The sequence below is a fragment of the Ammodytes marinus genome, assembly GCF_949987685.1.
Source record: "Ammodytes marinus genome assembly, chromosome: 18".
Lineage (NCBI taxonomy): Eukaryota > Metazoa > Chordata > Actinopteri > Uranoscopiformes > Ammodytidae > Ammodytes > Ammodytes marinus.
The window spans coordinates 9,576,313-9,648,401 of record NC_137222.1 but is presented as its reverse complement, the minus strand read 5'-3'; the positions used below and the strand labels follow the sequence as shown (position 1 = coordinate 9,648,401).

General features: G+C 40.3%; 1 protein-coding gene across 2 annotated transcripts; it reads right to left on the bottom strand.

Moving 5' to 3' along the window:
• Positions 1 to 33,989: 33,989 nt before the first annotated feature.
• On the bottom strand, positions 33,990 to 71,685 carry eng (endoglin). 2 transcript variants are annotated; one of them, XM_080046302.1, is made up of 14 exons: positions 71,575 to 71,685; positions 70,057 to 70,247; positions 53,915 to 54,063; positions 47,601 to 47,714; positions 43,502 to 43,679; positions 40,416 to 40,596; positions 40,210 to 40,312; positions 39,713 to 39,908; positions 39,114 to 39,265; positions 38,642 to 38,872; positions 38,296 to 38,362; positions 34,534 to 34,644; positions 34,394 to 34,441; positions 33,990 to 34,298 (listed from the first exon to the last, which is right to left on the bottom strand). In XM_080046302.1, the coding sequence occupies exons 2-14, from the start codon at positions 70,112 to 70,114 to the stop codon at positions 34,177 to 34,179; spliced, it is 1,710 nt and encodes a 569-aa protein (XP_079902428.1). In that variant the 5' UTR covers positions 70,115 to 70,247; positions 71,575 to 71,685; the 3' UTR covers positions 33,990 to 34,176. The 2 variants fall into 2 exon arrangements, with proteins under 2 accessions (XP_079902428.1, XP_079902429.1); XM_080046303.1 differs by lacking the exons at positions 70,057 to 70,247; positions 71,575 to 71,685 and adding an exon at positions 56,143 to 56,168.
• Between the last annotated feature and the right edge of the window lie 404 nt (positions 71,686 to 72,089).

Below are 72,089 nucleotides of genomic sequence, written 5' to 3'. Positions count from 1 at the left end.
TTTACTTGAATTTGATATTATATATTTTAAGCAGTATACATCCACAATTAACTGTGCTCTGAACTGCATGAACTGACAACCACCTTATAAAGAATCATTTAATATGATTTAAGGATTTATTTTGGTGTTACAGAGAGAATTGTTCAGAGTGGACTGGTGGAAGACTGATGCTAAGCAACATGTTATAAACAGAGCCACACAGATCATATGAGGAGGCATCACTTGAAAATTGATGGAGCCAATTATAGAAGTGTGAATGCTTTTCTCCAGGATGCAAATGACTCCATAACACTTTAATACATAAGTAACATCACATAGTGTGATGTTTTATATACATATTGATGTGCAGTACATCTGATCAGTAACCCATGTATGGAAAATACCTTAACCTCAGATTTCAATCCCAAATATTTCATAAAAGGTCATCAAGGTTGTCCCATTTCAAAGACTCTGCCTAATGCAGCTGATCAATTAGGATGTTCTATTTGTTCTTAAAGTTTCAGTGTATCCTCAATGTTTCAAAATGTTTGCATGCAGAATTGGCTGCATGCGGTAGCACAGTAAGTACTGCGTTAACAGAATGAAGATTGATGTAGGTGGATTTCCCCTTTATAAACTATCAAGGATGCACACAAACCCAGCGAGCAGAGACACACTGACACACTGTCGCAATTAATTTATCACCCTTAGCAGAGGCAGTCAGTGGTAAAGTATAGGGACACCTGAAGTTATTGACAATGATGAACACAGTTACTCAAGACATGGGATTTCCGCTGCCACCAAATTCAATAAGATTTGGTAACACTTTACAATAAGGTACACAAAATTGTAGGTAGTTAATGAGTAACGAATGAAGAATTAACGACTAACTACGACACAGTTATGCAGAAGCTAGTATATGCCAATATTGTAACTACTTAATATGTATGCAGTAACTACTATATGCCAATATTGTAACTACTACATAATTAAAATTATTTAATTGTCACCGATATTATTTCGCCATACTCTTTTTGTCGGTCATGGTAGCAAAATTGAATAGCCTACTGTATGTGTTTTATTTGTCGGCAAAATAAGATATGCCGGCAAATATTCTATATTCTATGCCTGCTTAGGCACCTTTACAACACAATCACAACAGGATATAATACTATTAGATCTACAGCATATATACAACTTATTGATTCACAGCAATGAGTCAACCACCTCAAACCCAAAATGACAAACTGTCACCAAGTCACACACCGTAACTCTAATAAGTCTTCATTATCTGAAATGGGTCATCTTGGTTTTTAGGTCTTCCCTTTAAAGCCACTACGAGTAACTTTGTCCGTTGGCGGCCCCTTTAGACAAAAGCGGTAGTATTTTTACGACGCCCACATGTCGTAAAGCTGTTTTCTAGCTCGTGCCGGGCGTGCGAGTGTCAAATGCATAGGGCGCAATATAGTGCATGTCCGTGTGTTGAAAGTGTGAGGGCACAGACTCTTTTTCGGCTCGGTGAGAGTGGCCAGTGACACCGCATCAACTAATGCCAGTCAGTGCTACACACACCTGATTGCAATGAGTTGATGCAGTGTCACCTAACCACTTTCAGCCGAAAGACTCCGTGTCCTCACAGAAAGCGAATGAACGAGAGACGACAGTTAGTATGGATCACGATGAGGTAATGTGTTTATGTTGTTGTAAATAATTACTATTTCAGATGAATAATGGTAATCTGATGATGGTGAAGCAAAGAAAACTTTGTGTTAGTACCAACCGCTCATTCATTTAGGAGTAAACACTGCAGTCTAGTTAGCTCCTGTGAAATTGTGTACACGTTGCTTGGCAACGTCCTCCTCCCGCTCGTCATTATAACGACAAATAACTGTCTCAAACAAGGCTCCCGCTCCCCTTCCCTCACCTGGAGGGATAGGCTTCTCAAATCGCGTTGTTGCGCCACACCGAAATCTGCGACCAATAAGAATATGTGACCATAGAGCCCGCATGCACGAACCAAAAATCAGACTGGGTGTGCGACCAGACCAAAAGCAGTAATACAAACTGTATAAAAACCTATTTCTTTGCACTGATGGTCTCGTTTGCTGTTAAAGGTAATTTATGACTATCGGAGGAAACATGAGGCTGTAAAGATATTTAAATGTTACTCGTAGCTGCTTTAATGTTCCAAGGCTGGACAGAAATCACTTTCCTTGACAACTTGTAGATAGAGAGTACATACTTAAAAACTCCCTGGATTAGAAAAACTAGCAGCTAATTAGGGCGCATTGAGCGTATCTTGCACACATCAGTCAGTTGATTTCATCTTTGGGAGTGGGAGTTTCCCAGCAGGGGTCCAAAATGCCTTCTAAAACCCAGTCAGGCCAGATCAGATCAGAGCATTTTGATTTTACATGATTTGAGTGGGTATAACAGATACTCTAAGTGGCCAGCAGAGCAGTCCTGTTAGAGACTCAATGCTTTTCAGTACATCTTCCTTTTGTGCTGGAAAGGATGTTTACCTTAGGGTGCTCAATATACTCCAGTTCCAGCGACCACTTCTGTTAATTGGTTGCGGTTAACATTATCGGTCTGTGGGCACAATTTAAAATGTGGGCCGCTTGACAACCCGCCTATGTCAGTCATTATAAATCCAGGAAACACAATGTCCCAGAGTCTTGTCATGGAGATAAATGTGAATACATGTTGAATATTACAAATAATGAGCCGCATCAAAGTCAACCATGAGCTGCTTTCTGAAATAACAAATTATCTTGTCGCCCATCCGCTTTCACAGTCCGCAGAATGGAATATCACTGAATATGTCTGATGATAAACCAAAGATGTCGTGCATAAAAGTGACCTATGAATATTTCTGAGCTGGAGATGTTCTGGAGGGAAATCACAAAAAATGGATCGGTGGCTTCACTGCCCTGAGCAGAGATGTTTACTGTATGTCGTGTTCAACAAATATTCTCTGCAGAGGTTGAGTTGTGGGGTTTTTTTCTCTCTTTTCACATAGGAAATCTACAAAATCTACTATTGTCCAAGGTGACAAAACTTTTTCATATAAATACTTTATTTCCTGAGCTACTGTGTACCCACATTTGTATTGTGTGTGCATTCTCTGTGTGCCTTCCTTTTGCCCCCACTGCTTATGTGCACTCAATGCATTGTGTATCAGTGGATTTACTCCAAATAGCACGGCTCCCCCCTACCGCCAGTCACCCCCTCTATTTTCTGCATGTTACGTGAGTAGCATTGATGCAACGTCCCCAGACACTGGCCTGGCCTTCTTATTCAGGAGGTATAAGGCCTCTAAGTAGCCATCTATCAGAAAATCACCGCCCCAAAACCAGTTCTAATTGTGCTCAGACTCTCTGGTGGCCACTGCCAATGCCGCTTCAGACTAAGTGCCTATGACCAACCCATTAATTTCCAATCCATTGTTTCATGTGTGCTGTAGCCCCAGTAAAATGTAAGTGTTGTTTGTTTTTCAACCCTTCACCTCTACTTTCGGTCTTTCTCTCCTTTGCTTTCTCTCTCACTTTGTTAGTCTCCCTACATTTTTGCCTCAGCTTTGAGCTTGGATACATGAAAGCAGTGCAGCTTGCCAATCCCAGCCATGCTGTAGGACATGCTTGTTTGTCATGGACGCCTCTCAATGGGCAAAGAGAAAAGCAGACAGTGTTGCTCTGGGCAACACAGCCCTCCTCGGGTAGGGTGACTTGAGTCACTGGGTACATCTGTCTTTGTGTCTGTCATAAGTGCCTTCAAGTGCCATTATAGAGATGTCCGTGCCTACCCTGGCAGTTTAATAGGTTTACAATCTGATACTGCATTAAACTCATTAATACAAAGGCACATTGAGTGGCCAAACATTGTTCAGTTCAATTTCACTTAATTCCAGTGTAGTTCAGAGAAGATTTATAAAATCATGGCTTGGGAAGGATAATTACAAGGAAATTGTACGTGCAATCATTCCTAAAACATTTTAAAATGTATTTTGTATAATGGTTCAATACTAATCTTAGGTCCGACTTTTGCTTTTTAATTTTTTTAGTTTCTTCTACAGAATGTGTTAATAGTTTCTTATCTGCCCTTTGTACTTTTTCAATGTTTCTGACTTATAGAGGAGGCAAAGGCTCAAAACAATGTTATGTCATCTTAGCCCCGGCGCAGTTGAGCTTTCTCAAGGTCGTTTTGCTGACAATAAAGACATATTACGCATTCAGCAGACACACTAGGACGAGGGGCCCTTTGAAGTCTTTTTTCTATTTTATTTTTATTTTTTAATATTCCCTCAATTTGAAGCTTTGGTTTGTTCCACCGACTCATGAGAGACATCTCTGGGTGTTAAGCTTTCTTTGCCTGCCATTTCGCATTAGGTAGGTAGTGTAAACTCAGCTTGCCTGAGCTCATTTGCTGAAAATAGGTGCCTATATAGAGGGTCGATAAGAACAAATAGGGAGCAACCAAACAGTCTTAGTATAGACTGTAGAACCTAAAACAAATGATCTAGGCTGCTATGTGTTGATTTTCTGTAGGGTTGGCAGCCGCCTGTAAACAACCTTTCCAAATTTTAAAGACAGAGACATTTATTTAACCTTAATATCACTTAATGGAACTTTAATTACATCTCTCCCTCACCAGTCTTCCTTAATGTGTTTAATATAATGGCTATCTTTCTCTCCTTCTTTTCCTATGCTTTGATTTCTTTCAGACTCTGTCACTCTGCCTTGCTTGCCTTTCACTTGCAGCCCACCTTCCTCCACCCCTCTCTCCCTTGATCCCTGCAGCAATATTCCACATCTTTGTAACTCTCACTTTGCATCTTTTCTCTCTCTCTCTCTCTCTCTCTCTCTCTCTCTCTCTCTCTCTCTCTCTCTCTCTCTCTCTCTCTCTCTCTCTCTCTCTCTCTCTCTCTCTCTCTCTCTCTCTCTCTCTCTCTCTCTCTCTCTCTCTCTCTCTCTCTCTCTCTCTCTCTCTCTCTCTCTCTCTGAGCTGCGGCTGTTGTGAGATGAAAAGCTAATTTTTGTGTCTCCTTCTTTCCCCCTCACTCAGTACATCTCTCTGTCTATTAGACTGCCTTTCTCCCCTTCTCACTTCTATCCTAAATCAAGCCGAGAAGCACAGCCAGCAACTGTTCAAACAAAATGCTAATGTTCTGTTAATGGATCCCTGATTTTCATAGCTTTGCCCGGTAGCTGGCGAACTATAGTGTCTGCACATGAGTTTACACTTTGCAGCGAGACAAATGGGCAGCCTTAGGTACACCTGCTTCCCACAGAATGAATAGGTGCTGTGACTGCTACTAACTACATCATTCAAGACATGTGGTCTAAGTATATTTTAATGGTATTTACCAGTGGATCGAGCATTCAGAGACAGTAGCTGTTTGGGTGATTATAACACAGTATTCTTTACACTTCTCTTATGCAGGTTATATCTATATAATGTGTCTTGCTAAGGTGTTAGAACACCATAAGGCAGCAGTTTCAAGGCTACTTTGACAGATTGTTATATTCTAGAAGTCTGGTGCACGTCTGTCCAAAATCTCCCATCTGTGGCAGTTGGACACCAGCCTGTGTCTCAACAAACTTTCTGTTTGGGAAGATAAGGTGAATGAAAACACAGCAAATATGCAAGAAGGATGTCTTCATTTGATCAGTTTGATAAAACTCTTCACGAGGAACTTTCAAATGTTTATGAAACAGTCTCATTTTGCCTCTGATGATTATTAAAGACCTGTAACAGCAAACGAGACCTTCAGCAAAAACAACTCTATTTACATCATTAATGCCTTTTGCACATGGTCTGATTTCCTGGGAATTTAGACAAAACGATTCACGACAAGCACACCGGTCCGGAACACCCTGTATTTCCCAAATGGTACAAACTTATTCCGAGTTTACACTGCTTCACATCTACATATTACCATTAGTCACATATAAATACATTACCTCATTGTGTCTCTTTCACTCGCTTCCTAATCAAAAATGCATGCCGCCAGCACGCGCTTTGGCACTGGTGTTGTGAAAACACTACTGCTTTTGACCAAAGGTGCCGCTAGAATCAACGACAACTAACAGTTCCCCCGTAGCTACTTTAAATGGTGCTTTTACATATAAACATTTCCACAGGTTTTCAATCTCAAAACCCCTTTGGGCCAGGAGACATCCCTGGTAAAGCCTTCGGGGCTCCGGCTATCCATTTTCAAGCCTGTTATCCGAGTAACCAAGTAAGTATTACTTTGGGAGAGAGCAAACACATTAACCCCAACATTACTTTCTGTAGCTCCTTCTTCCCATCCCCTATTGTGAGAACGTGTAAGTGTTCCTATTTAGTTTTTCCAATAGGTGCTGTGCCAGGGTGTCCTCTCACTGGATAGCCACCGAAATTCGAGGTTCACATCAGCTGGCGGAACAACCTCTCCTGGCTCTTCTTATTAGGGAGCAGAGATTGCTTGACTCCCATGTCCCTCCGGGTAACTCCAGTCCTCTCCCTTTGCTGCAGAGGGCCTATGGTTGCAGAGCTGGTAGTTCCATTTTTGCACTAATAAATACTGCAAAATAAGAAATACAATTATATCCACGTCATTATGTCATATTGATATTAAAATGAAGTGCAACCAAGTATTCAGCTATAAGTTGAAATTTAAGAATGCGTGTATAATCAAGAGTATGCAATGGTGTCCATGCACTTTGAAATGATGTGCTTGTTCGACCGGCAAAAAATTTAATTCAAATAAAATGTGCACTAATACAATCATATGAAAAAGTTTGGGAACCCCTCTCAGCCGGCATTATAATTGACTCTGCTTTCACAAAAAAAATATAAAAGTGGTATGTCTTTAATTTACCAGGAACAGCTAAGTACTGGGATGTTTTCCAAACAAAGATTTTTTGAAAAGCAGTATTTGGTTGTATGAAATAAAATAAAATGTGAAAAACTGGCTGTGCAAAAATATGGGTACCCTTGTGGTTTTGTTGATTTTAATGCCTGTAACAGCATGTAAAACTGATGATTTTAAACACAAAGTTGGTTGGATTATGTTGTTAAGCCTTGAACCTCATATAATTGTCTGTTTAATCATGAGAAAATGTATTTTAGGTGCCTAAATGCAAGTTGCACTTCTCTTTGACTCTCTGCTGAAGTGAGACAGAATGGGATCATCAAAACAGCTCCCAAAAGATCTTAAAAACAAAGACTATTCATTGTCATGGTTTAGGGGAAGGCTACAAGAAGCTTTCCCAAAGGTTTCAATTGTCAATTTCTACTGTAAGGAACGTTGTCAGGGAATGGAAGGACACAGGCACAGTTGCAGTTAAACCCAGGTCTAGCAGACCAAGAAAAGTACAAGAGCGGCATATGCGGCGGATTGTGAGAATGGTTGCACACAACCCAAAGATCACCTCCAAAGACCTGCAAGAACATCTGGCTGCAGATTGTGTATCTGTACATGGTTCTACAATTCAGTGCAATTTGCACCAAAACATCTGTATGGCCGGGTGATGAGAAGGAAGCCCTTTCTGCGCCCACGCCTCAGATACAGTTGCATGGAGTATGCAAAAGCTCATTTAGACAAGCCAGCTTCATATTGGAAGAAAATGCTTTGGACTGATGAGACAAAAATTAAGTTATTTGGTCTTTATAAAAAGCAGATGTTTTGGTGCAAATTGCGCTGAATTGTTGAACGATGTACAGATGCACCATCTGCAGCCAGATGTTCTTGCAGGCCTTTGGAGGTGATCTGTGGGTTGTGTGCAACCATTCTCACAATCCGCCGCATATGCCGCTCCTGTTTTTTTCTTGGTCTGTCATGCCTGGGTTTAACTGCAACTGTGCCTGTGTCCTTCCATTTCCTGACAACGTTCCCTACAGTCGAAATTGACAATTCAAACCTTTGGGAAAGCTTCTTGTAGCCTTCCCCTAAACCATGACAATGAACAATCTTTGTTTTTCAGATCTTTTGGGAGCTGTTTTGATGATCCCATTCTGTCTCACTTTAGCAGAGAGTCAAAGAGAAGTGCAACTTGCATTTAGGCACCTAAAATACATTTTCTCATGATTAAACAGACAATTATATGAGGTTCAAGGCTTAACAACATAATCCAACCAACTTTGTGTTTAAAGTCATCAGTTTTACATGCTGTTACAGGCATTACAATCAACAAAACCACAAGGGTACCCATATTTTTGCACAGCCAGTTTTTCACATTTTATTTTATTTCATACAACCAAATACTGCTTTTCAAAAAATCTTTGTTTGGAAAACATCCCAGTACTTAACTGTTCCTAGTAAATTAAAGACATACCACTTTTATATTTTTTTTGTGAAAGCAGAGTCAATTATAATGCCAGCTGAGAGGGGTTCCCAAACTTTTTCATATGACTGTATTTGAGTGCAAATGCGGATACTGCATTGCATAAGGCATCTGTGTGCACAGGTACACACACACTGTATCTTGCAAGTGATGTGATGGGCCTGAGAGTAAATACAGACTATACCAATTTGTCTGCTCAGCTATATTCTGTGAATGCATAACACAGACATGAAAATGCAAATACGCAGTCAATGGAAAAAGCATTTCAAGCTGGCCTATCACGCTTGAGAATGCAAACAGGCAGGACATTCTCTGAAGTGAACATCACAAGAAGAGATGTCAGGGATGAAGCGAGAAAGTGCCGTGATTCTTGATTATTCTGTCGTAAAATACATAAGCAAGGCAGGGCCCATGTTGTGTTGTGAAGAGAAGAAACCTCTTACCCAAGGTGGGCACTCAGTCCTTTCCAAAGCCATTTCTCAGCGTTATCGATTCATTCCCTGCCCGGTGAACTGAATTACATTCGATCCAATTTGGTTTCCCACCTTCTCTCCACTGCAGGACAGGAGACTTATTTGCATGAGGCTGCAATTGAAGTTTAATAGCTAGAGACGGGAGGAACAAGGAAGAAGAGGTTAGACAGGGCACCAAAGCCGCAGAGCCACAAAGCAGATCATGGATATGTTACTGCCTGTCTGGATTTTTTCATATAACCTCATCAGACAAAAAGAAAATCAATTGTGTTTAAAAATGTTTGCTCTGTGCGAACAGGTTTTTAAATTGTAGGTCATTGATAATATGATGAATGTGACTGTTAGCCTGTACGTGTATGCTTGTGTGAATGTGTATGTGTATGTTATGTTAATATAAATGTGTATATATGTGTGGTATATAGATGCAATTTCACGTATATTACTGTAATAAAAGGTTTATCATGTACAGTATGTCCAGTGTCGACCCCAGGAAGAGTAGCTGACTGCTGCGGCATCAGAGATCCTTTTAACAAACAATTATGTTTTAATTGATACTGTGTTGCTGAAGTTCAAACGGCAAAACACGTCATACACAACAACGTAAATAGTACTCGTTTCAGCTAATTCAACTGCCTGCTCTACTCTTTAGACACAAACACAACCTGGACACAAACACTGATATTTGTCTTTGACAGTCGTCAACTGAAGGACTGCGGGTTGTCTTGGTAACCCTTTAAATCAGAGGCAGAAAAGAAAAACTCAGTATCTCAGTCACAACGGCCACATGTAACTAACAACACTCAAACACATTTGGTTATGTTGCATGTTTCCTAAGTCATACTTATACTTATTACATTGTATTTATATGGCTCTTTTCTTGAAACTCAAAGTTGCTGGCTTTGCTGAATGTCTGCTGCGGACAGCCCAACAGTATTATGATGTGTGGACACCCCTGCCACATTTCCCTCTTTTCAGTAGAGAACACATCTGGCAAAACCTAGGGGCTGCTGACAGGACAGCGGGCTTATTAATGATTGCCTCCAGCAGGTGTCCCATCGTACTGTATCCTCTGACCTTTCCCTCTGAAGAAAACAGTCGATGGACTGCAACAGCGCCCAGTCAGATGCCCTTCCCTCCTCCTCCTTATGCCCCAGTCATGTTAGCCAGCCAAAACAGGCTCAAGCAAGAAAGGAAGGTATGAGTGTATAACTTTCTACGCCTTCTTTCTTTCACTATGGGTTTTTAAAAGGGGACGGTTTGGTCCATTTGAAGTGCATCAATTCTTTATGGAGAAAAGCAAGTTGTTGAGGTAGGAATTTGCAGTGTGAGATTGTGCTCCTGTTTCTTTCTCCTCTGCTTCCCCGCAGAGGAGCTTTGTCAAAAAACAATGAGTTTCTGTGATTTATATGACATACAATCCTGCACAAATATGGGTCAACATATGAATGAAAACTTAGAATTGATTACATATCTCTTGACAAGACTGCAGCTATGCCGTTATCAAATATTGCATATAATCCCTAAGCAGCACGTATGGGGAGAATGAATGAATCCCGGCATTCATTTTTTAAGACAGTCAAATGGGTTAGCAATCCCCACATCACCTTTATTTTATGCTGACGAAAACAAATTAGTGACAGCTCTTACAGAGGTTTCGTCTGCTTTGTACCTGTGTGTGGAAAGTCAGGCGTTATCTAACACCCCAGCAAGAGCAAGCATTACCCCAAGAGTATCTTGTTTTTTAAGTCCTTGCGCTGTGTGTTCAGAAGAGATAGCATTGGTGCCACTAGCCGTAGAGCGCTTCTGTCTTTGGCTCCTGTTTGAAGCTCCTGACAGGCTATGTAGCCCAAAGCTTCCTTCTGGGAACCAGCAGGACATTCCTCAGATGGAGACACTTTAAAGGGTTCCAGAGCAGAAGCTCCTATTAAGAGTTTCCATTTCACTCAGTCCATCTGAGCTGAGGATAATTATGAGGACATCCTGTTTCAGATCTTTAAAAAAAAGATTTTTCTCATGCTAAATTAGGTAAACATTTTTATTTGATTTGAATTATTCATGCATCTTGTATATGCATGCACCTCATATTCTCCTCTTTCTATATTAAATTGTATAAAATAAGGTTGTGTAATTCCTTGTCTCACTCACTCTATAGGCTTTTTTTTATAGGACATTTTAGTTTCAAGGCCCTACTTTTGTGCAAGTCTTTTCAGTGGCAGAGCTTACGAGAAAGCTGAAATGGCATGGGAGAATGGTGCGTCACTTACTTTGAGTCAAAATGTCTGCTATTTTGTTGCTATTTTGCTTGAATGTGAAAAGGCTTTCTAATAGTCTTATTTGTGTTTCTTTGGTAGACACTTTGATGTAGTGAATTAATGTGTGTTATGTGTTCTAATTGAATAACTTTAATTAAAAAGAGTGCTAATAAGGATGGAGCTGATTGTGAAATAGCATTATATGTCAGGTCAGACAATTACTGATTTCATAAGTGAGTCTGAGAGCATGTTATATGAGGTAACTTAAATGGCCAGACTTTTTACTCTCTCCCATACATGATTGGATAATTGGATTGCAACCACTTCAAAATAGTGTTATGTGTCAAGTGCCAGACTGCACTGGCAAAATATGAAAAGTGCTCAAAAGTAGACCCACATTTACACTGATTGAAGCACACTCACTGGGGGCAATTGCTTAATGACACCAACAACTATGGCATTATAGCCTATCCGCATAGAATCAACATCTCGCTCACAAAGCATCAGCGAGTTGAACATTTTAGGTCTCACAATGGTTTTTGTGTTATTGCATTGCATTACATTGTACTGTAACGTGCCGTAATGTTATTTCATCCGCCCCATGTATGTGCATCACCGACGGAGTCCACACTGAGCCTGTCATCCAATTAGGACTAAATCTGATTCCACTAAAAGGCTCCATCATTTAGGAGGTCTTTTAGGGAGCGGGGCACTAAGATGCATTACAACCGGGGAATTGTTTGCATTCATTTTCACAGCAGTTAGCACACTCTGCTTCAGCTCTTAGGCAAATCCCTTACCGTCTCATGTCTGAAGAGGCAGCTGCATTGCAGACACAGACAGATGGGTCTGTAGTCAGGACATCATGGGCTTAAAGTGCCTACTATCAGATAGGGTTACCATAACAATGTATCAAATGACAAAGTGAGAATAATGCAACAGTGTGAAAGGGGCAGCTCAAGCTCTCCTATACTTTTACAGAGATTTAAAGCATTTGAAGCAGAAATGAAGTTTGTGAGCAGCTTTTTTCCATTGTTTTCCTCTATTCTATCTATCTATTTCTCTAAACAAAATATATCTATGTTTATTCATGTCAACACATATGTGTGTGTTATTTTCTTCAAAAAAAGCATGCAGCTCACTGTTTAGCTATCAGCTCATAGATTCACTGTCACGGCTCTCATACCACAAATCTTAGCAGACAGTTTTGTTCAATGAAAAAGCTCTGAAAACCAAACAGCAGAAAGACACCTTAGTAACTAGCTATTGAACATTGTGGAGCATTCTGCAGCAAAATAGCAAGATATTTTCATTCAGGAGTTGATACAGACCATTAGACCAAGAACAGAACTAAAAGAGAGAGTGAATATTGGACTCGCATCCATCAAGTGGACACAAACACAACCCCGTCTGAATGACAATTTTGCTCCTTAACGTCTGATGTTTGCCGTATCAATTCAAAAGGGGATAACAGGTGTTCACAAATGGTTTCCCCCTGCACCCAAATGGCACCTGGTAATTGCGGGTTTAAACACACTTTTAAGCTGGTTCTCTTTCCATAATCAATGCTGCAGGTGCGGTTTCAGATTGGAGAAAGACAAGCAACAGTTTGCAATTCAAATGTCTCAAAAAAGACTCAAAATATTCAACAGCTATGCTAATTGTTCTTATAAATGTAATACCTCTTTAAAATGTATGACCTACAACTTCGGAAAAAAGGAAAATAATTCATTATTAATTCATTGACAAGTGGAGAAAAAAATATTTCACTGAAAGGTTGTACTTCAATACATATCACACAAAGCCTAAACAAGCTTATTCATCCACGTTAAATGGGAAGGCAAGTGATAGGGTAAAGGGTATAATGGTAGTAAAAGAAACAAAGATGTTGAAGGTGATAGACAGAGTTGAACTCAGGGCCGTTGGGTGTGATGTAGTTTTTTGTTACGGGAGCATCTGTAAAGGGAAACTGCTTTTCAAAAGGTTTTCTAAAGGATAAGTCTCATTAGCACCTCACTCTTGTTTGAGTTATATCGTCTCCTGAAAGCAGAATGATCAGGACAGGGATTTGGCGACAGGTGATTTCAGAAAGCATCTTTATCAACCAACAGAAACATTGGCCATAATAAGGGCCAGCCATGTACAGTATACTGTAACAGCGAAACCAATGACCCGACAGGTCTCAGCTGAAAACTGACATGGACAAAAACACTTTCCTGAAGGGGAAGGTTAATTAGCCAAATGCCAGACACCTGTGTTGGATGGAGAGTCTTTTAAAAAGCAGAAAGTTGTGAGAAAGACATGGGGAAATTAAAGCCCTCACACAGTAGTTCCTGCAAAATTATAACCAAAGTTCAGTGGAGAAACTTCCAACCTTGGACTTAAATGGCAGTACATGTCGTGCATAGGAGAGTTTGACGGTCCTCTACCCATCAATTAAGCATTACAGCTCTTCTATTGTCACTCCTGCTGAGTTAGAGTTGCACATGTTGAGAGTGAGCGGGCTTGTGGAAAAATGTTTGATGTATAATTTCTGTTTGAAATGGGAAAATTGTGAGCTGTTTTTTTTTTTTTTTCAAATACTCTAGCCTTCTGTAGACTTTAATTGGAGAACATTTTTAAAAGTGAAATATAACAACTAAAACAGTGATTAAAACGTCTTCATAGCACACAGGATCTCATTCAGAAGATGAACATTTCAAAAGTATATTTTTATGTGAAAATATATGGGACTCGTTAGGTAAAAACACTGTGCAACAAATGCTCTGTTTTGTAAAAAAAACAATATGCATTGGTTTGAGCCTGGAGTGACAGGTTGACACGAGGTCATTCTGACAGCACCCCCATTACAGTCAATTGGATGAAAGATAGCATATCAATCTCCCACTCTTTCATGGGTGTATACTGTACTAACACATTTGCAGTGCTGCTTCCATTTACAATACACTTGCATTTGACAAGTAGGTTCCTTCACTGTACATGGCGTGGAATAAATCTGTTTTTGATGCAAATGCCTGAAAAGCCTAATTTAATCGAGAAAGCTTTATTTTATCCCAGGGTTTTCTGAATTGTGCCATGACCACATTAATCTGTATAGCCAGGTCTCTAGTGCATTATGCTTTTCTTATATTGTGCTGCGCCAACGTTTGTACATTATGTCTTCTACTATCTGTATGGTGTAGTGATAGAATGTAGGCTAAATCAAATAAGATCTTCTTCTTTTTTTAAACAATCAAAATGAAATATATTTAAATTACTGCCTCCTTTAACTGGTATTGTTTCATTATGTTTCCACAAGTTTGTCTTTTAAAGTGCACTAAATGTGAGTTTCAATATGGGCAGCAGAGTTATGTTATGTTCTAAAGCACAGGCTTATTATTTGCTACATTTTCATTGAGCCAATTTGGACATATCTTTATGACTCTTGTTGAAAGATCTTTCCAAGCTGGTGAACAAACAGGTATCCAGATATACTTGCAACAAAGGACAAGAATGTGAATATGTATTCTGTGTGTCACAATTGAAAATCAATGTGTTAATGGTAAAACATGAAAAGATAACAGGGAGCTGGGAGCCAAGGTACAAAAAGACGAGACTGACAAAAGAGTCAATTTCACCAGTATCTTACAGGAGGATCTGTCAGTAGCACAGTATCAACCATTACTAGCACGTGCACACTGTGAACAGGAAATTTAAAACGTGATTCACTGAGTTAACTCCAGTCATATTGCATGACTTGTAGAACAAATACAGTCCTTTGGTGAATGCATACGAGAATATCATGCATTATGTATGCATGGCATGGGTTAAAAAGTATTTGAAAAGAGTTCTACTTTAACGTCACAGGAGAAACTGGAGATACCTACACAAAGATGGTGATAAATGCTATATATTTTAGGGAACTATAAACACAGCTTGTAATAAAAAAGAAAAGTTTGAAAAGGGATTGTTGCAGTATTGGCTGTAACAAGGCACAGGCTTTGAAAACATCAAATGGGCTTGGTAAACTTATCTCTCAATGAAGTGTATCTAACCCCCATTTGCCATAAAAGTGCCCATCTCAAATGTTGTTTAGTGGCGCTATTCTGGTGGATTTGGTAACACTTGTAGTGTCTGCTGGACATCAATATTTTACACTTTCATTTGGATTAGGGTATAGTATTGACAGAGGGAGTAGCAGTATGCTCTGCAGCATCTACTCAGCCTGGAGATTGATTTAGAGCGAATGACAATCTCATGTTCAAAGCAAACACCCCCAACAAGCCCACTGGTTGAACTGGGAATGTGTATATTATTTAGAAGGTGGTAGATTGTCTTCTTTCATATATTATTCAGCGACTGTCTCATTAACCCTTTGCATAACACCCACTAGCTCCTCTCTCTGTACAGATCAATCCCTGTGTGCAAATCAAATTAACATATTTGCCTTGACCCACTAGCAGATGACTTTACAGTAAAGGAAGCACTTACCTGAATGGAAATACTGTGACATCTTGAGCAAACTTCTTTTTATAATAAACTATATTTTACAGATTTAACATGTATTGTCACATTTAAATAAAAGTTATAGCCATCAAAAAAAGGGAACATACATGTTACATTTATCATTAGTATTATTAGTATTGAAAAACTGTAGCCGATCTCAACAATCACTAGGGATTCAGCTGTTTGTTGATTTCCAAACCTTTTAATAATGGCTCTGTTGGTTGGCATTCTTCATTCTTTTTTTTTCCAATCACAGACACTCTAGTATCGAGTTTGAAAGGCAGCTGGTTCTGGGGCCATAGAGAGATTTCCTCTGACTGGATATTTAAGACTGTCTTTAAGGGATTTGCCATCTTTATGACGTTCTGTGACAGCATATTTCTTGGCAGGTCCATTTTAGAGGAGAAAAAGTCGGCTGACACTTTCTAATAATTGGGAACTCCAGATAGAGCACCGAGTCTGGAGTCTCAAACTCTTATGAAAACGGGATGAAAGCCTTTGCTTTTCCTGCTATCTAGCAGCTGCTATTTTGACACAGCAGAAATGATGTACAACTCTCAAAGACTTTGCTGTGGTCAAGAGTGGAAAGCTTGAAAAATAGATTATTTTTTGTTTGGGCTATCTTGGAGAAGCTTGTTCTTAAAGACCTGAACACCTACAAAAAACCCTGGAATGAGGACTGACTTATGCCCTCATATTTTATTACCTCTTGATGAGCAGTTCTCTGGTGCCATTAATCAAACGCAACATGGCAGACACATCCTCTTAAACTTGAGTCAGGCTCAGCTTCATCTTCTATCCCTCAGAGGCACCAACTTCCACTCTGTATTTCACCTTTTGAAATTGCTCTGAAGAAATGCAAAGTCAATTCTGCATTAAACAACTTCACAAGTTAGACCATTAACATGACGGGCTACCAAGGCCAAACATGGTAATCAATGCCTTGGCACATCAACAAGCAATAGGCATGCGAAATGTCTTGCCTACTACTCACACAATTCCATTTGCAAAAGAAACTATTAATTCAGAGAACAGCCTTCAACAGGAGAACTCCTGTGCAGCTATAGAGTTACAGAAGATGAATGCCTTTTCTTGAAATGGAGAAGGCACATAACAGTATAATGGAATTCCTGCTAATGTGTTGTCATTGCCTTACCTGAACCCACCATGTAAGGTCAACCTGTCTAAGAGGCAGATTCCTCTGGTAACGCATGGCCACCAACTCAACGTTTTACATAACAATCATCGCCATTGATCTTAGAATTGGCATTGGTGTCCAAATGATACTTTTTTTCCAAGGCAATGTCCTTATATCTCATGCAGATCAGACACAATGCTCTGAAGCTAAATTGGCCTTTGCCTTTATGAGCTTTCCTGCTGCCTCAGCTCTTGTCAATACATCTTGCTGACCTCCAAAGTGGCATCTCATCCCCATCTCATTAAAGACCCCCATTCTTCTCTTTTACAATCCAGCACTGCTGAGTTTATTGCATTTTTTCTTTTTTTCCTTTTGAGTGTGAGATTATTTTAGCTCAGAACTGGTACAACCCAAGGCTCTGAACGTTTTAAAAAGTAAAATGGCATTTGTTATTCATTGTGCATGGGTAAAATGGGCTTAAATATTCTTTTTGAGACATCTGCGGTATCCTAATTTAGGATGCAATGCCCAAGCCAGCAGCTCTGAAAAGAAGCAAATGACAAATGAGATAACGGACAAACCTGAGGAGAGGAAATAGCGAGAGGGAAGCTTTCGCAACAAGTGCTGCCTGTCCAAACTATTTCATAAAAGCAACGTGGTAACACCTTGTGAGTTGCCAGGACCCTATCGTTTTTTTTGCCATCTTTGATTTCTGTTGTGTCTCAACATGCTTTCTTTGACTGGTGCTCTACAAAGGCAGTTTGGCCAGCCGACTGAGGCTGAAATCAGTCCATGGGGGAGAGGAGTACGTTGTTAGGATGAATATCAAGGAAATGCCACTCAGACATTGACTAGTCCTGACCTATGTGTCATCAATAACTTCCCGCATTTAGTTCAACTCGGGAGGGATGCTTAGCTGTTAAATCCTGCCCTTACAGGGTGCTGTGTTAATACAAATTCAATAAATGAGCACATGCCTATCTAATACTTATTGATTCCACTTTTTGCAAATGCCTGAATTAACCGGTTAGATGAACACATGAGCTACTACATGTAGGTGTGATTTTCCTGTAATCTTTTACATGGAATATAGGTGCAACACACAAATTGTCAACATACAAATCACCAGTGAAATAAATAATTATCTCTGGTTTTCCCTATTGTGCATTTAGTTGTACCACAACATAAATAAACACAGCTCCCAAACCATTGTCATTTAACATTAGTATTGATGAAGTTAGGCGTTGATATTGGAATCAGCTTGTTCTGAGTCTAGCTGGGCAACCATAAACAAAACACCATCTATGATACATTTATTGCAAGCTGGTCTTGATCTCTAAAAGTCTATGGATATAAAACTGTCCACTTGGTTTTGAGGAATTGTCTCCATCAGTGCTCACTAAGATGCACAACATAATGCTCAAACAGGAAATGGCTACCTTGTGCAAGCCACTTTCCAGACTTGAATTATGCGCCATCTTCTACGGCAAGTAAAATTGAGTTATTTCTTGAGTTTGGGCTGATGTCCAAAATATGAAAAACCTTTATGTTGTATCACTTATGTTGTTGATTTTTCTTCCAATAGATATAGAGTTACTGCTAAGTGCATTTTATTCAATGTTGTCCCATTACAGCAACAAAAACAATACTCTGTGGACAGTTGCTATTGGTTTCCTTGGTGGTCTTCACTTTGGGCTTTCTGCAGGGTTTCTAGGATGTGTTGCTTCATACTGTAGTTGCTAGGGTGCCTGGGTAATCCACTATGGCAATAATAAATGGTTGCCAGGAAGTATTGCCAGGGAGTTTCTGGGGTGTACACTTTCCTGTTTGTGGTACTCATGGTAGAATCACAAGCATCAGAATGGGTTTGAGTTGTTCTAGCGCTGTGGAGAGCAACGGTGAAGGGGAATTAGACATTTGTTCACAGCATAAAGAGACAGCATACATTAAATAATACCTAATCACACTGCTAAATATTATCTTTAGAAAGTGCATCCAATTGTGGGAGCAACATCAGTTGTGTGCTGCATGCCTTTGTTGCCGGTTGAAAGTACACCAATTGAATTCTGCCGGTTAAGAGGGAGTAGGTTAGCACAGTAAATATGAAGTAGGGTCTCTTTGATTACTACTATAGAAGGTCAAGGGCAAGACCACTCCAATGAGTCAGGATATAGATTATGAGGTGAGAAGGGTGTGTGTGTGTGTGTGTGTGTGTGTGTGTGTGTGTGTGTGTGTGTGTGTGTGTGTGTGTGTGTGTGTGTGTGTGTGTGTGTGTGTGTGTGTGTGTGTGTGTGTGTGTGTGTGTGTGTGTGTGTGTGTGTGTGTGTGTGTGTGTGTGTGTGTGTGTGTGTGTGTGTGTGTGTGTGTGTGTGTGTCAAAATACATTGTAGATACTTATCAGCAGTATGCACGGGTAAGAAATGCTTTCACAAACTATATGTACTCTGGTACAATTGGTAAACACTACTTACATTCACATGAGCTGAATAACAGAACACATACATAAGGTATAGTGTGGAATTATTGTAAATGTAGTTTTTACAACAACCACAGAGTCGTATGTACCTTTTAATAAGAAATAATGACCGGTTCATTTTGACGTAAGAAAGAAAGAAAAAACACTGTCTTCTACCAGCCAAATCTATATATGGTGTAACTGTGACCACTGTATTAAGACACCAATCCCTTCACACTATCTATAAGATGAAGGATAAGCAATAACTCACAAGCTGCATCTGTCCATAATGTTTGGCTTGGTGTATGGTGGCTGTGACCGAATCGAGCGGCCCTAGAAAATGTGCATATCTGAACAGAAAAATGCAACGTGCCCACAGAACATGGATGTTGATGCAAGACATTCTACATTTCAAGTCCAAGATGAAATGCATGAGACATGGATATTAAATATGGTATTGTTACAGTCCCTTCTCTACAGCTGAATGAAGGTTTTTTTCTCAAGTTTGACATCAGTAAAACATATACTTTCTGTCTAAGCTTTGTACATTTCGACATCAAAACTTTTGTTTTGTCTTGCATTGTTCTTGACCTGATATGATGTGTCAGTCTGTTTGGAAGGGCTAGCGCTTTCTTATTTTTATTTTATTTTTTCTTCATTGTGGTGTTTGGATTCTAATCTGTTGTTTCTCTTTGGATCACAGAGTGTGAATTTGAAAGCAGTCAGCGTGCACTGTGCTGGAGTTGAATGGTGGTGAATGTGTGACATGATGGATGCTCGGGGCCAGTGTTGTGGAAAACGTGAATCCACTTCACACCTAATGGACTGGCAAGCCATTCCTTTCCACTGCAGAGTTCCTAAATAAAGGGCCCCGACACTTTGCCAAGCTGACAACACTGCTGACATCACATTAAAGCTGTACTATCTATCTCTACCGGCATGGTCAAGAAAATACCCCCAACATGTCATGTAACAAAAAGTATAGCCTATATGTGCTTGTATAAAGCCCACAGAAATGTCAATTTTTTTTTTTTCTGATGTATTCAGGTCTGACACTTGCTCTAGTTCTACAATGCTTGCGAACAAAATGACAGCAAAAACACTATCTACACTTCTTTCTATTTGAATATAGTAACATGATACATCCCTAAGCCTTTAAACAGAAGCCACATTTCATATCATATTCATACGCAGTGGGCTTTACTCAGGCACACAGGGATAGAAACAGACATAGGCAGAAAAGACAGTGAGACAGAACAGCATGCTGCTTTTTAACCTTTTCTTAGAGCTCTCCAACCCAGGGTATTTAGGCATCATCGACATAGAAGAGAGCTGTGGGCAAACAGGATAGCTGCCCTGGTCTGACCTCACTAGAAATGGGATGACTTTGATATTCCCTGGGCACACGACACACGGTACTCAGATTAAAAGCCTTTTATTCACAATGACCTTTCCCTGGCCGTCTTCCCTCAGAGAAATCTTCTCTCCTTCTACTGCCATCTCAGTGACAGGCTATCCCCCACCAAAACAAAAGGCCAAGTGGTAGGCTGACACAAAGTCAATACGGGTGACTTGTTCCCGTTTTAACACATCACACCGTAACCTCTGTGTTATTGTTGGTTTTAGAGCAAATGTTTTGGGGGGAATGAATGCAACATGAGATGGCCACATGTTGATTTATCACCATTGTTCAGCGCCTGATGCAATTTCAAAACAAAATGTAGATTAACTGAACTCTTCATAAATGTCGAATGTAGAAAATTAAGTGTTTATTGGATTTATCATCAACCACCCCCCCTCCCCCACCCCCTTTAGGATAAACAATGTTTTGGTTCTTGGTTTAGTTTGGAGCATTTGCATTTAACAGCAAAGGTACTCGATCATAGAGTTGACAGGACTTGGTGTGACACATACCTGATTGGGGTTCCAGTCTCCATCTTTGTCCCAAACATTGGTCATTATCACCTTCCCTATGTGGACGCAACCTCTCGCCCTCAATATGTCATGTCTGTTGGTGGACAGGGAACTGATGCGTTCCTCAATTGTATATTTTGACACTTTAAGGTGTCATCACAGTACAGATGAGGTCAAGAAAGCCCACGTATGTCAACGTTTTGTGAGAGGTGAAGTTACTGGACTAACAAATGTAACAATTGTACAACAGTGTATCATACCTCAGCTATCATAATGTTTCAATTAGAAGAAAAACTTAAATGAAATTATCAGTGAAGCTATAGCAACAGTATGGAAGCCGAGAAGGGCCATAGTTGCACAAAAGATTAGAGCTTGTTTTGGCATGATAATGAATAAAAGGTTATCTTCCTCTTATTACTTTGAATATTAAATGCTGTTATCTCAGGATAAAGCATTAATCAACCCCTTATCACAAAAAGATTGTTTCCCCTTAAGTTGATTATCTTTTAATCTACAGAAAATAAAGCCCAAAGGTCATCTTGTCTTATTACTTATGTTATTTGAGTTACATGTCATTAGGACAGACACTTTTCCAAAGTGACTTACAACCAGAGTTATCCATAGAAATCATGTGAATAGGGGAAATTGCCTTTTGTTTATGGTTTAATGAACCCGTTGTCAACAGATAACTATTAAAAAATTATTCCAAGCATGGCCATTTTCAGCAAGGTTATTACAAACTATTACTAAGTGACATTAGCTTTGACTTAGAAAAAAGGGATAACTAAACGGGATTTTAGTTGGACTTTAAAGCATTACAGTAGTGGCAAAATAAATCCCATGGTATTAAATAGTCTAAAAACAAAACACGTGAAAAAATCTCTGGTAGACATTAACGAAAAAAAACCTCTAGTCACTTTTAATCACACTGCTGAAAATGAAGATAATATTTTTGACAGTCTCCTTCCTATGAGTTACTGAAGTCAGACAGACTTAATGCATCAGATGAAGAATAATTACCCCGCAAAATAACTCTGTCTTTAGGGTAAAAAAAACATGAGGTGCAATGCATCACTTTCTCTATTTTTCTTAGCATTATTTATGAAAAAATCCCATAAGGTGGACTTGCGCTCGGGCGACACCTCACAGATGTAAAGCTGTGATGATGACATCTTACACTCCCTTTACAACCTGCCTTGACCCCAGCTCAGACAACACATTAATAATGGCTAGCAGTACTATGTAGCCCTTTCATGCACATACCGAGTATGTATAACTAAAACTTTCACGCAGGAGTATGCAGAAACAAAAGTAAGGTTTTTTATGATAAAATCAGTTCATGAAATATTTGGTCAGGAGGTTTTGGTACTGTTACGTCCCGATGTGGACCGGGAGTAACTATTGATGTAATGTGGATTGAAGGTAAAATGGGAGACAGTTGTTTAAATATTTGACCCAATTTATTAAGAAAAAACAAGAATTGAATGACTAATTGAAAACTAACTAAATCCAAACCCAACCACCACCATCCTTTAAAGGATGTACCGGAGAAACCCCATATCAACGCCAGAACACCACACAAAACACACAGAGCACAGACTGCTGCAAAATGACACAAAGGGAGACACTGAAGTCACTTTGTTCTCCTGCTTATATACTGCCCCTAGAAGCAGAGCTAATTGAACACACCTGTGTTTGATTGAGTGGCTCTGCACACCTGAGCTCACTCAATCAGTGGCAAACCAAGAGACAATGGCCATATGTAACAGTACTTATGTTGTCTCTTCCAATAAGACCACAACCGAATTGAATTTTTCGATAGAAAAAATAAATAAATAAAAAAACCTAGTAAATTTTTATGCAAGATTGTTTGAAAAAAAGTTGCTTTCAGGAGGAGCACACAGAGAAACTTATCTTTAATAGTTCAGTTTAATTGTATGATGTAATCTGCATTACACTGTTTATATCAAATGATTATGACTTACAATCTGTTCTCCTTGCTGTTCTGCTCATAAGATGTTGTAAAGTTGCTCAGTGTGACTTAAATGAGAAATATTAGTCTGCAAATACTGCAAATGCCCACCCACAAACACACATAAAACCCTCAGTAATCTCTATCTTGTCTCTAGCACACACACACACACACACACACACACACACACACACACACACACACACACACACACACATCCTCTCTCTTTGGAGTATAGATAAAACATGGAATATTTAATCACAACAATTAGATTTGAACGCACATTAACATGTATGTTGTTCCACTAAATTCATTACGGCTGCACTTTTGGCTGCAGGCTCTGTTTGTCATTGTCCAATTGGTCTGTGCCACCCGCTAGTTACTTTATCTCTCGGCCCAGCTTTCCATCCACCACGGCCAATTCCTCTCTCCCACCACCCACAAAAAAAACTGTCCTCTTTCCACAAGGCCCCCTCATTCATTCTAATTAAGCCAACTGAAACTAAATAGCAGAGGCTTTGTTTACAAGAGGCTAGCTGTGCTCAGCATTCTGTGCACGGAGGTACTTGTCTTTACACCCAGTCAGGGGTTTATCTCTGGAGCTACACTTACTGCTGAGCGATAATTTACATTTGTGTGTTCCCTTCCACTTATTTCCATATCTGCCACTGTGTGAGGCTGCATTAAGTTGCCTTCTGATAGGAAATGTATCAATCCCATTTAAGCTACACTAACTTACACAGTCTGTATCCACACCACAAAAAGCATGGGCCGACACACTGCCAATGTCGGGAGGCTCAGAGGAAATTACATCATCACCGGCAAAGAAAACCGTAATGCCAGAGGAAGTCCATCATGATTTTGGACTTAACATAACCTTGCTATGAGAAAAATTGTAATCAAAGACTGCATGTTCAAAGGAATCATCAAACCCTCAAAAAAAAAAAAGATGTCCTCGACGACTTCACACAATTGATAAGAGATCAAACACCAAGCAGCCTGGATGGCACAATGCATTCTGTGCCACCCCTCCATTGATCAATAAAGAGATGACTTTGTGAAGGCATACAAAAGCAGAGAGAATTAAGATGAGTAAAAAGATAAAAGCTTCTTCTGTCATCGTTTCATTCGATAAACAAGACTAAATGTCTTGATCCAAGTAGTGAAATTCTGCCAAGCCTCAATTGTTAAGGCTTCCAGACATCGTTAGACAGTGTTCTTCTTGGGTACATACCCTCAATAAAAACTGTATTTATATTTTTGATAATTTCTTATAGAAAAACAGATACAGGCTATAAAAAAATGCAGTTATCCATCTTTGCTATTTTCTCGTTTTGCTAGCTTGATATCCCAGCTGAATTAAATGTGAAGTAAGCAATTTATTTGTGTTAATATAAGTGTTAATGTTCTTTATTCATACAGTGATCACTTATATAGTGTGCGCGTTTCATAAAGCCGATCTCTCAGTCACTCGCTCTGCATGTAATCGGCAAATAAACTTTTCTGGGATCCCACTAACGATAGCCAATCAGAAGAGAGACAAACCGGCACCCGTCTCACTGCCGGTGCACGTGCAGAGCAACAGATGGGTGAATGTTTTTATCATGTTTTATCGCACTTGGATCTGAGATTATGCTAGATGACTCGCTGCATTAATGTGGTGACATGGGGACGAGGGAGGGGACTGCTAACTGCAGTCACTGACAGGAAGTTAGCTAAACTGACCATTCCGCTTACTGAACCTTTAACTATTGAGTTGATGCTGGAATATAATCTTCAAAACAGCTATAATTCATATTTTATGTATAACAGGTGGATTAAAAAAATAAAGTGAAAACAAATAAACATTATGAATGGGGTTGCTTGTAGAGACGCATACTCCCCTAGACTTAACAGAACTTTAGTTGGGTCAACTGTAGGATTGACCAGTATTCAGGTGCATATGTCAATGCTGGGATTTGTTTATATAATTTGTATCATGTAAGAAAAATGCCTGAGTTTGCCGGAGTCCGAGCACACATCACTGTGAATCATTCTACCACCAACCAAAACACAACACATGCGTCAAAGGGTTTACATGACAGAAAAATCTTCAGTGGAGTCTGACTGAGTTTATGAGTTACATCGAGTTACACATGCCAAACAGAAACACAGGCTCAACCGTGCAACTTCAGTAAGACCATGGTACTGTGTTCAGCCTGTGAAGAGACCAGTTTTAGCAGTTGAAAGAGAGCGACAGGATGAGAAAACTGTTATCTGTTGCTGCAGTAAGCAGAGAGCCAACCCAGACAGAAAGAGAGGGGGAAAAAAAGACCTGTTAAGCAATTTGCTGTGGCCAATTACACATTGGCTAGATCACCAGGCCAGAATGCTCAAGGACAACATGTTCAGTAGGCCTACAGGTTTTACTCCAACAGTTGATTTTTGAATTAAAAACTTGGTACTCTTGGTAAATATTTAAAAAATATAGGTGGGTTGTGAAAGTTTAGCATTACTACATACAATCCACATAGCCAGCACTAGCAAACCCAGGCTAAATAAAAAACCCTGCTCTGGCAAATAGAGCAGTGTCGGTTCCTTAGATAATGTAAAAGGAACAGGCAACAGTACGCTAAGATTCTCCTAAAGTCAACTACTGTAATTGCTTAGTTGTGGCTGAATGGGCACAATAATGATATCTTCTTTTATTCCTTTTGGGGATCTGAAAGAAGTTCCCCCTGTAGAGACAGAACCATTCCCTAACCCCTCTCTCTAAATTGGCTCAATTTATACACTTGACAGTCAAGCCTTTGCCCCGTCACATAAGGATGTCTGTCAGAGCCACAGAGCTATCTTTATGTAGTTAAAATACACCGCTTCAGTCACCACTCATGGGTATTTGAAGGAAAGGCTTAACACATTGGAGTAGGAGCACCCCTGACAACCTGGTAATTTCAGTTTAGGAGACCTAGCAAGGATGTGTGAAGGTAAAATTGCTTCAAAAGTGAAACCTGTTTCTCACTTCCAACCTCTGGTATAGGTAGCTCCCCAGACAGAACCCTTTTTGGAGGTGTTCTTCTCATTCCGTGACATTTGTCATTATGGTCAAAGTTAATTTGGTTTGCAAACTGTAACATGATCAAAGGTCTTTGGCATGACAAAGCATATGTTATTGTTACTATAAAGTAAGGGTCCCGTGCTTTGCTAACACATTGCAGTAAAAATAAAAATTCACATATCCTGCCTGCAAAACTGTTCAATGATTCATTAAATAATTTACAGATGATCAATGGCTGTTTGCACGTGGGAGCGCAAGGAGTGAATTAAAAATGAGCAAACACCAAAGAATAAGCTACTGTATGTTATATCACCCACTGGGCTGTTTGGACCACACATCAGCTCCAGAGACGTCTGCATTTTGTAAATAAATGGGATTTGCTTCAAGCTCACAGCACTGCCTATAAGTTAGAGGATTACCCTGGTCCATGCTGTGGATACTAGTATATGGGTGCGTGTGAGGAAGTGGAGTGTCTGAGTGTGGGTGAGAGATGGCTGAATGAGGCTGAGCCTGTACACAGTCCCGGAGTGTGTAAACAACCTTGTGTGCAGCACAGAGCCTCAGGGTGTGAAAGTCTGAGGGAGAGGCGGCTTACTCCGACTAGCTTCAGTTATGCTAACGTGTAGCCTCCTAGATTCAATATGCCCGCAGGGCATTATAGGCTCAATGTCAGAATCAGTCACAGATTGTGTTAACCTGAATCTACAAATGGTATTTAAGAATAAATAGCGTTTGCAAACTGCGAGCAGTGTGTAGAATTGTGAATATTTTGTCCAGATGACATTTCAGTGGTTGTGTTTATGTGTAAGGGCCTGAATTTGTTTTATAAAGCAGCAGTATGATGTAAAGATTTAAGTTGTGTTTGCTTCTGCACCACATTCCTTCATCACTTGTTTCATCCAATTAGCTTGCAGAAAATGTGCTTGGAATATTTCTTCTTCTATTCATAAGCAGTGTAATCAGTGTAGTCCTAGAAAACAATAAATATAGCACCACCTGGTGGTGGTCGGTGCTGATCCATTCATCAGAGTAATTAAATGTAATGGGAAGTTTGCCTGCAGCCACTCGTTATGCCAAGTTACCAGCAGATCAAACTCTATAATGGAAGCCATACTGGGATGGTTTATCCTTTTAATTTCATGATAGTCACCAGACAATTGACAGTTTGTTGAGTTCTTATGAGGTGCTCAGGGATACAATTAAACACATGACCTTTACTGTGTCTTATAATTTAAGGGAAATTGTTCAACTCAGAAATTGTTAAGACTATGTCACACATTTTCCACGGTTACATATTCTTTCTCTGTAATTTTTTTTTAAAAATATATTAGGACTGAATATATTTTCTTCTTCTGTAAACTTGGTTTTTGAAAAATGTGATAACTAGTTAAATACAGTAAATAACAAATTAATATTTGCCTGATTAATAAAAAGTAAAAAAGTAAATAACATAATAAAAAAAATATATATATATAAATATAAATGACCAACAGTCTTTAATGTTGAAATAGGCATAATTTTTATGTTCATTCCATTTCGCTTTATGTAAAGTGCTCTGTGCATGTTCATTCTATTTTGTAAAGCAGTGAGCTTTTTTTATAGGTACCTTTTATCTTTCTCCTTTTATATACGAGGTATATTTATTGAAGGTTATCCTACCTTTGCTGTGTTACACCTCCTGACAATCTGTCTGTTCAAACCAGCTCAGCTCCTCTCTCCTTGCCTGATCCTCTTTTTCCGGTGTCTTCCTCTCTTTATAAAACCGTATTAATTCAAACTAAAACTAAACCAACTGTATTAATATATGTTAAGGATGAAAACAGATCACAAATATAGGTTATACTACCCTTCTCACAGTCTCAGCATAGCTGTGTCCTAGTTCTATGCAACGTCATAAGAGTTTTGACTATGTAATGGTGAGTTGCCATAGAAAAGGGGACATCATTTAGCCTACACTATAATTTCAGTATGCATAATGCATTTGCTTGATTTTTTAGTGTGATGTAGCCACTGGCAATGCACATAGGAAATAAGCACATCTTATGTGACGTTCTTGCATGATTCTTCCAATGTTAAGGGTTTACCCACATGGCTGAATGCACTTATTGTAAGTGACTTTGAATAAAAGAGTGGGATAAATGTAATGCAATTTAAAATGAAATAGCTGGTCTCATCTTGTTGCATTTTCCAATTCCGCATCACAACTTGTTTAGTCAACTTAAGTAGCATTTTTAATTATCAGGTAAGGCTAGGGATAACGAACATCATTACCAACAATTACCATCTAAAGAACAATACTTATTAAAGGTATCATAGTTGACTGAGCACAAGGTCATTTGTCTATTGGTCTGGCTACAGATTTTGCTACCGACTCTGCTGCCCGTGAGACTACATTTAGCTTGTTTGCAGATTCAATGTAAAGGATATAAATCAGGGAGCCAAAAAAGCAATGTCCTTAGCTCTCACACATCTCCATACAATACTAAGGGGCTGTTTCTTTAGCCACATACACATATGCAGAGTGTGTGAGCCGTGAAGAGAAGTATTTACCTTCATTTTAATAGAACAGAGCTGTGAAGACTTTGGTGTTCGCCCCGTGGTCGTTGTTGCAGGCTTCATTCGCAGGTTCCTAACACATTGCAGAAGGCACATTTTTGCAGAAAAATAACAGATTTGTCCTGTGACGTACACAACCTGCAGAGGCAAAGCAATAATGCACACCTCACATTAATGTATACCCTGTGCAAGGCCAAATGGCTGCATGGCATATTGGGAGGTGACAGGAGTCCATAAACATGTTTAGCGTGTCCGGGCTCCAGTCCTGAAAATACGATTGGATTTGTACATGAAAAAAGGATAACTTGAAACAGCGGGAAAGGCCATAGATGGAAGAAGACACCACTATTATCATCATCAAGTCGGCGAACCATAAAGGTCATTCACTGCATGTCTCATAAACATAAACCACGCTTAAAACATGATTCCATTCTATAAGCTCAACATCTTTCAGGTCAATCCTATGTCAAGATCTGCTGAATCAGGGGAAATACATTTAGACATAATTATTGCGTTATTAAAACATGTATTACACAGCATTATTTAAAGGTGCTACAAGGAACTTTTAAATATTTTTGAAACCATAAATGACATGCAACAGCAAACAAAGCCATCAGTGTAAAGATTGCCATTTTTATATTGTTTTTCTTAATGCATGTGTCATAGTAATGCTCACTCAGGAACAACAGCTGGCGTAGTAAAAATGAACAAGAATGAACAAAAACTGAAAACTGAAAAACTTGGTATATTTACTTTTGATCTAATGATTTCCGATTGACATGAGGTTGAGATTAATATGCAGGTTTGCACACACACTCCTGGAAGGTGGGTTTGATTCGTTGGCGCTGTTGTGCACTGTAAAGCCCCTATCTCACTGGGCTGCGACAGTGTGCGACAAGTTGGAGACACAAAATTGCGACAAAATATGCGAATTAGCGACAATTTTCACTTGCAGTCTCACTGAGTTGGTTCCTCTCGACACGTTTGCGAATGTCCTGCCCAACACTTGCCGGGAGGTCGCATTTATGTCTCGCGAACGTCTGGCGAGCGTCGCACGAACGGAATGTCAGTCTCATTTTTGTCTCAAATTAGTCACAATTTAGTTTCATATGTCGCCAACCCCTCGCAAAGTTGTCTGACATTGCTCGCACTTTCTGACTCGCAGAGACTAAATTGAGAAGGGTTTGCAACGCGTTTGAGACACATGCGACCACTCTGAGACTATTTTGAGACTAGATTTATTTGTCGCACACTTTTTTTGAACATGTTCAAAATTCATGCGACAGGACTGCGCGGCTCTGCGACTCATGCGAGGAAATTGAGACCTCCGCGAACGTTTGGAGACAGTTTAGAGACTCCCTCGCGAATGCAGTCTCCAACTTGTCGCAAACAGAAGCAGCCCAGTGAGATAGGGGCTTAAGATCATGTGATGTGCTAAACCATTAGCTTCCCCTACTATGAATTTACAGTAAAATTACCTCTTTGTTGCTAATTTTAGTAGAAATGTCACCAAATCAGGAACAGAGAAGTCAACAGAAGAAGCTCGCTCCGACTGTAAATGTAGTGTTGTTTGACAAGGCTAGAGTCAAACAACTGTGCATTTGCATGGTCTACAGCCTGTTCAACAAAGACAAACACAGCTTAAATGCAGTATATCCTTCACTGTTAGTTTTTTTTCTCCAACTGCTGTTATGAATAAGTTTTAGAGTGTGTTGTATTTCTGGCTTTTTATTCTGAGTCAGTGCTCTGCCAAATGTGCTTTATTATTACTCTATGATGTTCCTTGTCCTGGGAGTATTTTTTTATTTCCCCAACACTACATAATGCACTAGGTTGGCCCAACACAAAGTCACAAGGCTTAAAGAAAGACAAATAATATGTGTTTTTCATATTAACTTTATGAAGATAATTTCAGACAAAACATATATGTTTCTTCAGAGGCAACATACAATTACATGAGTTGAGTTTTCTTCTCAACAAATGGACCCATTTTAAATGGTAAAAGGCTGCCCACTTTAGCACATTGAAATCGTTATACTTGTTAAAATTAAAGCTGACATTCTGACATGATGTTAAGGCTTTTTGGAATAATTCTGAATTTGGTTGCTGTTCGGAGATTTGAGGAAGAATCCGCTCACATAAATGTAGGCATAGTTCTATTATACACCCATACACACACACACACACACACACACACACACACACACACACACACACACACACACACACACACACACACACACACACACACACACACACACACACACACACACACACATGCAGTACATATACTTTGTATATGTGTACACACACACACAAAGTGTCAGAGGAAGTTGTTGTCAGAGGTAACGGAAGGATTTGCAGGGTTAACACGTGAATTAACTGACAGCAATCCACACATGTTCACTGTTTTAAGGTTTTGATGTTTCCCTGCAAAAAACAAGTTTGGGAGTGTCGAATATTTAACCGGGATGCTTCTCTGCGGTGAGACAATCAGACAATACAAGGATGTCAGTATCGGCAGAGATATGCCCTGTTTTTTTCGAAACAGCAGGGGAATCTAAGGGTAAGAGCGAAAGTCAAACAGCGGTAAAACCAACAAACCAAATGTGCTGTCTTGGACATACGAGTACAATGTCGTTTAAAACTCAAATCTATAGTAGAATAGAAAAAAACAAAAACAATGATTACAATACAAAACAATTCTTATGTGTTTGATAAGAGCCTTGATTAGGAATTGTCCCAGTTCTCCAAAATACGTCAGAGAACAAAGCAGGCTAAGGAAAGGGTACAAAGTAAGAATATCATACTACACTTACAATAGAACATAGTACAAAAAAAATATTCATATAGACATTAAATACAAGTTTACCTCATATTGCACAAATACTCAAGTGGCAATTTGTACTGGCTCTCTTTGTTCTCTTAAAAAAAACAAATGCACAAAGAAAATCAGTCATGCGCAGAAAATAGTACATGCCCGCACACACACACACACACACACATACACTGTTGAGAAAGAGGGGTAAGCTACACAGATCTCATACATTTTCACACAGGAGACATTTTACCAATGCAGTAGTTTGGGAAAAAAGACTGAATATTTTAATTTTAATAAATTATTTCAACAATCCAAATCAGAAAGTGAGTAACTATCGGGTAGTGTGAATAAACGCATCAGTAAAAGTAAATCAGTGTCAAATCATCACGATCTTGGCGCTTGTGTTAAAGCTATGTCCTGTCGATACAAATTGTTTAATTACACCACAGGGATTGAAGAGGTAAAAAGAGTGGCAATTAAAAATATGAAACACATTTCCATTTGTATATTGAAACAGTTAGTGGGTTCACGGATCAACCGTCACTCTACAATGGTGGCCCTCATGAAAGTCCCCACCATGCCTCTAGGCAGCTTCTGTCTAGCATTAGCACTGCCGTGGCTGATGCAGCCTATCAAATGTGGAGACCAGAATTTAACGCTTTTAATGAGAAACTCATCGTTATCAAATGACCCTTTTCTGTATCATTTATGGCAGACTTTACGGGATTAATGAACCACTGATGATGACCAACATATTGTTGTTGCAAACAGTAAATAAAAAATGTGGACTTCTACTATTGTGACTATTGATTACTGTATACTGTGGAGTCCTAGTAGGCTGCATTCAGAGCTGGTGAATTAAAATGTCAGGGAGGGAATTTCCAGTAATGCAAGTTTTCAACTGCAAATTGGATTTTCTTGCCCATTTATTTAAAACAAACATTTGACTTAAATCTCACAGGATTCATACTTGTCTGTGTAGAAAGAAAAAAAAAAGTGAATTTCATTAGGGGGTATATCAGCCTGTTGTTTGTACAGAATGTTCCCTCCACAAGGACTAAAAGTCTGTGGGAGTTTGGTCACATTGAGGTGGCAGCTCTCCCTCTGATGTAGCATGGATCAAAGATTGCTTGTTTGTCAAAGAAAAAAATCTCCAATTTGCGTCGGTGTCCAGTAACATCCATTAGGGGTTTAAAAAACTACCTCCTGTGCACACATCTCAGGATATCTGAATATGTTTCTGGATGAAAATACATTGAAATTGAGCGAGGAGGTTGGACAGCTTACACCTGCTTAATGGCAAGTGCTTAGCTTCAAATACAGGCAGAGTAAAGGTTTGCAAGCCATGGACAGTCTATATGGGAAGATGATAAAACTGTCTAAAAAATAAACTTGAATGCAATACATAAAGGTGTTTTTGTATGAATGTGTTTGTGTGTTCTTGTGGGCACAAATTGGAACAAGAAATTGTCAGGCAGCGGTGATGCTCTTATTGATGGTTACTGGTGAGAATCATGGAAAAGTACTGGAATTTCACCTCCGAACAGACTATTTTTGGAAACGCCACCGTGTGGGCGGATGTGTGAGTGGCCCTTAAGTCCACATGCATGAAGTCTGGAAACTTCTGTAAAAAGTTTTGGTTCTGGCGCCTCATTACGGGCACATTACTCAGCTCTGAATACAGCCATGTATCTATGTGTACTAACCACTTTATGAGAGTGATTATTTCTGAGCTCACATGAGTGAAAGTACTTTTTTTAATGTTTCATAATTTATTGCTAACTTTTGGGCCTTAAACGTGAGTAAGGAGTGGTTTGTTGATTTATATCAACTATATTTCTTTGTAACATCTAAACAACACAGGGAAATAAAACTTTGCTATTGGATAGCATAAACATGGCACCGTAACTATGTTTCATGAGCTACAAATGACCCAGGGGGTCAACTTTAAGATTCACCTATACAGTGACACAGAAGAGAAGGTAGAAAAATAAGATCAATTCACCAGAGAAATCTTGTGTTAAGTTTAAACTTAGCTCTAGACTTCTAAAAAAAAGAATAGGAGGTAGCTGTTAACCATTGACCTCAAACTCCAATTAAGTCAAAAAAACTCTTGAAGCGAGCATTTCTTTGACTGCTTTGAGATCCTAAGATGTTGACCTTTCTCGGTCCCCAAGATGTTGTAGATAACTTCTCGGACTGACCTATAGCCAAAAGTCTGTGTTATTTTTGTAGCTTAGATGTGAATGCAAAAGGAGCTTTTTATCTGTTTTTCAAAGTCAGTCGTTTGACTAGTTTGTCTCCTGTCTGACCATTATTGTGCTGCCATCACATGAGCACAATTCATTGAAAGGAATGCAGCGAATTTCCTGTTAGCTCTTGGGGGATATGGTTTGTTTTTCCTGTTGCTGGGAGCCAATTTAGTTTTTTTTTCTCTTGCCCTCTTTAACTTCCTGTCTAGGAGCCTGACTCTACAGAGAGGCTGCAGAGGTGAGCATCAGAGGCCACTGATCAGCCTGCTGTTATCCGTCACCGGCGCCCCCCCCTCCCTCCCCCGCCATCCACCATTACAAACTCCCTAATCACATCCATTCTAGACTTGGTGTCTCAAAGACGTGGGTTGTGCTTTTTAATACGAATTTGAAAGGGGGCAAGGAAATGATAAATGCTTTTGAAGCATTGTTAAAGAAAACAAAAAACACAAACCCAATATAAGTGACTTTTAAGGGAGATGGTGGCCCTAAAGATGGTGGAGATGTATCTGATTTCATGCCATGCTACTGGTCGGTGTGCTTTGGGTGCTTCCAATGCTAGCGTTGGCACTGCTGTTCTCAGAGGGGGAAGGGTTGGTAGAAACAGGTTGTCGTTTTGCTCCAGAGCAGGGACATCCTGAACAAAAAGATGAGACGGGAAAAAATATAAAAAATTGCCCAAAACATATGGAAATAAAAATAAACAATTAGAATAAAAGACAGATTCCTTACCTGGAAGTTTTCCCGCAGTCGAGCTGATGTCCAGTCCAGTTGGATACCCTGGATAAAGCAAAATTAGACCAGTTTACATCCAGACAAATATTCAGATCTAGATTCAACCATTATGTCTATATTATTAGTCGTGCATTTACCCGTTTTAATTTTGATGAACCACAGTGCTCCAATAAGTAAAACTCCAATCAGGAACCCTCCAAAGGCAATTCCCAGAACACCAGGTAGACCGAAATCAAAGCATGGTGGAGCTGAAACATACACAAGACAAAACAATGGATGCAAGCTTTTGTAAAACAACAGCAATCACAAGTCAAAAACTCAACAGGGCAGGATCCCAAACCAAAAGCTTTCTTAAAAGGGTCAACTTAAAGATTGATGGTATAGATTCTAAAGCGACCAACAGGAATGTTAACTGTAATTCATACAAGACTCTTAGTTATTTTGACAACACAAGCAAAGCCCATGCAGCCAATGCAATTCAGCCTAAATTGAAAAGAAAAACAAGGAAATAAGTAAATGTAATATAATTATTATTTTTTTTTTATGATACAGATTTCAATTTACAATAAAGTTTGGCACAACGGGCTTTACTGCTAATAAACCTGACAACTGAGCCAGCAGCAATCAAAAATAATGTTCTGTATATAAAGCTCTGAACAGATTAAAAGAATAAGTAGACACAAAAAAATCGCTCAAGACCAACAGTAATGTGACTCAGACATACTGTACCAACCTGACAAGCCCTTCATACAGTTTCTTTTCACTCATTGTGGTTCCGGCAAGGCCGCAAACAGCTAGCCTCGAGTGAGTCACTTGAAGAAGACTGTATGTTGTTTGATCATAGACAGTTTTACCCTTCACTCAGAAGTCACCTTAGACCCTTCCAACATTCAATTGTATAAACTAAAAACTCACTTGGCGGCTATTGATGTTCAATGCCAGATATTATAAAACTTATTTTTTTTTACAATGATCATTTTAAAATCACCAGCTAACCATCCGAAGGAACATCCCCACCAGAACTTAACACAACCAGAGTGTGCATGCCGTGGGTTGCATATCAAGACAATGTGCAAACACATGCTATTTGTTCTCCCCTTCTCCCGCCACCTGTATCAATCCTCCCACATATCGGGAACATTTGGGAGAAACTAATCATCACCTTTGCACGAGTTTCTCTCACCTGCCTCGGCTGCCTCCTGCCTCCTGGTGGCATGTGCTAGGCTAAGGAAGAACCACACATGGGCTTCAGACACTACAGCTGTCCCTTCCTCAAGCGCATTAAAGACAGGACGAGAAGGACAGAAGGCTGCTCTGGTTTGTTTTGTAGGGAATGTGCCACCAGTGCATCATGTGTACATGAATCATTTATGCGTAGCGCTGCCTCTGCAGTGAGCAATAGAACATTTCGACTGAACCACATGGACTTTAAAGCCTCTGCAAACCTGGTCTCAACTAGTAAAAATCAACATATGATATCAAAGTTGGGTGTCTCAATTGAAAATAAATGTTCATAAATGTTTAAAAATTTAATTTAAAAAAACATGACCGTTTGAAAGGATTGTGTGTGCATGGCCGTATCAAACTGTCTCCATGGCAACAGTCATTGTTTTTACAGAATATTCGGGCAGAGAACTGCCGCGATTGGATCAAAATACTTATTGTGTCATAAGAATGAGAGCATACAGCCCACCTCATCTAAACCGAATAAGAAAAAACAGAGCCTGATATTGACTCCAGAAGTTTTTTTTTTTTACATAGCCTATAATTATGAAGACACACAAAACTATTATGCTGATATTCAATTAAAGGACACAAAATCTCAGCTGAATTAAATATGACCCAGAGCACCCAAACAGTGACATCTTGTGGTCATTGGGGCCGACTGCATGATCCCACACACAGCCAACCAAACCATGCAGTGTGTTGATCTGTCATTCCCTTCTTCCAACATTCCCTGACCCCGGCCTGGGCCAGAAACATCACAGCCACTTGGAAGCAGCCATTCTCTAGAGACTTCGAGAGGCATCCATCACTCGCTGAGTTAGTTTGTCTAAGCGAGGGTCTTTGACAGCCAAAGCTGAATAAACAGGAGCAGGAAGCAGAAGCTCCAGTGCAGGTGGAAGAGGAGGACACAGACGGCCCGGGCTTGTGCTGTGTGTGTGACTCCCCCCGGAACACCCCCTCTTGATGAAAACTACAAAACAGGAATGATGATAGAATAGAGCACTCTGCGCTGCCAAGTGACGGTTTCACAAACAGTATGCAGCCTGCAAGTCTCGCTCGCTGATACAAACAGTGTTGCCAAACCCGGCATCTTCTTATTTTTATAACAAGTGTATCTCATGAGGTCCCCAGACAAGAAGGGAAAAATGATCGATTGCGTGAGTTAAAGCAAAACAGGACACAGGAGAAGCATGGATGGGTAGTTTAGTCAGCTTCCCCCAACACATACACCACGGTCTGCTGCAATAATGACAACGTACCAACCTTTATCTTCCTCCTCAGAGAGAAATGGAGGATAAGGGAATGCTTAAGGTATAAACAAATACGTTATCGGTTTTTACAAAAGAAGTCTGACAAACTCCAGGCGACACACACACACACACACACACACACACACACACACACACACACACACACACACACACACACACACACACACACCTATTTAATCAGCATCTACTTCCTTGTGTCTTTTTGTCTGATATTGAATCATTTGAAATGTTCCCAGAAATTACTCATCTGTCTGGAGCCTCTATCAAAGCAATACAGACATCTTTCCTGGGTTTGAGTAGATTTTTGTTGAATACATCTGACAAAGGCGGCAAGCCCAGTGGCTGTGTTTGGACAGCAACACAGTCGGACCCCCTTAGAAACACAAAGGACTTCAACACACACACACACACACACACACACACACACACACACACACACACACACACACACACAGACACACACTTCCCTCCCCCCGTGAGCCGCTGCTTCTGATTGTGGCCACAAGGTCAGCCTGCAGACCTTCCTAAAGGACGAAAGGCTCCGGCCCCGCAGTCCCTTACTGGCTTCAACTGCATATCCTGAGTTCACTGCTATGACAACCGCCCACGCAGCACTTGTTGTGCACATGAAAAACAACAATAGGTATGAAAATTATAGCAGCGAGCAGCAATTCACTGGCAGAGCACCAGACTAGCAATTAAGTCCTGAGGGCAGAAAAAGTAAAAGCTAAAGTTTTCCAATATATATAAGCTTCTGAGAGTCCAGCGAGTTTATTTTACATCAAGTTATAATTAATATGATAGAAAGATGGTCCGTCAAGAAATGACACCATCTGGACACCATTTTTTAAAATTTTTGGGTGAATCGTTTTAGAAACTGCATTGTTATGCATTTATTGTGTTTTGTGCCTTTGCATTAATAAGAAAAAAATAAGTTTTTATTTTTTTGTTTGTTTTTATCACAAAATAAGGAAAAGCAATCAACATTAAACATTAACATATAAATTATACTATTTTAACATTAATATAACTAAATTACAACAGTAATGCAACATTATGAAATAATACAAATAATTTAACACAATTTTCTTATATATCCAAAATTCCGTTTTTTGGAGAGTTGGAGAAAAAGAGAAAACCGTGTGCACTGGGGCCTAGCAACTAATTAGGATTTATGTGTAGACACTGCGGTAATTCAGAGTAGAACATCATTTGTTTTATTAAAAAAGTGGAGACAAAAACACTTTATGTAGAATATCATAAGGGGTTGGAAAGCGTATCTCGGGGTAACCTTGATAAAAATCCTTGATAAAAAAATAATAAATACAAATCTGGTACAACGAAGGCTTGTGTAGCATCTGAGTCAACTGATTCATATTTTGGAGTTAAAACTGAACTCACTTGGTGGTTGCAGGGACGGCTGGGTCACCTCCAGATTCCTCTTCACTCTTCCTCCATCCCCACATTTCTAGTGAGGTGGTGAAAGAAAGAAAAGGTGTCAATATAATCCAAACGGTCTCTCTGTCATAAGTTTGTGACACTCAATACAGAAAATGAACCAAGGGAATGGTGTTACACACAGATCCTATTTACTTAATGCAAGATATATCAAACATATTTCAATTGCCTTACTAATGCTAATGTACAGTTGCATTAATGAATAAAAGCACTTTCATTTGACGTGGTTTATTTCAAGTGCTCTGTAAAAAAAAACTATTAATAACAATTATAATTGATGAGCTCTTACCTCACTGTAGCAGAGTTTGACGGAGCATTCCAGGTCCCAAGTGGTGGACGTCAGCTCTTGGAGTTGGTCTAAAGAGAAGCTGAGTCGGGTGCTGTTGGGACAGGAATTTAAGGAGCAGGCCTCCGATATGAAGGGCAGCTCTTTCACCACAGAGCACAAGCCCTTGGAGTGGACAAAGCAGTTGATCACCTTGATGGTCAAGACAATGTCCCCTAGAGTGTGGCCCGAAATCTGCAGGGATACAGAGATAGGTATACGGAGATAAAATCAACTGCAACAGAATTGGGAAAGAAATGAGCATCAGTGGTTATGAAAATGTTAGGGTCAAACCAAATATATAGTTTAACTACTATTCTATTATCCACTATCCATATACTGTATTTTGATATTTTTGAGCAGGAGTTGAGTAAGGAGACCTGAAACACAGCTAAAGGGGTGAACGTTTTTTTTTTTTTTTTTTTTTTTTTTTTACCTCTGCATAAATCCTCTTGTCACTCTCCACCTTGGTGTTAGGGTCCAGTGGAGAGCGGTAGTCTGGGGAGGTGTAGAGCTGCATCAACAGAGGCATCTGGTGAGTGGCATTAGTTGTAATGGGAACATCTGGTTTTGGTACTGGTTCTGTAACTGAAAGAGACATGGCTTGAGTTAGAAACAAAACAAAGTTACAATCCAACTGTTACTGTTGTTGTACTTTCTTGAATTGCGGACACTGTGTACACTTTGCTATTGTACCATGTTTTTGGAGGTATATACCCACATCAAGACACATTTTGAAGAGGGTTAAGACCTCAGGTCTTTCAGGTATTTTGTCGTAAAAAAGGACTTATTCTCAAAACAACTCAAAAGGGCCATTCAAATTGAAGCATAGCGCACATACTTTAATTTTGATAATAGAAATTTTAATGGATACTACTCTTACTAGTATTAAAGTAGTACTAATTATCCTCACTGCTGGCATCACTGCTGTTTTTTTATTGGTTTGTTTTGCAGTCCTCCCTCTACTCTATTTGCAGAAAGTGCCTTTAAAGCCAGAAGCAAATGTTCCTCGCCTTTTTTTTTAAATCATCTTACCTTCATGGTTGTCTTTTGTTCCGAGAACCAGTAAGACCATAGAGTCCTCTGATCTGAGTTCAGTATAGCTGGTGAAAGTGCTGGCTTTAAAATGATCTAAAGCCTTCTTTTGCACATCCCCTGCGTTGTCACTATCCAGTGTAAATAGCGGTTGGATTCTGTGTGTGATGGTGGGCAGCAGGATGTCGTTGTTAGACTGCAGAAAGAGAAGAGACGAGTTCCTATGAATCAGTAATGACTTAGAGACAGGCCTTGTACCGGCAAGATCGTTCAATAATGAGTACATGTTCACAGGCATGGGAGAAGAAATCCTTTGACCCAGTTATTAATTGAGCCATATCACTGTATTGAACACATCACAATCGAATAGACTATAGAGTCTTTGTTTTTCTTCATAAATCCTATCTTCACACATTGTTGTGAGACAATGAGTAGGCTAACTACTGGTGGTGCTCTAAGTGCTATAACTGGTGGAGTGTGTGTATGTGCATGCTTACCCCAAACTTAGCGTGCTGTGGGTTGAGGAAGGTCCACGTGGTTCCCTGAGGGCCTCTGAGGAACAAGCTGGTCATCTTAGTGTCCACGCGCAGTGATACATTGCTGCAAATATGAAGCAGCAAAACAAAAAAATAGAAAGAGAATAAACAAATGGGGGAAAAAACACACAAAAAATGCCACGTCATGGGGAATCTCGAAGTTTTACCGAATGCTGGCGTCCTCAGGAATGTTTATGATGTGGAGGTTGGATTCTGCGCCGGGGTTCTGTGGCTGTGGCGAGCAGTATTTGAAGGGGGAGGCAGGGGTCGCCGTTTCAAACGTCATGAAGTGCTTCTCCGATGCGTCTTCATTTTGAAGGACGCAGTGATGAGAGCCAGCTTTGGTTCCTGCAAAGCAACACACGTTAATTTTTTTTTCCATCGTTGTTCGTTCATTGTTTGCGGAACAAAAAATGACATTACATGATGATGAGCAACAATGGTGTTTCAGCATGTCATAAAACGGCAATAGCTCGTAACAAATGAACTGCCAGCACTTCAGTTCAAATACATAATTGTGGCAGCGTGGTAGTGGCTGCGATGAGCAATTACGATTAAAGCCTATTTTGTATAGGCCTATTCATTTAATAGGGTATCTTCAGTGAGAGTGATCCTCTGAGAGACTGTTTTTCCTTTCAGAGTGGCTGCCGGTATAACAGAGCCGACAGTTTACAGTGTTTTACTCGGTGGCGCGCACTGGGGAGTCGTAGCTCCGCTCTACAACACAACACCAAACTGCCGGGGCGCATTAGCACCGTGCCTTTCCCACTACAGAGGATGTTCCAGGACACGTCTCCAGAGGGTGAGAGGGAGAGTACACCATGCTCAGCCTTTGACCAAATAATGGTGACGGATGGTTCACAGGTGCAGTGCACAAATTGCTACGCACATTTTGTTTGGCTGGGAGCGGAGGGGGCGATGTCCCACAGCAACCTCATCACACAAACAGCCAAGTCAATGAGCAGTGCAAACCACACAACAGCATATTTGAGCCAAATTGTGACAAGAATATGAGTGTTTTTGGATCATACTGAGCACTCGTGTCTGAATATCGTGGTGGACAAGTAGAGTGGATTTTTTTCTTTTCAGACTATAAAATGTATAACCATTACAGGACATTGACTGTTTGAATTCCAGCTAACTGCTGTCATCCATGCATACAGCAAACTACCAGCTTTCAACATTGCCCTTTCAAGCCTCCATGGGTGGGAACATTGGCAACTAGATTTAGTTTGAGTGCAGTATCAGGTCAGGATACTTTTCCGTTACTTTGGCCTGACTGGGTTGTAGCTGGGCAACTAGAATTTAAAAGTATCTTCTCACTTCTCCTCTTTTGTACTAACAAACGCATAATGACCTAACTTTTTAATCACATTATGACATTCAGGAAAACTCAAGGACATGTTCATACAGTATATTCTCCTCAGCCAGCCTTCAATTTGGCAACACACACTTGTGCAGTGATAGCACAGACTGTTTCGCAAACGCCTACGACAAGGCCTACACAAGTTCACCCCCATTACGGGCCAAGGGAAGCAGCAAAATAGCGAGGTAAACTGTTTCGCTGCTTGAGCAAGTCTAATGCCCTTGTGGGCTATGAGTCAGTAAAACACTCGCTACAGTAAAAACTAAGAGTGGCTGAAAACACAGCATTTCATCACAATTCAAACAGAACATTTAAAATGGGAAAAGAGCGCTGTGCCATTGCCAGACAGGGACGTTAAACTGTCACCCACTGTAACAACATATATATAGTTATATAGTTGATAGACCAAGAGAAAGACAGACATATAATAAAAAAGAGAGATTAAAGCTATATAAGACAGTGGACATAAAAGCAGCCACCACTCTTCTACCATCACCACAGTTCACTTTTATCCAAACTCATGTCAGAGCTCCGCTTTAGCTCAGACTGCCTTAAGGAGGCTTTGTCAGGAAATAATTGCGCTCACGTCGAGCATCCCACGGCTTCTGCTGTTGGGAATAGGAGCCAATAATATTCTTAGAGTCCAGCCTTTGCTCAGCCATGAAAGCTGAAATCATAGTGTTTTTCTGCCTCCATCTTCGGCGGCCATTTGTCGGCGGCTTCCCTTTCCAAATGTCACAATGTAACAACGTCCTGTCAACTCAGAGAAAGTCGAGCTCCGGCCCCTGCCCTTTACTCACTCAATCAAGCAAAAGATTTGCACTGAACGTTTGAGATTTTCCCAAAATTGCCAATGTTATTTTCATGTATTTATCTATCTGTGGTTGAAAATCTGTATATGTTGCACTTTGCGTGGCTGACTCACAGTAATGTAATATGTGCAGTCAATTCTGGAGAATAAAGTGTTTTTTTCTCAGTGGTTTCATCACAGAGGAGTTTTATACACACTTAAGATAAGAAGAGCCTTCATCCATCCCCGGTCACTGTACTACAGACTCCCCAATGAGTTATGAAGGCCTGATGTGCTGACTGTAAAAAACTTTGCTCTCTTCAGCACTAGATATATTGTTTTAGATTTGAGGAAGCATATTCCAGATAAGAATCATAATCTCAAGGTGGATGAATCTGCAACACTTTAATGCAGCCAGAAAGTCCTTTACTGTATTGCACCGATCTGATAGGATGCTTTAATGCTTTCAATTATTTTTTTAAGATATATATTTTGTTTTTGCATTTTTATGCTTTATTGACAGAGTAGAGACAGAGTTGAAATGGGGCAGAGAGGGGAGTGACATGCAGAGAACGACCGCGGGCTGGAATCGAACCCGGGTCTGCTGCTGGCCGAGGCCCATGGGGGGGACGCCCTACCAACTGAGCTCAGGGCGCCCCCTTTCAATTAAATTTAATTCAAATCAAGTAAGCTTTATTTGAATGATTGTACAAAGAACAATATTTCCAAATAATTATTTAATGATTTAAAATTCAACAACAGCAGTAATAATCAACATTAACATAAAAATAATAATAATCAATGGTAATAATCAATTGAATGAGACAGAATAATTCAAATAATACTGTGAGTGTGTGTGTGTGTGTGTGTGTGTGTGTGTGTGTGTGTGTGTGTGTGTGTGTGTGTGTGTGTGTGTGTGTGTGTGTGTGTGTGTGTGTGTGTGTGCGTGCATGTGTGTTTGCGTGCGTGCGTGCATATATACACTGTATATTGGCATGTTACCAGACAGTGTAATCGACTCCCTTCCAATTGGCAAATGGAGACAACAAGTTATTTACTAGGACAAACCCCCTGTTAGTTACACAAATAGTTCTCACCTTGTGTTCCTGTCGACGAGATATTTTTCAGATTCCTGATTGTGGTGAAGGAAGTCACCCCCCCAAACCTCTGTCTCGCCCACTCCACCAGCTCCTCCTCTTGAGTGGGGAAGTCTGCCTTGTGGATGTGGTCATGATGTTGATTACCCACTAGAGCAAGCATGGAGTCATTTTTCACCTGGAAAGTAGAGCCCACACAGTCATGCCAATTAGCTTCTTTACACAATATCGCCAAAAGAAAAACACAGTCAGTAAACGTATACTGTATGTCCAAAAAAGAAGACACGGGTGTTTACCATTGTTACAATAACACAGAATTGAGTGAGTCAGCGTTTGATTTATTTATATCTACCTCCCGCATGTCTGCTCCCATTTTGTCATGTCAGACATGTTTTTGCCCATCCCTCTCTCATTCTCCTCCTCTATTACTTTTTTTTTTCTTTCTTACCCTCCACCCAACTCTCCTTCTATTCTCCGAGCAGAGCCCTGCTAAAAAGAAATGTTTATTATGGTTAAGTGTCCACGAGCCCAGTTGCACAACCCTGTTGGAGCCATGGTCCTTCCTTCGCTTCCTGAGCGGGGCCAGGAAATGGGACCTTTTTTAGCTTTGTGCGTCACCGCAGTCGGCTGGAATCTGGCTCCATACAAGGTATAAATATATACATCCATCCCATCGACTAGACACTGCTGTTTCCTTGTCTGGGCCGTTGGGAAATAATGGAGTTTACATTAAGCTTTGCCTGAATAAGAGAGGCCGGGGAATGTATTGGAAATAAGGAGTGGAGATTGTCTACAGTCAGTCTAGATATGTAAAAAAATAATTAAAAAATAATTTAAAAAATGGGCTCAGTAAATAAGAGGAAGAACTTTTTTGTAATAGTTTTATTTTGGGTTCAACCTTTCAATGGATTTTAATCTATAGTGATTTGTCCTTCACTTCTAAAGCGGTTCAAAGGCTGAAGTGGAAACTGAAGTGCTGTTTAAGTACTGCGCCCTTTCATTCACATACTGTATGCCTCCCTGAAGCTCAAGAACAGCTTATTGTGCAGAAGAAAAGTACATGGAAGTAAGGGACTGAACAATAAGATCAGATAATAAAATACATTTAGGAAATATTTAATTTCTACTTAAATAAACTGAGCTGCATGCAGTATACCGGGCCACCGCATTGTCTGTCATGTTTCCATGTGCCTGTTGTGTTTAGTTCAAATTCAATGTTTTAGTTTAATAATGCAACACATGCATTTTCAAATCGAATCTACCATAAAGGGTGGACGTTTGGACTCGTTAAGAAATGTTTAACAGCTCATAGAATTCCACAGAGATGAGAATGAGAGAAACAGAGGAGTCTTGGTGTGCTGAGTAATTTTAGAAATACCGTATTTCCTCTAAGTCATCCTGTTAATGTTTAGTCAGTATGAGTTTGCCTGTTAAAATAACAAATAATTCTCCTGACCTGTCTGTCCTGACGAGTGACTACTTGCTTATGTGTCCTTGCGTCACAGAGCCAGACAGAAAGGAACAAAGAAGAAAAACTGGTGAAAGCCAAGTAAGCCCCCAGGGAGCCATTGGTCACTCTACTACATGAATATTTGACTGACGCAAGATCAAAAATACATGAAGGAAAAAATAAAATAAAATAAATTGGAAAAAAAACTACTAGTCACAACAGATCCAGGAAGACAGGGGAGGCCTGGCAAAGACAGACGGGAAGAAGAAAAAAGGGGAAATAACAATGGCAATCGTTTTTAATGACAAGAGTGGAATTTCACTGAGATACGTCTCTCAGTGAAATCAGTTTGATGTTCCACAGGCTCACAGTAGAGTTCAAGAAACTGAAAGATGTCGTGAGAGAAGAGCGCGTCGCTGTCTCTGAAGGCTTTATTACAGAAAAGTTTCTGATGATTCTCCTTTCCCCCCGGAGTCTGCTTTGAGATATAGTCGCCATCTTCTCACAAGAGCAATAACATGAGATACTTCTTATAAATTGTGATCTAGATATAATACAAGTTAGTATATCATGCAGCATATTGAGTGAAACTAATAATGTGTCAAGTTGTCAAATAATATTAAACAAAATATGAAGACTAACAAGATTTTACAGACATAAATCCTGCTGACCCTATGTTTTTTTTTGTTTTTTTTTAACAACCCAAGCAGCTTGGAGAGGGCGACAAGAGCTGTGATGGTGGTGACACTGTGCCAAGCTGTCAAGCTGATGACGTACTTTTATCAAACGCAGAACAGATGCTGTTTCTCTTACACCGCAATCTGCAGTAAAACACAATTACCCCCCAAGTGATAGTGCTCATCCCACAAAAACATCCTGCAGTCACAGGCAATGCTGTCCAGGCTCACGACAGGACATGATACAGGATGGGCCTTCACACCGCTGTCAGCGTATCACTAACTGATGACATTCCCTGTAAACATTTCAGCACTGCCATTGATCGACTGGGATTTGAATCGGAATTATTTTTTTACTTTTACATGCTATAGCCTGTTCATTTGTGCTAATATTAATAACATTAACAGTTTCAGTTCATGTCAGTATTAAAGTACATTGACATAGGGGTTATGGACATAGACATTAAATCATCTTTACAGATTTGTCAAAAAAATGTGTGTCTTCCATTCATGTGCATGTGGAATGTTCTGACATGTGAGACTCAGCTGCCAAACAGCTTTTGCACTTTTGAGCTTTTTTTTAGTCATAAGCTCAAAGATGGAAGACAGACAACTGGCCATGACTTTGCGACAGAGAGACAATGTACTGTATGTGAATTTTGAAGAGCTTCTTTAAGATGTTTATAAAGGTCACCGTTTGGCAGCTGACTGTCAAATCTCAAGAGCGTGTTCCCAAGACGATGTTCCAAGAATGATCGCGCGCTGATAACTGTGAGTTTTGCACGGGGAGAGAAATGAAGCTGATAAAATGCTCATTGTGATTCTTCCTCTCCTAGGAAATTTCACGTCTCAATTCAACCGACACCCCGTACTGATATGAGCTGACAGCGGTGAGTGACCGTCTCCCGAGGTACGAAAAACACATTAATCAATGTGCAAAAGTACAACTTTGACACTGGGAAAGCAAAACGTGTCATGTGGAATTGCAGCAATGGTGCAAGACGAGGCTGATAACGGATTACTTCATAGGCCAATAAGCTATTGAAAATATTCAGCAATAATAAACTAACCTTTAGAACATATTTTGTCACTGAGTTTCTAAGTAATCAGTGTTTTTTCAATTAAGAAATGGTGTGTCATCAATTCCATTAACATATTTAGAATTTATAGCCCAGTTTGAAGCCTTCTCATTTGTTCGGAAATCTCATTTATTTGGACCCCATCTGCCCTTTTTAATATATTTTCATGTCTTAAAGAGAGTTCGCTGATATATTTTCAGTGAAGACTCCTGTCAAAAACAAATTTAAAGACACAGCGGTTTGTTTGCGATAGTGTTGTTTTGTGTTTGATTCACCGTGTTTATCACCAACGGCAGTTTAAATACAAATAGTTTGACATACTGCAGTAACCAAACTGGCGACCGCTGCAACACTTTGTCCATTTAACAGTTATTTTTCCTTTATTTAATTGGACACTCGAGCAGCTGAATAAAAGTTGTTTTGTGGCCGACTTAGATTTCCTTCACAGAAGTTATCCGAGGAGAGTGAGTAAAAGTCACAATCTCAAATTTCATTGGAACATTAATTCTACTGTTGCTGCCATTAGCCCCTTCTCGTCGATGGACGCTCTATAACTTCTCTTTACATTTATGGGGTGGATAATAAAAGCGCAAAAACACAAACCGTGTACGGAGCACACACTGGGGAGTTTCTATGGGAAAACCACCATGGTTTGTTGTCGCTCCTAATAGGCCCAGAGAGCTGCACAGCTGCGGCAGTTTGACTCTATGTTAAACAGCTGGCACTCGACACAAGCTAAGTACATCTAGATTAATCAAAAAAGTATACAATACTGAGATGAATAACCACTGGTTTCCCAAAAACCTTTTTTTTCCATTATTAGTTAGTACTAGTGGAATCACACATAAAAAAGCTACGGTGTTACATGAAAAAAACTAAGCAACATTACTCACATAAATGTTAACATCGGTGTTGATTTTTTGTAGAACATAGGCAACGGCTGACGACGTGAGGATGAGGTTCATCGGCTTGGCATTGGCCATCTCCAGACTGAACATCTTTGAATCCTGAGAGGAAACAGAAGCAAAATGAGTCCAAATGTTACCTCACATTAGGACAAAAATTTAATATTAACACATTCCAACATTCTTCATACCTTAATTTCAAACTATACATTTACATGTATACAGTGTCACTAATTTTGCCCCTAATTCAGTACTTTCTAAGCATGTCGATTCACTTCTATCCATGTGTGAAAGTCAAAACGGTTGGAGTTTGTGATTGTATTTTTGGATGCAGACAGACAGTTTGGCAGTGGTGTAAATCTCCAGGTGGAACCCTGGGACCGATTAGGAAGACAAATAATCAAGTGCCATAAGTCTTCCCTCGCAACTGTGAAGCCATCCATATGGGAACCACTCTGCTGTTTGTAATGAGTTTTTTGGTAAGTGTACCATGGTGGGTTTGTGTGCTGTGTTATACATTCAAAGCGGATACATCTCAAAACTTTAGGCAATATTTTAAGTACTTCAAACAATGCTTCATGCTCCTATTACATAGCTGCTGAGTGTGCATAGCACAGTGTAGGGATACATTTATCTGTGCCGTCTTGACAACTGGACACACATGTCGGGCTTCATTAAAAATGTGATATTTATTAATATTCAACTGGCAAACCTCCCAATCTGCCATATGTCATTACATTAACAGACCTCATAGTTGAAGCAGTAGACAGACATTTTGCTCGCAGCGCCCGGTTTAAAAATAGTTCCAACTGCAGTTCAAGTCTATGAAAGTTTGAATTCCATTTCTACCCTATTGCAGAAATCAGTGTGCGATGTGACAATTATCCTTGTTTTTTGGAACTATGACATGTCAACACATGCAGTCATTTCAGGGGGTGGGGGGAGGGGCAGACAGGATGCCATCTTTGGTGTCCGCCTTCACATCCACACAATGAGCTAATGCAGCTTGCTTCTATTCTTACATTTCTATGAAGTGCAAGTCAACGAGGGAAAAATATACATTCACCTGATGTGGAATAAGCTGCATTTGTTTTTCTTTATGTATGCCTTTTGTAGCATTGAGACCCACTGTATATTTATAAACCACATTAACATAATTTAACACATAATGTAATACCTCATTATCCATATTTTCAGCTGAGGTTGACACAATGGCGATGTGATTCGCTAATCACCACAACAGTCGCTCTATGAATCAGCCGTAATTACCATGCTCGGCGTGTGCGCAGGGTAAAGCGGCTACCGCTGAGTTTTATGGATATAAGAGGTGGCGGATAAACGTTTCCACTGTGGAGAATTAAGCCTGAGTTTAGAGGCTGACTTAATTCCAATAAATCCTAGTTCTAATTACTTCTACTTTCTGTAAGAGCCGACAACATAATTGGGTTTTAGAAAAAGTGAAAGAGTTGTGGATTTGGAATCAGTTAAATGCATCGGAAATGAAAAACAGCTTTTATTAAAAGCATTTTAAATATCTCTTTATGTGGGAGGCTTTCTGTGGGAAATTCTTCAATATGAATTCCTGTTTTCATCAATCTGCGATGACTTTTGACACCAACATACTTTATTCAGTACTATCATGTTTATTTGAAGGTAGATTGTTTCCACAGGTAGGCTTGCTGGGGAGACAATGAACATGCTGGGGGAACAGTGTGAATCCCTAATATTAAATGTAATCACTTGCTACCTCCGGAGCTTGATCCAAGAGAATCGTGATGAGCTCAGGCCTGAGCTATGGAAATTTTCAGACCGGTACAGAACAAATTAGGTCTAAGGAGACAGTCAACAAATTGCCTATGAGCAAAACACAGACGCATTGGAAAAAAGGGAAGCTCACACGCTGAGCGCAATGGATGGAGGGGATCTTTCATGACACACAATCACACACACACACACACACACACACAGACACACAACGTATCATCAATGTGTTGTACGGAAAAGGGTTCTGCATAATGGATGCTGCATCGCATAAATGTGTAACGTCCCTTCTTTTCTTTTAAATTGGCCAAAGGGGACACTGCAATCTCTGGTGAAAACACGTTGACATTTTCACCGTTCACATGTTCCCTTGCTTTTTTGTTGTTGTTGGAGTTTCTGTTGCTTTTTTAAAAAAAAAACCTTTTTGATAAAATCCTCGCTTTCCATCTTCGGTGCAGAATGTATGAATAATAAAAAGAGTATAGCTTGATCGCCCCAAAGACCAAAGGGAAGTAAGAGGGGCTGAGTTAATATGAATATCTCAGGCTTTAACGCAGCGTCAGACACCTTTGAATTATTGTAACGACAAAGTCTTCCCAGAAATACCACCACTTCCTCTTTTACCTTGAGTCCAGTTCCAAGTACATACCGGTAAAATGAATGAATGGCATTTCCGAACGGAGTCCATTGAGCTTCAAGCAGAGATAACCCATGCGGTGTTTTCCTTAAATACTCTCTCTCTCTAATTAGCTTCTTTGTCTCTCTGTCTGCCCTACCTCCCTTCATCCCCTTTGCCGCTTCCATTCTCTCATTTTGAACTCTGAATCCTGCCTGCCGCTGACCCTGATCACTCACCTTTTTGCTTCTTTTGTTCCTGCGCTTTCAAGATACAATTGTTTTTCCCTTTCAGACTTTTTCTTTTTTTTTTCTTTCTCGAGAGCGTGTTTCGAAAGGGGGGGGGGGGGGGGTCTTTGCTGATGCAGTTTCCAGTTATTCTTTTGGCTCCACTGGTCTAGTCTCGGCCTCGTGCCAAGACCCCGACAGCTCAAGCCAGCGTGTGACATCAATGTGGGCCTTGTACAAGCAGCTCCTCCCTATGAATTCTCCTGGCCTGTGCAGTCCCCGTGAGATGCTACCCTTTCTAAATTCTTTCTGCGGTCAAACTGTGAAGTCAATTGTCTCTGGCAGGTTGTAAATCAGAATGATTTGATGGGGGAAGACGGTGATAAGAATTTATTTTTCTAAAAGGACAAAGAAAGGGAGGCAAGAGCAAATCTCTCTCCCGTCTGACCGGACAGTTTGGCAAAACATGAAGACCATCCCCTCTCCCCCAGTGTTTAGAAGACAAATCTGTTCTAAACAGACAGTCAAGAGCAGATAAGGGGGTCTGTGTGTTAGGGAGATCTTTTGTCCATTTTCTTCTTTTCAAAAAACATCCACACATAGTCCCACAAGAGAACCGGATGTGCTACTACCTCTGTCAAATATTCATTGCATCACACAGATCCCAAGCCAAATTCCTTTCACAAACTCCCCACAGACTCTACACCAATTTGTTCAATTTTATTAGACAACCATTCTTCGTATATACAATCTCAAAAAAATGTGTCTCGTTTCTTATTCTCCCACTACATAATGTGTCTGGTTTTACTCTTCAGGGCCTAATAAGATGACTGAGAGAAGCATTTCCCTTTGTAATATACTCTGAATCAGTGTTGTCATCAAACAGCCTTTTTCTTCTGATTTCAGTCCATTAAATTTGCTGTAACACGGTGGTCCATTAAATGAGATTAAAGACTTGGCAAACGAGCTCAGCAACATTTATGCCAATAACCCAGTCTTTGAGGCAGAGACAATCATCTGCTTGCACAATGTTAGCCTTCTAACTTCAAACAAAACTAAGTGAGGGAGACACACGTCTCACAGACCTGGGCGTCTGGGAGGCTAACCAGCTTCCTTGCTAAGACGCTCCAGTAAATGTTTAACATCAAAACTAAGCTTCGGTATCAAATAACGTTAAATTCAAAAAGGACGCATTCCTAATGAAAAGCACTAATACTGTATAAGTCAGCCTAGCTTACTAGTGAAGGTTCCCCTTAAGAGAAACATTTTGACAGGAGTCTCTAGGGCTTTCCTACAACCAACTAAAGATAAAGTTCTTGAGTGCTTTTTATTAATTTTAGAGATGATGGATTCAAGCTGGCATTGTACTGCAATATATCCTGTGATGCTGCCTTAGCTAGACAGCACGTAGTAGCGCATCTGCATGCCTGCTTATAATCACTACCAAATAATAAGGAATGACCAACGGAGTGTGAAAATACAGCGAGACAATAAATAAACAGAAGTTACTTAACATAAGATGTGTGAAGGTACTACACAAAGAGCTCTAAGTGAGAACAAACAAAAGAAGCAAACAAACAGAGCACACTGATAAAGACATGACTAATGCGAGCTGACCGACAATGTTGCACAGTGAAAAATGGAGCCTGGCAAAGCAAATAACAACAAATAGATTAAAAGTTTGCTGGAGTTACTTTCCAGTGTCATTCCTCAAAGCTTAAAGTTTTACCCAATCTACATGACCCGGTATACTATCCGCACCGCAATTATGGTTTGTGTTTGTTAAGCTGAAAAGGGAATTCTTTACTCGCAGAGCTGGGTAGTCATAGAAGCCTGTTTAGTGTAAAAAGAACTGTGGTGGCTTGATGGGAACCCCTGTCTTTCTGTGATGTCTGGCAGCTGTTAAGCTCATTATTTGACTGATAAAAGCTGGACATGTGGTATGTGGTGTGTGTGTGTGTGTGTGTGTGTGTGTGTGTGTGTGTGTGTGTGTGTGTGTGTGTGTGTGTGTGTGTGTGTGTGTGTGTGTGTGTGTGTGTGTGTGTGTGTGTGTGTGTGTGTGTGTGTGTGTGTGTGTGTGTGTGTGTGTGTGTGTGTGTGTGTGTGTGTGTGTGTGTGTGTGTGTGTGTGTGTGTGTGTGTGTGTTACAGTTTATTGTGTGGGAAGAAACCTTTCTGGCTTAGTTATCAAATGGTTAAAGTTTGTACAAAGTCAATGTTAAAATAGCAAGAATTTTGCATTGCACTTTGATAACATAAAGATGGACAAAATGAATGGATCAAAATTGTTGCACACATTCTTCTCCCTTGACCTGGCGCCTGCAATACCCATAATGCAATTCAGGCGGAGATTTAGGTATGTAATGCTGCTTTTATTGCTTAACTTTAAGTTGCTGGCCTTAAGCAGAGATGAGGAGCGGACTACATAGGTCTAGTAAACTCACTTATGTCTAACTGCACATCCCCAGATTGCTATATTTTCCCACCTGCAGTCCTCACTGATGCTGACCTAAGTGACACCACTTGAGATCAGTTTATTTATTTATTCTTTCACATCTGGGACAGCTCCCTCTGGAGACACAAGACGTTCTGTATATTGAGTAGTAATACTCCTAATGACCTCCAAACACACTTTGATGTGCAAGATTGATTAAGTTCCCCCCATAATACCAACAGAATTATATGACATATTTGGCAGGTGCTCCATCCTTCCTCTGTGCCTTTTCTGACTTTAGCCTAAACAATTAATGGCTTGTGCACAGAGGGTAAGAACTCTGAAAAGGTACTAACTCCAGCAAGTTGAATAAATGTGCAAAATAAAAAATTAAAATATGCCTATCAACACCTCTCAAGCTGACCAATTAACACTGTACGCTGTATGCATTGTTTGACTTGTGCATAATCAGAAATGTAGCCATATGTTTTTTGCTCCATCCATTACCACTCGCCGCTTCTGACACTAGTGTATCCGATTAATATCTTGTTTGTGGAGAATGGAAAAAGTTTGAAGAGGTCAAAACTCCAGCATGAAAGGCACAAATCAACACAGTTGCCTATCAGCACGTCACAACCTCACTAATTGGCTTTCTGTTTAACCTGCACATAAACAGAAAGCAGCAGCTTTAGGGTGAGTTTTGCGCCGAAACTTCTTCTATTTCTTAGAAATTCTTCTTCTAGGACTTACTTTGGTAACTTTGTCACTTCAGACCACATTCTGCAACCCGCCTTAGGCAGCACAATCGAAGAACAAGAAATACTCTTACTGATGTACCTGTAATGTCCTTCACAAAGATTAGCTTGAAAGTTTCTAACAATGAGTGACATTTTTTTATCTGAAAGGTGTGAAACGAATACAAGGTGAGAACGTGTGCAACGCATGGACCGGTACAGGGTGTATACGTGTGACTGGACTTGACATACTGTCAACGGAAAAGGATGATTAATTAGCAGATGGTACTTCAACGTGCCTGTGACAGACCATGCCGGTATTGGATTGAAATGACAAGTAAGCTGCGCTGTCAACTTGACAGATAGTGTTGATTGCGCAGCCTATCCATTTTCTACATTCTGTTGCAATTCTGCTGGGAAAAGGTATAATTAGCCTGCTGGAATTTACTTGAACTGTACATGTTGAGTAAGTAGCTACCTATATAATTAGAGCTGGTTGCTGAGCATCTCATTTGTATAACCTTGACTTACCGTGGCGGAGAAGTTAAGGTTAAGGATGTGGACCTCGGCCTTCTCCTCGCTGATGAAACTGGTCCAACAGCCAATTAACATCTCACTCACGTAGACCCATGGGTTGTCGTTAGACTCCGTTGGATCACATGTCACAGCCTGACTCCAGGCTGAAAAGAATGAAGCACAAATGGTAAAGAAGTGTACAGCACAAATAATCGCTTGCGTGCAACATTGAAACGCTAATACCATGCAGTATCTTGTCTTGTGTGTCAAAATGCCAAGTATTGCTAAAAGTATGGTTCTATCGGCAACGATCCTGTCATACGTGGACGTGAACTGCATATGAATGAAGATCTGTATTAAAAAAGGCCCGAAAGTCATTATTTAACAGATAGACAAACCTAGCTATGCTACAGGATACCTGTCTGAAATGGACCTGAATGTGTTATTATGAGTCATTCTGAAAAGTATCTTTTTTTCCCAGGTCTCAGAGTATGGATGTTAAATGTGTGGGTAGGACTACATTGTTTAAAAACGAATGTGCCGGTTCACGTTTATCAGACGTGTCAGGATGGCGGGCTGCAGTCATCCATCAAGCCCGCTCAATCTGCTCTCTGCTATGAGCCTGCTGTTTAACCTGGGGATCCGTGTCTCTGGAGGCTGAATTAATCAAGCCCAGGCTCTGCGGTCACAGATGAGGTTGGTTATAACTGCCTGGTGTTTGACCTGGGCTATGTGCATGCGTGTGTGTGTGTGTGTGTGTGTGTGTGTGTGTGTGTGTGTGTGTGTGTGTGTGTGTGTGTGTGTGTGTGTGTGTGTGTGTGTGTGTGTGTGTGTGTGTGTGTGTGTGTGTGTGTGTGTGTGTGTGTGTGTGTGTGTGTGTGTGTGTGTGTGTGTGTGTGTGTGTGTGTGTGTGTGTGTGTGTGTGTGTGTGTGTGTGTGTGTGTGTGTGTGTGTGTGTGTGTGTGTGTGTGTGTGTGTGTGTGTGCCTGTTCTATTGTGTTGGAGTAGGGTGAATATGCACGCAAAGGCTCACTCTCTAGCATGTCTGAAGTTGGCAGGGAAAATATATTCTCTGGCAAACTTCCTCTTTCCTCAAGAAGAACAGTGGAGAATACAGTGTGGAGGGTCAGATGTCTTTTCCAACTCAATCAGGGATCTATTTTCCTGGATCCTTTGGCTGATTAGAGATAAAAGGGTCTTACTGGGGGGATTATGTGACTCCTGTGGCATTGCGGTCTCGTTTGGCGACCATCGTGGCTGACATGGTCTCTAATCTGGATTTATTCCTCAGCACATAGTATCAACACCAACACCATTCGGAAAGGATTAGGGATGTGCTAAATAAAATAAACGATAAGGCAATATATTGCCAGATTTATTTGAATGATATCTGTACCTTATCGTCAGCTCCTAAAATCGATATTTTGAAGAAGAAAACGGGTGAACTGCAACCTCCGCTCTTGCAGATGTTGCAGTTTGACTAGTTGCCTCAAAATTGGTGGGTTTGGAATTTGAATCAAAGTTTTGAATAAAATAGTTTCGACTCAATTTGTCGGCTGAATTATCAATATAATTCAATTTGATGTATTAAGACTACTTCGATTCCCACCCTGCCACCTGTGTCATGGTTGTTGTGTCCTTGAGCAAGACACTTCACCCAGCTTGCCACGTGTGAATGTGTATGACTGCTGTATGTCTGTGTTGGTTGGAGGGGCCGTAGGCGCTGAATGGCAGCCACGCTTCCGCCACCGGTATAACTGTATATGAATGAATGGAACCTGGAACCCTGTAAAGCGCGTTGAGTGCCTAGAAAAGCGCTATATAAATCCAATCCATTATTATTATTATTACCCAGGACATACACAGCTTTGTTTTTACATTTTCAGGGAACTATGTGGAATATCGCAATATATTCGAAAATACATTGTATCGCAATGCATCATGATATATCATTTTGTGACCCATGTATCGTGATGCATATCATATCGTATCCTTCCCAATACCGAAGCCTACAATGGATAAGTCTCCCATAGGATCACTCAGAACTACTCCTGTGCCCTCACATTAGATCAGCATATCTACAGTAAGATGAATATAAGCAATATACGCCCATAAGCGTCCATGCATGTGCATGCCACGATCACTCCTGGTGCTGATGAAGCATATAAAGGAGCAAGAGTGATAACATAACAGAAACAACTAATTTAGGAAGCAAATGCTGCATGAAATACTGCTTCACTGACTTTTATGATGCATTCGATCTGTTTGCCCATCAGGCCACCATCCCTCAGAGGGGAGAGATGTGGCGTAGAACGAGTGAGACGAGAAAGAAAGAGGCACAGAGAGGAAAGGGTTAATAGGAAATTATAAAACTTGGAAGGTCAGCAGGATGTGCCTTATTTAGAAGCACAGCTAATCAAAGACCTTGGTTGAGGCAATGTCATCACTGGCAGTGCAAGGGGGATGGAGAGACAGAGGTAAAATGGGAGGGGAAATGATTAATGCAATGAAAAACAGAGCCAGATAGAGAGAAAAGAGGGAACTAGAACATTCTCTTTCTGTTGTCCCCGCAATGAAATTGGGTCGGTACAATGGACTCTCATTCATTTGTTCAATTATTTTATTTGTTCAAAACATCTCCGACCCACACTATCACTGAGGGAAAATGGGCCAATGATGAGAAAGCATTTTAATTCACTCAAACTGATCCCAGTCATTTTCAGAATAAGCTTGTCACACACAATATCTCAGATGCCGCTTATTAAAGCACATTTTGAAAGTGTTAAGTTGTTTGTTTGTGTCCTGTGAAAATCCTACTTTCTACCCATTGCATGTGGGAGTAATTCATCGTACCACTTTTTCAGTCACATCAAGGACACATTTGGTTCTAATTAGGGGATTGAGGAGGGGGGATGTATCCTTACACTGTTTCCTAGTCTGCTTGGCTCTGGACTGCAAATCAAGATGGAGAGCCATCCATGCTCTTTTGCCATCTCCCTTTTCCCTCCTTCAACCCCAGAGGTCAATGCCGGTTTCCTGTTATTCTGGCCCCTGTGTTAATGTCTGTTGCTCAATATCCACATCCATAAAGTTATTTCTCTCTTGTTCTTCTGTGACAGAGTCAATGGCCCATGACTGTCACCCGAGAGGTCTCGGTATAAATCAAAATGACTGCGTACGGCAGCGTGTGCGTGTGTTTGTGTGTGCGTACATGTGTGTGTCACTGGCCTCCTTTTTTTTAACGAGTCACCATAGGGTATGAAAGGCATTCATTTTGCCCTCTTGACCCCGGAAATGCCAATGGGCTTGCTAAGCGGTTTGCTGGTAAATGAGGTATAGAAGAACCGTTCCATTCCCTGTCCTCTTTATCTACTTATATCAGTCCCCTCCATTTCCCATTCCATGAGAAGACATGTTTATGGATGCTGGTGATTTCCATTTAAATGTTAGGTATGAGGGGGAGATGAGAATAGAAAACATTAGGGAACATTAGGGGGGAAGGAGAGTGGGACCGATTCATAAGAAGTGCTTTGAATTGGATTTGTTCTTATAAAGTTCGATTTCATTTTTATTGCAAACTTCACCTCAGCAGTTACAGCCGTCATATTACATGGGAAACATGGACCTAAATAGACTACTACTTACTACCATATTAAAAATAAAACATGACCCAAATTACCATCCTTTATAGTTTCCTTTATTTAACTGGAAACATATTACAAAATGATGGCAAACTGGTCAAATCCTAATATTTACATCAAGAGAACAGCCAAAAACGCTAATGGCCAATTTGCTGTTAGTGAAGCAGTCTTCAGAGAAAGCAGGGGGGGGGTCTGTCCCAATATCTGTGAGCAATGACAAACTTACAGTATGATGCATTAAACACTGCTCTCAGCAACTCTCCTGCTGCTCTACCGTACCCTGGAGCCTACCAACTAACAAGGAGAACAAAAAGCTCCCATCTGCTAACTGCACATGTCCACGATGCATCTGCTGTTTTCTTTGCTAACCTCCAGGGCATTCCACAAAAAGATAGGAGACTAGCTCACCAGATCACAGGCATCATGTCTTCCGCAAGTCTTCAATTGTGCACAGTACCATTAAGACAGCATCACTACTGTGACCATTTTAGGGCATTTACTATGTTCCGATTCAATCAGTCTATACAGTATGTCTGATCTGTTAGGTTTAGCTCAACATTCAGAATTTTTCCCAGGTTGCTGTAAAGTGCCAGTAACTGCTTTAATTGTAATTTGTTAATTTTACTAGGAGGAGTACATGTTCGCTTTGCGCTTTATGCAAAAAATGTGGTGTGCTAACACGTCTTTGCAAAGATCTGAAAGATTGCAGATCTGAGAGAACTTGTGTATAGCTGAAACTGACAAGTTGAGCTAAAGATGTATGTTAAAACTTTTTATTATTGATGTATTTATTATAGCCATTCCCATAGTTTGCTAAAAGAGTCAACTAAAAGATGTAGTCAACAAAAAGCTCGACCAACAGCATAAAGGATGTGTACGTCAATGTGTTATCTCTATTGTTTCAAGATTTAAATGAAAACACTGTAAACATTGTCATTGATTCAGGATGCCAACCTGAACCTCCTAATTTAACTTTCAATGTAAACATATATTATGCAGCGTGCACTTTAGCCGCAGTGAGGCCAGCCACTGTGCCTGGGCGTAACTGGAGGTGATTTATCAATATTAGGGATCAAAGTAGCCCCTACACAATGCTGACATCCTGTATTTCTTCTGTTGCTGCTTTTTCTCAGAAGTGTCTGAACACAAAAGCATTAAGTCCCTGACAGCAACTGTCAATACTTGCTAATGGAAGCACTACACCACCCGGCTACCAGTATGCAAAACTTTTTCTGAAACACTTAAACAATGGTGAAACAACAGGGCCTCACTGACTGTACACTCACCACAAAATCTGGAAAGAAATCTTAAAGTCGCTTTCATGAGTGCAGAAAATGAACATGCATATTTCAAAGTTGGCTGGACCAAAAAAGTATTTATCATTATAAATGCTCTAAAAAATCTTCAAACATTTGGACGCCAATGGCAGCATTAACAAGGCCACAAAGGCATTGAAGGTTAAGTGAGCACCGCAAAAGCATTACATTTTAACAGTCCATAATCCGGGAATGCAAATAGGAAATGTGCAGTGGCTGCAATAACAGAAGTACTTGAGCAGGCAGATTTGATGGTCATTGCTCAACTCAGTTACACGAGTGATACTTCACACTATAAGCAAGTTGTGAATGACAAAATAAGACAAGGATTATTGAGAATTCACATCCTCGAAATGGCACACTGTGGCTCCTAAAGCTGACTGGCCATAACTGCACAAAAAGCAGAAGTACTTACATGTGCAAACACAGTTCACTTTTCAATAACTGTACGTATGGGAATGACTATATCACTTCTTGTTTCCAAAATATTCTGGACTGTCAGCAACTCGTTGGTCAGCCTAAAATAAAAATGACCTTAATTAAATTTGAAAATGACAGAGGTCTGGTACTCATCAAAAGGAGGACTGGAATCCTGCCAACAAGAAGTCATTCCTTGTAAAAAGAGCATTCATTAAATAAGCTGCTTAAGTTGGACGTGATGGATGCCTATAAATGTTTTCTTGAACGACATATTTATGCTGTGTGATTTGCTGAGGTTATGTTTTCCATATTTACGGTATTTTGCAGCATATGTGCAAATATGGTGGATTAAGTGGAAATGAAGCTTAGCGAAAATTCTACAGGAAGATGTAATATCTGCACTGTTCTTTATTTGCAGATCATCCCTCAGTTCATTGATGGTCTCGCCTAGGTGCTGCTTCAACTAATTCAGCTCATTATGGCAGGTTCCCTCTATTAACTCAAACCTATCACATCCACCTTTACATCTGTGAGCCAATCACCTTGTTCCCCGTCAACGTTTAAAACCGTCCTCAACTTGCTGTCAGTTGCCATTTCAGCGATCGATGCAATTTCAATGATGGATGCAACCCTCCTCCACCCCATTCACCTCCAGTCCTCATCACATCATCACCAGCATCATACAGACCTTCAGCTCTTCACCGCCACCAGTGTCTAGGCTCCATCGGGGGGGATTTTGCTGCCCCCTTCAGATGATTTTTGCGATGGGGTCTAATTGCCAAAGACTCTTTAAATATCTCCAGCACATTCCAATAAATGAATTGTTCATTCTTAACCTTTTTGTTTATGAAGTCTCTCATGATTTAAATGGTGTTAGTGCCAATTGCCATTGTTGTTTGTTCGTTCTTTTGTGAATTCTGCCATTACATTTAAGATCCCCAGAGTTGCATGTCCGTCTCTTAACACTGTTTACACCTTAACTTTAAGCGTCCTTGAGTTGAGTTGAGTTCAACTCAAAATTTCCATCACACCTTAACTAAATGTTGATTTAGATTCAAGGGATTGAGTACCTGTGCTCCAATAATTAGCTGCCTGTTCACTCACCTTGGGCGAGCAAGCTGGACAGGATTGATTTCATACCCCTCTCTTTCATGCCTTCCCTCATTGTAAGTCAATGTGGAAAGGAGCATCAGCGACTTTGCCTGGAGTAGAGGTGCTTAAGGAAGACTTGAAGCACTTGGAGCTAACAGTGCATGGCTTCCTTTTGAAAGCGCAAAAGATGGGAGGAAAAAAACTGGAGGGGAAACCCTGACAGCCGACAACGTCAAGACCGACTGTCTCCCATGGTCCCTCGGGGTAGAGTAAACTGTTTGTGTCCAGGGTCGGACCACGGAGTCATGACGGGGAATGGGGAGGGGTCAGTTAGGCCTATCAGAGTTAGTCACAGAGGGAAAGGGGAGCTTCAAGGCTGGCCTCAAGTCTCTCTCGACTCCACATTCACACTCACACACACACACACACACACACCTATTGTCCCGGCTTTTCCGCAACTGCAGATTGAGGCCTGACCATCCACAGGAAGGTAAACAAGCTCTTATCAGTGCTCTGCAGGGGCCCGCACTGTCCCCTGGCCTCTCACCCCTGCATGCATACTACACATTACACACTCCATACAACACACAAGCTTCCTGGCCATCTCACCTAACCCCCTCCTGAGTCCCAAAATTCCATCAAAAAAGAATTTGCTGATTACTCTTGTCAGTTTAATAGCTTAAGACTATTTATTTATGTGTATGTCTGTATGCCAAGTCTTGCGTCCCAGTGCCTGCTGGACAGGAACTGAGGATGTGATAGCGGGTCTGGAGACAGCCTGTCTTCACACTAGCTCTGTTTACACCTCTGGGAGCCATTCGTCCGTCGTCTCATCGTTGTCGGAAGCCGGCGGAACGGCAAGTCCAACAGTGGCGTATGGAAGGTCTATAGCTCACTTCCTCCCTTGTTCCCCTACTCACTTTATGCCCTGTCTGCTGCTTGTAATCAGCCATTCCTTGTTCTTTGATGCAGAACACATTTGATCGTATAGATATGGTTCTTGGTAGGCAAGTAGCAGCAGCAGCAAACATGATTTGTTTTATAATTTCAATGCTAATGCCTGTATAAACTGTAAGGGTGATCTGTTATTTTCCAGATTTTTCCCATTTCACTTATGTGGTAAATTACTCCCCCGAATATACTGAAAGAGCACCGGAAAAACACAATTAATCATCTCAGTGTTAATTGGCGGATAGACAGACTAATTTAGAAAGTTTCATGGTAACTGCGAGCCACCAAAGCAGATTGAAGCGTTAGAGATTCATTGCACAGTGGTTGCTCCCAATCATTCAAGATTAATGTAGCTTTGCACAACATATGCTCCGTGTAGAACCAACAGAGATTAGCTTGTTTTTACTTGACTGATTTTTGCCAGTAAATATTAATGCTTTCCGATATGAGGGCGGCATACCAATGAAGGCCATGTTATTTTTTAAATATATTTAGAGTGAGTGAAGTCAAAGGTACAATCTGTGATCCAAGAGTAAACAAAAGAGTTGAGAAGCCATCCCCAATAAAATGAACAGCTCCTTACTGCTACATGCAACAACAACGTTTTGTTTTTTTCATGCTGTTGACATCAGGAAAATAAGCCTACTTCAATGATCAATTGATCAACACAAAAACGTGAAAACGTTGAAAGTTTTTCAATTATCTTATAGAGATCTATGTGCCGACTTCAAGTTAATGATATATTTTTCACTACGTAATGTGGCTAGGAGGAACTTTGAGGTTTTGTTGATCATAGCGGCCCCTTTGGACAAAAGCTGTAGTGTTCTTACAACAGTAGCTCACAAGCCCATGCCGGCGTCGCATGCATTTGTTTAGGAAGTGAGTGAAAGGGAAACCGCAGGATGCATCTCGATTACGTAATGTATTTATGTGACTGACTATGTAAGATTAATAATGGTAATATTAAGATGGTAAAGCAAAGTTAACTTTGATTTAGTACCATTCGGGAAACACAGAATGTTCCGGTCTTCCTACCGTAAATCATTTTTGTCTATGTTTCCGGGATATTGGACCTGTGCAAAGGCATTAATAATAATAATAATAACTATATCAAAATAGCGTTTTTTTCACCGATGGCTGTGTTTGCTGTTACAGGTCACTTATGATCATCTGTGGTAAAAGCGGACTGTTTCATAAATATTTAAAAGTTCCTTGTAGGAGGTAGTAGAAATGCCTGGACTGGTGAGATATGTGTGACTTCAGCCAGCATCTGTGAAAAGATTATAAAGTATCCAGAGTTTGAATTTGTTGTAGTAAGAGTATACGAGCAGATTTAACTAATCTGTCGAATGTCTCAAGGCTTTTTCCTTGAGTCACATACTGTATTCTGGTTTCTGACATGATCGCAGAAATACAAGAAATTGAGAAAAAAAAACTGTGTCCAAATCCAGTGAGGATTCTCCCATCAAATCCAACTAACAGAACACACACTACACACACACACACACACACACACACACAGTCAGACATTAGAGGGGGATTTCAGCTCTCTAAATACAGATTGACCGGTGTGGCACCTGAATCAACAGGAAAACTACCCACCCAGTGCTTGAATCAAGAGGTTCTGCCATTACACAACGCTCAACCGCACACTGAACATTGAGCACTGACTACTTTAGAATTCAGGTTCTGTCTACGCAGAGAGATAGCCTGCCCTCATACGGAGAAATGCAGTACTAAGTACAAAAAGAACATACATTAACATTCTCCAAAGTGCAATTTTGGGGCTTATTGGAATTTCCTGTAGGCCAAGTGAAAGGTTCAAAGCAAAGGCTCTTTGGTCGTGCAAAAACATGACATGAAGCAGTTAAGAACATTGTGTTCCTGGGAAAGATTAAGGTTGCTGATTCTGCATAGTAATACCCTCATTAATTACAGTCAAAGGAGAATAAAGTTCTGGTCAAATGAAGACATAAGATGTAAAATGCTACCTCGTTTTGACAGAGATCGGAAGCCCTCTGCAAGGGTTTCTTTAACCCTGCTTTGAGCACCTTTGACTTGAAGTCATAGGTAATTCAGCTGACCAACAGAGGGGGTTTTCCCTCCAAATTCAACCCAAATGTACAGGTACACTTCCCGTGTTTGTGTGTAGACCCCAGGGTTGATCATGGGCAGACAGACATAGAGATAAGAGTACATAATGCCATGCCTTATCTGCGCAGACAGCAGGCATGTTGACATGAGCACAAGTGGTCGCCATGCTGACGAGGCATTTATCTCACCCTCGACTAATGAGCCATTAAGTGCTCATGCAACTGTATAATGAATAGCACTGGACTGGAGGGGCAAGACCTCTAAGTCACACAATTATGATGGTCAGGGGGACGTCAGACACGATACAGCAAATAGCCATGAATTGAAATGTATGATTATGAATTATGATGAACATTATATATCACTAAACTCCTCATACAAAGTAAAACATTCTCTGTACGTAAAATGTAGGATCAAACTTGACTATTGCAGTAACACAGAAGTGCCATTTACAATATTAGAGGGAAGAGGGGAAAGATAAGACACTATAAAAAGGGTTATCATTTTCACATTTTCACCCAAAAATATTATTTCAGCCCGAGTACACCGTTTAAACCCGATGTTCAACAAACTAGGGTCCTTGAAAAGAAAACCCAAAATGTGTCACCGATAATAGAAAGTGAAAAGAATAATGGGGAGATAACGTTGTAGAAAAAGCTGCTGAGTGTGCTGCAGATCTGCCAGAGTCCTTCAGTGGTTCAAAGAAATATTAATAGAAACTAGAGGTTGCAGGGTAAATTATTTTTAATACAATTTTCAACCGTGTCTTTTTACTCAAATAAAGAAAATTATCAATTCCGAGATTTACTTTAAAATGTAAAGCAGTAGCGCTGAAACAGATGACCGCTTTACATCATACACCATGCATGATGTCACCATTGAACACGGAAACTCACTTACGTTACGTAACATGCCATTCAATTGTATTTATTTCCTTACATTATTACATTATTTTTATGCCACGTTTCAAACCACAACCGTCTGTAACTGTCTGTCACTCAACTGTTAGCTGGTGAAATCATGTGGGAACAAAGAGAGGAGAGGAACATATAGCGGCACAGTGTGGCTCTCTCGCACCGCATTCTGTATTCAAACAGAGGAAAAGCGAGGCAGTCAGAAATGGATTGTTATTTGGGAGGGGCATAACACTGGAGGAGATTGAAATCGGTCTGAGGCAGCGACAAGTGGTCGCGTCTCCCTGCCACCCAGTCTGACTGCAGGCAGAGCTGGCTCACTACAGTCAAACAGGGGAAGTGGAGTGTTTTGACTCTCAACGCCATTTTTAACATGACGTTTTTTCTTTCCTTTTTTTTCTTGTTTTGCTTCTGGCTTATTCTACTACAGCATGCCTTCTGAGAAATCCTTATCATCTCTTTTCATTTCCTTTTTTTTCTATTTAAATCCACAACAGCCCATTTCTGTCAGCTCACAAAACCCCGTTTGTTAGTTTTGATTATTATTCCTTCTCTTTGGTCTAATTACTCACTTACTTTAGTCACTTTTTTCTAACTCATAATTTAGCTTAGTCTCTCCATATCTCCATGTGTTAATCTTGTCTGCTCCTTTGCCTATCTCTCTCTCTCTGTTTTTAAATCCCCTACTCACTTCCCTTTCCCCCACATCTTCCCTCTGAACCACTTATCTGCACTTTGACAGTCACATAAGTTTGACCTCCCACTCCCTTACTGTCTCCATGAATCGCTCTTTATGAAATCTGTTATCTTTGTTAGAGCGTCCGTCTGTCTGTCTGTCAGTCTGTCTGTCTGTCTCGCTCTCTTTCCCTTTTTAAGATTCCATACAAGAGGTCCCTCCCTCCTACGCCAGCAGCTCGCTAATCACTTTTGTGCTTTTCCTCCGGCCCGTGGAGGGAGACTCTGGGGTAGGCAGAAATGCAGCAGGAGGTCTTGCAGTTAACATGGTGATGCCTGGCTCCCACTGGGAAAGTTCCTGCAGCAGGGGGCATATTCAACACTACTTCCCTGCCAGGAAATTCCCGAGCACACAGTGTGGATAAAATCGCTAAATACAAAAGACTTCAGTCAGACGCATAGATAATTGTTAATGTGTTTAGCTGCTACGGTCAGCTTTAAAGGTGCACTATGCACATTTCAGAAGAGGGGGATTTGTTTACATTTGCAGAGCTTGCAGTTAGTTTACAAAACAGATTTACTATAAAATAATTCTATTATCATAAATCAAAACAAAATTATTTTGAGGCAACTGGAACCAAACATACGACTAGAATATGTCTGTAAACAAAACTGTGAAACAATAACTTTTCAGTTGGTTTTCTAACTTCAGGGGATCCATTTTTCCCATGAGTGAAGTTGTTTTAATCAGTTATGAGAATATAACTTAGAAAACGTTCACTTCTCTGACAGTCAAAGTTACAAATTTGGAAGCTGGGATAAAACATATGAAAACCTCCTCCTATGGAGGTGCTATACAATCATATCCTACCATCTGTCCGTACTGTTTGCACGCTGAAACAAAATCTGGTGTTAATAGACAGCCTAGGCTCTGTAAATTGGTATGCAAATGAAGGATTTTGACAACTAGCATGCATTCTCCATGATCGCTGACTCCAACTTTAAAAGCCTTAAGGGGACACTCCAATGACTTTTGACGGAGCACTACTAAGCTTCTGAACAACGCTGGATAATGTCTTCTGTTTCTCTGTACGAGATTTGTCAAGTGTGAGAAAATGACCCTGACGATGTCATCAGGTTATCTCAGCTTGGACTTGGAGCCTACAAATTCATAACAGAAAGTCTGGGTCACAAACTGAGGGCGTGGAGTTATTTAAACAAGAGCTTTTACCCGGCAGAGAAGTCACTGTAGTGGTTGCATCACGGGTAATTCTGGCATTTTTGGAGCAGTTTTGGATCTTGAGCCATAGAACAGACAAAAAGTCAGAAAATCTCCTGCTCCACTTTCGGCAATTTTCATTCAGCCCCTCCCAACATTATTGAAAATTAAGATTAGAATATTTAATAAGGAATATTGAATTCAGTAAATTCTTCTGTAACCCTTTCAGATATATATGTAGTCGTTTATTTAGAAGTATATTATGCGCATTGTTGTCCGAGGCATTTGTTCAGATGATCACATCGGTAAGGTAAAAGCGCCAAATTAAATACATCCATTAAATGCCTTTAAAAAAAACAATCGCAAAAAAGTGTTGTGATTGCCTGTAGCACAAATAGGCTGAAACGAACAAGATTCACGAAAAGAGTAACATGCAAACAAAATAATTAAAACAGGTAATGCAATTAGGAGCCCGAGAGAAACGGCAAGCCTTTAGCATGTTTTATTAAAAAAAGATTTAGGACTCTGGATGAATTCCACCGTTGCAATAGGCAAAAGCAGCCTGTATGATCTTGGCACAAACAAACAGCCCCAGTTTAATGACTAAAGGGATTTAGACGAATTGTGGCACCACAGGCGCTCCGAGATAAACCTGCAGGTTGGACCATGTTAGGCCTTCAAAACAAACAGCAAACATTTGAAACACAATTAACCTCACAGGGAAGCAGTGTAGTGAAACTAAGACTGGTGGGAAGTTGTCTGTTTTTTTACTGGAGCCTGACGAGAAGCCCCGTCCGCAGATTATGGATGAGCTGTAAACAAGACAGAGGCCTGACTGATCCCAACATACAGGAAATTTTAATAATCAAGGAGCTAAGTTGGAAGCAAGGTCGTTCTTGGTTTGGACGAGACAGGACTTGGGGATGACTTTATAAATAACGCATAGCTGATTAAGACAGGATCCCAGGACAGATATCAATTATGTTTTGTCAAATTTCAAGGCGAGCTGTTTCTGGGTGCATGTGAACCTTCCAACATTTTTCCCATCAGCTATAGAGTGAGTCTTTCATTAATTATCACTGACATCTATTGACAAGTTAGTCTCGCAAAGCCAGACCAAACTACAGCAAGTAGTATGGTCTGGAAGCACTCCGTTTAGAGCCGTCTATTCGGGGGGAAACTGGGCTGGCCTGTTTTTATTTCTTTAAACCAATCACAATCATCTACGGCGGGGCTAACCCCGGGAAGCAGCCAATGGAGGTGTAGCGTTGTTTGCCGACGCCAGCGCTTAATAGACGCTGGCGGAAGTGGTCAAGCCAGACTATTGACAAGTCAACTCAACAAGTCAACTCCTCTACTAATCATACCGCATAGTGTCCAAGAATTGATTTTAAAAGTATGGCAGCACAGGCCAGGGGGTTGTTCTAAGGAAGATCCACGTTTCCACTTCCAGGAAATAAAGTGGATAAGTAACTATATGCGTCATATCATCATATGTATTCATAATGTGTAATATGATATCGATACAGTACATGTTCAAGGAGTGTCTGGACTGCTGCAACTGCAAGAGAAAAAACAGCTGCTGTACACTCAAATCCTGCTTCAGACATCACAAAATGATTCAATAAGCCTGGTATCAATGAAGTGACACGGGGGTCAAGCCTATAAAAAAAAGTTTCTATAAAGTAAAAGGGAGCTCAGGTAACAATACGCAATACACCATCATCGCCCGCAACTGGCCAAGAGCGTGTTGGGGATTACTGACAGGCCTGCGGGCTATTTTTGATTATATGCTTTTACTTTTCTGTGTTTCCTCCTTCCTTTGAGGAACTTTCACATGGAGTCGACTCCCACAGGGACTTGCAGCTGGGATGCCGAGGAAGATTTCAAACAGGCAGACCTCAAATCAAATCAAATACACGGCTGCTGTTTGATTTCGCAAGCGCCCTTATTCAGTCTGGCGATGTAAGAATTTGAATTAGTGCGTTGCGTGTTACACAAAATGCCAGAATAAATGACACATTAATGTATGACAACACTGGACTATATCATGACGAATAAACAGCGCCTGGCTGAAGTATAAGAACTCATACGTGTCACACCGATGTTTTTATGAACCGTTCAACATTTGGTAAAAAGAATCAGTGTAACCTCCTCTCTGAGAACACACAGCTCCCTCAGGGGTTTTTCCAAAAGCTGCTGGAGCATATACAAAAAAAAAAAAAAAAAAAAAAAAAGCTAATCCCAGAAACTCTATAAAGGAATATGGCTAATTCAGGACAATGTATCAGCAATTAAAGGCTGAGCTAAACAGATCCTCAGGCTGTGAGACTTGTCCCCCCGCTGTGGGAGCAACAGGAGGTCAACTCTACCAATGTAGCTGCCAGTTGGCCCAAGAAATGCCAATAGTATTTCTGCCATCAGCACCCCTGCTGAGATGATGTTTAGCACTTGTGGCAATATTGTGATTAGTCATAGACTAGGTCAGCACGGAAGATAGAATTCAGAATTTTTTTTCTGGCATTTCATAAAAGTGACGTGTGCTTTCCTGGAAAGTTTCGCTTAATTAAGATTTTATTTATTTTTTGGACATACTGTATGTTTGAGTACGACCAAGCTTATTTCAAAGCAGCATTGAAAAAATGAACCTTATCGTGCTGACAGTTCATGTAAAAACTGTGTGACATAACAGGAGGCTGCATTGTGCTTTCTTTTGTGACATTTAGAAACTAGAGGGAAATTGTCCTTTAACATATACACTCAGCTATTCAAATGCTTATACGTTTGTTTATATTATAATTATTGTTTTAACAATTCAGATAGTGGTGTACAGGTATAACCAACAGATTGAGATGGTTGACTAATTTTCTGACCATATCTTCTGCCCCGAAAGAACAGTATTTTTACTAAAAAACTGGCTAACACAGTGCACTTTTTATTTATCGATATTTTCAAAATCAAACCACTGGTTTTCAGACAATTATTTTAAAGATGTTGGCACCAAAACGGAATAATAATCAACTAATAAATTATTAAGCACTGTTTTATTTATTGAAAACCCTCGTTGCCAACCCAAACGCCAGATTGCCGCAGGGTGCAAGTGAGACCCAAATACCCCGAAGCAGCCGTGCAGAGCCCTGGTAAGAGTGTGTGTGAGGCTGGATTATGGCCTAAGGGCAGGCAGGAGGGAGGGTTTCAGATCCCACGTCCACCTTGTTTGGATTACAAGGTTTGAATTTGATGTGGTCTAGCCACAGGCAGCCATGGATGGAGAGTTTATAGAGGGGTCCAGCAGAGAAAGATCACAAAATAAAATCAATGAGCGCCCCATCACTAAAACATGAAAAAGGAAATCAAAGCAAAAACAAATGCTGCCCAGGAAGACTCGATGGCTCAACAGTCTTAATATCATATTTGGAGTTATAGCTCTTGTGTTAGCAAATGTATCTTTCCTACGTAAAACATACTATGCTTTTCTATATAATCTATAAATTGCTGTGAGGATGAAGTAAAGTCAATATTGCACATAAACTCTCTCTAACTGAGTGTTTGTAAAATCTGGATTTGGTGTGAAAGAAAACAGAGCACAAATATCCCTTTGTTATGTCCTGAGAATGAAATTATGTCAAAACGACGGACAGGTTCGATGTTAATATCTGCCTTTGAACTTTAAGGCAGAGGGAAATATGACCTGATGGCTCAAAATCCACTAAAAATCCAATGGCCTAGAATAGAAGAGTCTGCTGGCCTACAGTACATTATGCATGCATGCTTTAGCATTCAAATCCAGTAACAGAAGACTGTAAGAAAATTAACAATCTGCTAGTGGACTTACCAGGAGCTGCAAGAGTGATGCACACAAGCAGGGCAAGACGCGCCACATGAGCCTCCATCTCTGTAATAGCTTTTGAGGTTCGAGGTGCTGGTAACTGGAAGCTGCAGTGTCTGTGTGGGGTCTGGGAGTGTGAAGATACTCGCACTGGCGGTTGAAGTGTCTGTCCTTGTCTGGTGGCAGATCAGCAATGACTGTAAGCGGAGGGGAGAGCGAGACAATTGCAGTGTTTAAAAAGGTTGAGAAAACAGCCCCAAAAGGTCAGCAAAACACACAAGGAGGGGAATCAATAATGAGGAGACGTGACGGGTTGATAAGGATGTGTGACCGGCTGCCAATTATCCCAGTGTCACCAAAAGGTTACATCACAAATACATGCACTGTTGACACACACACACACACACACACACACACACACACACACACACACACACACACACACACACACACACTGTTGAACAGTTCGTTTACTTAGCATATATTGTGTTTTACTGTCACTTTTTTTACTGTTATAGTTACTTTTTAACCGTTGACTTGCAATTGTATTGTTAACTTTTTAGGTTCAACTGTTTACTGTTATTATATTCCTCTTTTGCCGCTTTAACACTTGAAATGTCCCCACTGTGGGTCTAATAAAATATTATCTTATCTTATCTTAACTATATAAACTGCAGTGTAGGCTACATTCCCCTCATAAGATCAAATGTTAGTTCCATGCAACACTGAAGGGCACTGGTCAGTTTTAACACAACCTATTCCACACAGACAGACAGTGCAGGAAATGTTGTTCAAAAATGTCTTAAATTCCTTCGGCGGGATGACAGGATTTGACTATCCCACAACATCTCTGCTGCCCCGTCTTCCTGGTGCACAATGAGGGTCTGAACCCAAGGGTTATCTGGTGGTCACTTAGCTTTTCTGGCGTGCACTGTTTCAGGAAGTACTGCGGCATGGCTTGCTTTAAATAATACCACAATGCCGAGATCAGATAAGGAGGAGACTCGCTCTCTCGTTATATGATTCATATAGACGGGGGAAAGGAAGAGCCTGTGTAAACTGTTTATGCTCTTTCAATAGGAAAACAAAACAAGAAAAAAAAGACAGAAAGTCGCGTTTTCTCCATGCACTTCTGACGGTGAGAGAAACATGTCTTTCTCGGGAAAACAGGCAACATGATTGATCACTCAAAAAAGTAAGAAAATAAGTAATACAGGCTGAATAAGAATTGGTTGAAACAAGCAGTTTACCAATAAACACTGATTAACTTAGTATTATAAAATGAGTGAGGAGCAGTAGCCAGAGATCCCTTGCATAACTTTTTGGAGACAACTCCTTGTTTTCACAGCTCTCCATATTACGCACGCGTAATTTGACCATCGGCTAACGTGACATAGAGCGGACTGGCCCGAGCATTCAGGGAATATTATGTTACCGCTAAATTCTATCAGGGAAATAAACCGACCACACTCTGTAACAATACTATGAAAGTGAAAACAAAGCTATCAATCCAAAAAAACTTACTTTTTTCAGACAGCGTGGCTTGCTTGAATAAGGCAGACAGACTTTATAAATCCACTGGAGAGGATGTGGCTGCGTTCAGCGATGTAAAGATGGTCAGGACTTTCCAAACTTTGTGTTTGCTGCTGCCTGGGCGGTGCACATTTACTTTTGTACCACCTCCCACCGGCCTTTTTTTTCTTTTTTTTCTCCCCCTCCCTCCTAGTCTAGATGCTGACCCGGTCATAGCACTCTTATCTGGTCAACACAATATTTATTTAAAAAAATATATGTTTAAATCTCAGCTCAAGTTAATAGGCCTGGAGATTTAACAGCATTGGATTTTATTTTTAATTTTTTCATAATAGGTAGGCTATGTTTGCTCTTACGCAATCATCTAGGCTAAATGGAAAATAATAAGGTTTACAGTAGCCTTAAAAAGTCTTAAAAGGCATTGAATATGTTGATCTAAATGAGCCCTTAATTTCTTATTCAAATGTCTTAAATCATTCTTTCAAAGGGCTAACACATGGGGAGTA

Bases quoted from the DNA above. Each gene is read 5' to 3' on its own strand.
- eng (XM_080046302.1), bottom strand. From the start codon at position 70,114: ATGGAGGCTCATGTGGCGCGTCTTGCCCTGCTTGTGTGCATCACTCTT. The intron at 54,064-70,056 runs GTAAGTCCACTA...CATTCTTTTCAG, and splicing joins CATCACTCTTGCAGCTCCTG to CCTGGAGTCAGGCTGTGACA. The intron at 43,680-47,600 runs GTGAGTAATGTT...TCTACTTTCCAG, and splicing joins ACACCGATGTTAACATTTAT to GTGAAAAATGACTCCATGCT.